Raw genomic sequence first — 72,089 nt, forward strand, 5'->3', positions numbered from 1 at the left:
TGAGTCAACTCTTTGCATGAGGTGGCCAAAGTACTGGAGTTTCAGCTTTAGCATCATTCCTTCCAAAGAAATCCCAGGGCTGATCTCCTTCAGAATGGACTGGTTGGATCTCCTTGCAGTCCAAGGGACTCTCAAGAGTCTTCTCCAACACCACAGTTCAAAAGCATCAATTCTTCGGCGCTCAGCCTTCTTCACAGTCCAACTCTCACATCTATACATGACCACAGGAAAAACCATAGCCTTGACTAGACAGACCTTTGTTGTCAAAGTAATGTCTCTGCTTTTGAATATGCTATCTAGGTTGGTCATAACTTTCCTTCCAAAGAGTAAGCGTCTTTTAATTTCATGGCTGCAGTCACCATCTGTAGTGATTTTAGAGCCCAGAAAAATAAAGTCTGACACTGTTTCCACTGTTTCCCCATCTATTTCCCATAAAGTGGTGGGACCGGATGCCATGATCTTCATTTTCTCAATGTTGAGCTTTAAGCCAACTTTTTCACTCTCCTTTTTCACTTTCATCAAGAGGCTTTTTAGTTCCTCTTCACTTTCTGCCCTAAGGGTGGTGTCATCTGCATATCTGAGGTTATTGATATTTCTCCCGGCAATCTTGATTCCAGCTTGTGTTTCTTCCAGTCCAGCATTTCTCATGATGTACTCTGCATATAAGTTAAATAAACAGGGTGACAATATACAGCCTTGACGTACTCCTTTTCCTATTTGGAACCAGTCTGTTGTTCCATGTCCAGTTCTAACTGTTGCTTCCTGACCTGCATACAAATTTCTCAAGAGGCAGGTCAGGTGGTCTGGTATTCCCATCTTTTTCAGAATTTTCCACAGTTTATTGTGATCCACACAGTCAAAGGCTTTGGCATAGTCAATAAAGCTGAAATAGATGCTTTCTGGAACTCTCTTGCTTTTTCCATGATCCAGCAGATGTTAGCAATTTGATTCCTGGTTCCTCTGCTTTTTCTAAAACCAGCTTGAACATCAGGAAGTTCACGGTTCATGTATTGCTGAAGCCTGGCTTGGAGAATTTTGAGCATTACTTTACTAGCGTGTGAGATGAGTGCAATTGTGCGGTAGTTTGAGCATTCTTTGGCATTGCCTTTCTTTGGGATTGGAATGAAAACTGACCTTTTCCAGTCCTGTGGCCACTGCTGAGTTTCCCAAATTTTCTGGCATATTGAGTGCAACACTTTCACAGTATCATCTTTCAGGATTTGGAATAGCTCAACTGGAATTCCATCACCTCCACTAGCTTTGTTCCTAGTGATGCTTTCTAAGGCCTGCTGGACTTCACATTCCAGGATGTCTGGCTCTAGGTCAGTGATCACACCATCGTGATTATCTGGGTCGTGAAGATCTTTTTTGTACAGTTCTTCTGTGTATTCTTGCCATCTCTTCTTAGTATCTCTGCTTCTGTTAGGTCCATACCATTTCTGTCCTTTATTGAGCCCATCTTTGCATGAAATGTTCCTTTGGTATCTGATTTTCTTGAAGAGATCCCTAGTCTTTCCCATTCTGTTGTTTTCCTCTATTTCTTTGCATTGATTGCTGAGGAAGGCTTTCTTATCTCTTCTTGCTATTCTTTGGAACCCTGAATTCAGATGTTTATATCTTTTCTTTTCTCCTTTGCTTTTCGCTTCTCTTCTTTTCACAGCTATTTGTAAGGCCTCCCCAGACAGCCATTTTGCTTTTTTGCATTTCTTTTCTATGGGAATGGTCTTGATCCCTGTCTCCTGTACAATGTCACGAACCTCATTCCATAGTTCATCAGGCACTCTATCTATCAGATCTAGGCCCTTAAATCTATTTCTCACTTCCACTGTATAATCATAAGGGATTTGATTTAGGTCATACCTGAATGGTCTAGTGGTTTTCCCTACTTTCTTCAATTTCAGTCTGAATTTGGCAATAAGGAGTTCATGGTCTGAGCCACAGTCAGCTCCTGGTCTTGTTTTTGCTGACTATATAGAGCTTCTCCATCTTTGGCTGCAAAGAATATAATCAATCTGATTTCAGTGTTGACCATCTGGTGATGTCCATGTATAGCTTCTCTTGTGTTGTTGGAAGAGGGTGTTTGTTATGACCAGTGCATTTTCTTGGCAAAACTCTATTAGTCTTTGCCCTGCTTCATTCCGTATTCCAAGGCCAAATTTGCCTGTTACTCTAGGTGTTTCTTGACTTCCTACTTTTGCATTCCAGTCCCCTATAATGAAAAGGACACCTTTTTTGGGTATTACTTCTAAAAGGTCTTGTAGGTCTTCATAGAACCATTCAACTTCAGCTTCTTCAGTGTTACTGGTTGGGGCATAGACTTGGATTACTGTGATATTGAATGGTTTGCCTTGGAAACGAACAGAGATCATTCTGTTGTTTTTGAGATTGCATCCAAGTACTGCATTTCGGACTCTTTTGTTGACCATGATGGCCACTCCATTTCTTCTCAGGGATTCCTGCCCGCAGTAGTAGATATAATGGTCATCTGAGTTAAATTTACCCATTCCAGTCCATTTCAGTTCGCTGATTCCTAGAATGTCGATTTCACTCTTGCCATCTCTTGTTTGACCACTTTGTATGATAACAGGTGCATATTTAAATTTCACAAACTTATATATTAGCACCTGAGGGACATTTTCTCTTTTTGCATCTCCTTTTATTACAAAATAAAACCCTTGCCCACCTTTGTCTTCACCCAAGCAGATATCTTCCTTCCTTTCAGGATCCAGGGTTCCAAGTCATATACAGGCTAAGTCAATTACTGGTAGTTAAATCAAGTACTGATAGAGTGTGAAGATTGCCTTTCACTAGTCAACATTCATCTCCTGAGGATAGTTTGACAGAATGTGAGCTAGTGAACACCCCCTGTAAATTGGCAGCTATGGGCTTGGAAGAAAAGGGGTGGAAGGCTGGTTTTAGGTTAGGCGACCACAGTGTCTGCTACAAGAAAGTAGCAATGCTAAAAACAACCGTGGCTTTACAAGTATCAGTCTCAGCCACAAACCAAAGTGCACCTTATACATGAATTCTGGGACATTTTCTTTAGTCTCCACATAGATTTCCCAACAAAAAATTAGAAAGTGAACAGTATCATTTTAGAGTATTCCAGAACATTGTGTTTGATTATTCTTTAAAATGACATTCCCAGCATATATATTAAATCAGATATGACATATTATCAAAGTGTTAATGCTTAATATTGCTAATGTTTAAATCATTGCCTTTATATAAAAATATGACCTGCAGAAGCAGATTGGAAGCCAATAGAAACACTAAGACAAGGAATACAAACTTTTATTTTTTTTGCCTGGAGAAAGTCTGGGAATTAAAATCTTAAAACCAAAATTAATTTTCTTTAATGTAAGCCTTTAGGTGTGTGATCTGTGTATTTTGTGGAAAGTTTTATGATGGAAACATTCAAGAGTCAATGCATTTAACTTCATTTTTAGCATCTTAATTTGGTTTTTCCCAACTTAAATTCTCTTTGAAAATGTTTCAAGTAATATTATTACTCTTAACTGTTTTTTATTTGATAGTATATTTTTCAACAGGGCTTCCCAGGTGGCTCAAGTGGTAAAGAATCTGTCTGCCAATGCAGGAGACACAGGAGACACAGGTTTGATCCCTGTGTAGGGAAGATCCCCTGGAGGAGGAAATGGCAACCTGCTTCAGTGTTCTTGTCTGGAAAATTCAATGGAGAGAGGAGCCTGGTGGGCTGCAATCCATGAGGTCGCAAGACTCAAACACTACTGAGCGACTGGGGCACACATACATATAATTTCCAGTACACTAAAATTGCAGTATATAAAAGTGTTCTTCATCTAATATGACAAATGAAAATTCTTGTATCACAGACTTTGGGGTTTTTCATCAGTTTCCAAGAGGGAAAACCAATGCAAAAAGTTATAAATATTTGAAAAGTGCAAGTGTTATAAGTTGCTAAATATGACACCTTCTATGAAACTGGTTATGTGCATCGAGCTTTTCACCTTCTGTGTTCCTCTGCTAGGCCATGTTTCCCTTTTGTTTCTTTTCTATATTTGAGAGGAAGCAAGGTCTCATGTTCACCAGAGGCATAGATTTGAATTTTTTTGGTTTGATAAAGTAATTGGGTGGTGGAATTTGGGAATTACTTTCCGAGTTTTACTTTATTAGATCATATGCTATAGACTGTAGCTTCCCTGGTGGCTCAGGTGGTAAAGAATCTGCCCACAACGCAGGAGTGAAGTTGCTCAGTCGTCGGAATCTTTGCGACCCCATAGGCTGTAGCCCACCAGGTTCCTCTGGCCATGGCATTCTCCACGCAAGAATAATGGAATAGGTTGCCATTTCATTCTTTAGAGGATCTTCCCAATCCAGGGATTTAACCTGAGTCTCTGGATTTACAGGAAGATTCTTTACCATCTGAGCCACAAGGAAAGCCCACAGAGGGAAAGTAAAGGTAAATAAATAAATGCTTAATAAAATAATGTACCTGTAGCACCACATTAATTATGGTGAGCCTTTATGAACTTAAAATTAGTAATTTTCCTACTTGGAATTTTAGCATGAACATCTAGGAGACTGACTCTCATTTCACTATCACTTCTAGGTTTGGGTATTGAATTCCTGTCAAGGTAGCTCTGATAAATTGAGGCTACTCTTTGTATCAACTCCATAAATGTCTACATCATTAGAAAGAAAAAAAAAGTGCTGCTGTCACTTTAGGAAGCGAATGCAACATATTTTAAGGATGAAGTGGGGCTCTCAACTGTCAGGCAACCCTGAGTCACAGATCATCCATCACTCTATGAAATCCTTGTCCCATTTGTTCATCATTATCATCATTGTTCTAACGCAGCAAAAAAGAACAACTTTCTAATTCTAGACAGCCGGTCTTGGTAATGAAGTGATTCCCTGGAGAAAATAAAAGGACTAGACTTCCGTTCCCCTACCCTACGCTCCCCTGCCCCAGTTACCTTTCCCAGTTTCCAAAGTGTTAACCCCACTCCACCGGCTACGCGCGCTCTCTGGGACAGCTCCTTGTTTAGCATCGAATCAGGAAGGAACTAGGAGACGGCTCTCGGAAAGTTGGCGGAACTGCGAGGGGGCGTTGGGAGTTTGATCCTCCTTGCACACGGCCTCTCACGGGGTCCAGACCTTCCACTCTCTGGTCCCTGAAGCCCAAGCTACCGCCACAAAGGCCAGGCGTCCTGACGGCGCTGGGCCGGAGGGCGGGGTGCGGGGATGGTGAAGCGGGTGGTGAGAAGCCGGGCGGCCGCTCCTCGCTCCCGCCGCGGGCACGCGTCCAGGGCTGGGCAGAGGTGGGGGTGGGCGAGCAGGGGCGCTCACGTCACGTGCGCGCGCGCGGGGACCGCAATAAATGCCCGGGCGCTCAGGGGAGCGGCGGAAGCGCTCTGCGCCTGGCTCTGCGCGCGGCGACTGCACAGAGCGGGAGCGCGGGGTCGCCTGCAGCCTTCACCGCCCAGACTGACCCGAGTCCCCGCCCCTCTCGCTCCTGCAGCTTCTGCTCCGAGACGCTCGGGCGCCCACCCTGCAGAGCTAACCAGGCCGCTGCCGTTCCACCCCAGCCTCGGGCTCCCAACTTCGCCGCGCTTTGCCCAGCTTCGGCTTTCAGGTCCGAGGGGAGCGGCCGAGGCCGAGGATAGCAATCCCACTGCAGGTAGCGCCGGAGGACGTGCGAGGCCCGGGTCCTCCCGCACCGGGCCGTCTGTGTGCAGGCTGCAGGCGGCTGGGGAGGCCGGCCGTCTGGTTCGGCTGATCCATCTTAGGGAACTTCACACTGGAGAGGTAAGTCGTCAAGCTCCCACCCTCTTCTACTTTTTTCTTCTTAAACTCAACTTAAAAAAAAAAAAATCCAGTTGCAGAGAACGGTCGATCACGGAGGGGTGGGTGTGTACTCGGAAAGCAGCCACGATGGAGAACTCTGGGCGCTCCTGCTTCTCAGTGAGTTTGTGAGTTTCACCTCCTTTGGTTTGGGTGAACCGTGTGCGCCTGCGGCGTGTGGCCGGAGAGGCTCCGAAACCGCCCGTGGGCTGTTGTCTTCATCGGGTGCGGGCTACAGGTTAGGTACACGCTTTCTAGGAAATAATGAATTTTTCTTCTTGACCTGTGCCTGTATGCGAAGATACTTCCCCCAGTGACCTTAACTGTTCACTTGCATTAATTCACTGGTCCCTTTAGAAATCTCCATGGACATATGTATGCGTAAAATGTTGTACTTCTTTAAAGCATTCGCCCTCGATTTCATAATTTTGTTGACATTCTCAATGTTTGAACCAGAGATGGGGCACTGAGATAAAATAATACCTTGAAACAGAGAGAGAAACCTGGACCTCTGGATTGCCTGATAAAACATTCTAGGATAAAACATTCTAGAACCCTTTGCAGGCTGTGTGCCATAAATAGCCATTTAAAGATTTGTAATTCAGACATCGCTTTCAAGCTTTAACTCTTCTGGGTTGCTTTTGCCATGTTTTTGGCATCATGTACATTATCTTGGAAAATACAGTTTTCTGTTTTGTGGGAAAGGTGCACTGTGAAAAGTCCTCTGGAGTAAAAATGGATTGGAGAAAATTTATTTCAAAATTTATTCCGTTTGCTGGAATTAAGTAAACAAATCAAACTGGCTCCATCCCTTTGTGACTGTTGTATTATTTTTGTTGTTAGAAAATTTATGTGTGCCGGGATTTTCACCCTAATTGCACTACATGTCCTTATAGCCAAAAGGAGTGGAAGAGCCGGTGTTGGAGATTTTCCCGGGGAAATCCTGAGAGCATTCATTATGAAGTGTACCGTGCGGGAGTGGTTCAGGGTAACCACAGTGCTCCTCATGGCCCCAGCGATTCCAGCCATGGTGGTTCCTAATGCCACTTTATTGGAAAAACTTTTGGAAAAGTACATGGATGAGGATGGTGTGTGGTGGATAGCCAAGCAAAGAGGGAAAAGGGCCATCACAGACAATGACATGCAGAGTATCTTGGACCTTCATAATAAGTTGCGAAGTCAGGTATATCCTACAGCTTCTAATATGGAGTATATGGTAAGAACATTTTTCAAATGGTATGTACATAGAAATGTTTAATGATGCTTTTAGCTTCTGTGGTTAAAATCCATCCTGCTGGTATTTAATCTTTTACCATTTGTCTTGTATAAAACTTTTAAAAAAGATTTTCTTCAAGAGTATTTTCTTCTGCATATTCTTTTTTTTTTTCATTTTTTAAAGTTTTATTGGAGTGTAGTTGCATTACAATGTTGTTAGTTTGTGCTGAATAGCAAAGTGAATCAGTTATATATGTAGCTGTTCTTTTTTAGATTCCTTTCCCATATAGGTCATTACAGAGTATTGAGTCAAGTTCTCTGGTACCACCACTTTTTTTTTTTTTTATCCATCTTTGATTAAAATCCATCTTTGCAATTTTCCAATCTTGTTATTACACACAAGCAGTGGACTAGTCCTGTGTATTTGACTATGCCACAAGGATTGTAGGATCTTGGCTCCCTGACCAGGGATTAAACCTAGGCCCTGGACAGGAAAAGCATGGCGTTCTAACCACTGGACCACCAGGGAATTCCCAGGTCTTATGTATTCTTCTACATATTCTTTTATTAGTGTTCATTTCATTTTAATAGCTCTTTAAATTTCAGAGTAAAATAAATACCTTCAGATCTAATGTTCCAACTAAGTGCTTTAAATTCTGCTCTTAGGAGAAAGATTCCTGTCCCAAAAATGCTGAACAGTTGATGTATTTGCTTTTAAATGACTTAGTAGAAGAATTATTTCCTAATTCCTAACTGGTGGAATCTTATGAATGGTGGACCTGAAAAAAAATCAAGGATGAATAATTTGAAGACACTTTCCAGATGACTGATGTGTGTGTACACACACACACACACACGTATGTGTGTGTAGACAGATGACAGATAGATAGGTATAGGGTCTCCCAGGTGGTGCAGTGGTAAAGAATCCACCTGCTAATGTAGGAAACACAGAGTCGCAGGTTTGATCCCTGGGTCGGGAAGATCCCCTAGCTGAGGAAATGGTAACCCACCCCAGTATTCTTGCCTGGAAAATCCCATGGACAGAGGAGTCTGGTGGAGTTACAGCCTATGGGGTCACAAAGAGTCAGATGTGACTGGGCATGCACGCATGTTCATAAAGTATATATATATGTAGTTTCTAATGGGCCATTGTTTCTTAGAAGTGTGTAAATGACATGTTGTAAAGTATACATTTCTGTGGTTGCTTTATGTTAAGGAATACTTTGGCAATAACTTTTTACCCTCTGAATTTATTTGTGAACTTCGAAGTGTGAAAATACGTTTGGGTAAAGGATTCAATAAAAATACGTGATATCCTTAACCTTATATGAATTCTGGGAGTAAATTAGCAAGTTTGAGAAACAAAATTACTTTTTAAAGACTGTTAAATATTACTTTTTCAAGACTGTAACTCATTAATATTAGGATACTTCATACCCTAAATATATAGAAAAGTTTTCAAAAATCTTACTCCTTGCATGAATTAGGAATGCACTAGCAAAGACCGATGATCTTCATTGATGACAGCAAACTTAATGAACATTGATGCTAACATTTCTCCTTTGGACACATTACAGGGTCCCATTAATTTTAATATATTCTAGTTTTTCCTTTTTTTTTTTCACTTACATTAGTTTGGATAGGTATTCTCTATTTAGGTAACTTTGATGAAACATGGAAATTCTAAGTTCACATTATATATTACAAAATATTTCCTTATATTATTTTAACTTTTACTAGAAAAATATTTTAACCTAAAGAAAGTAGGTAGCATGCAAGAGAAGTCATCAGAGATAAGGAATCAGTCCCAGCCATCAGGCTGTAGTGGTTTAAATTCTGGCACTGATACCCACTTCTGGCTTCCCAAGTGGCTCTAGGAGAAAAGGACCCTCCCCCAAATGTAGAAGATATAAGAGATATGGGTTCAATCCCTGGGTCGGGAAGATCCCCTGGAGAAGGACATGACAACCCACTCCAATATTCTTGCCTGGAGAATCCCATGAACAGAGGAGCCTGGAGGGCTGTGGTCCATAGGGTTACACAGAGTCAGACGTGACTGAAGCGACTGAGCATGTATGCACGCACCCACTAGCTGTGTGACTTTGGGCAAATCATAAGTTGCCCTCTACTTTAGTTTCCTCATGTCTAACACGTGTGCTCACCTCAGAGGGGTGTTGTGAGGATTATGTAAGAAATGAGATGACCTGTGTAAAGTTTAGCTTATTATCAACCATACTGCAATTACAGGGTCCCTGTAAGTATTACTAAGACATAAAACCAATATTATATTTCCTTAATACCATTTAAATAGCTCATCTGAAATTTGTTTGCTCTTTTCAAAATTCTGTGCCATGCATGATATGACATCAGTAATGTCTCCCATTTTCTGACTATTTGAAAATGTTTGTTCAAAGTACAGAATTCTCTGACTTCTTCATCTGTGAGCTTTCAAACAGAAAGAGCCAGTTAATTATGGAGTTTTTCCAAGTAGGCCACCCTGTGCTTATTCCATGTTGATAGGTACTCATTGCATTTTATTCAAAATAAGGAAGAACTTGGGAGTTCAAATGTGCAAAAAGAAATCTGAGAATATTTGTGTGTGTGTTTTAAGTAATATGGAAATAATGAAAGAACAGTTCTGTGATTCGTTTTCTATGTCTGACTTCCAAAGAAAATAAGTGCCTATTGTATGATGTCTGGTCTAGAATGTTTATATGCGTTTCTTTTCAGTCACTGCTTTCGTTCTATCCTTGAAATGTAGATTCAGAAACCAGCCAAGGTTTATGTTGTGTTGCCCTTAGATACTATGAACACTAGAACTATGTCTTGGCTAATAACTGGGCTGCAGAGTTTATTTCCCGACGGTAACACAGGAACACATTTTCTAGAATACACATGGAAGGGGAAGTCTAAAAGAACGATACTGCTTTATTTGAAACACTGTTGAAACACTATATAAAATATAGTTGTTGAAACACTATATTTTATATAGTTATTACTATATATAAATATATAGTAATATATATAGTAAATATATAGTAATAACTATATATTTATGTATATGTAAGTACAGATGTTGATCGACCCATGGAAAGAAAATTGGTTCAAATAGTTGACTGAAGTGTATTTTTGAGGGAGAATGGATACATGTACATTATATGAATGAGTCCCTTCACTGTTCACCTGAGGCTATCACAGCATTGTTAATTGGCTATGAAGTGAAGTGAAGTGAAAGTCGCTCAGTCGTGTCCGGCTCTTTGCAACCCCATGGACTCTGCAGTTCTTCGAATTCTCCAGGCCAGAATACTTTAGCCTTTCCCTTCTCCAGGGGATCTTCCCAACCCAGGAATGGAACCCAGGTCTCCCACATTGCTGGTGGATTCTTTACCAACTGAGCTATCAGGGATATCCCAATAAAAAATAAAAAGATTAAAAAAAATTCTTTCAGGGGACTTCCCTGATGGTCCAGTGGCTAGGGCTTCATGCTTCCAATGCAGGAGGCCTGGGTTCAATCTCTGGTCAAGGAACTAGATCCCACATACCTCAATTAAAGATTCTACAAATAAATTTTTTTTTTCTTTTTTTTTTAAATTTTATTTTATTTTTAAACTTTACATAATTGTATCAGTTTTGCCAAATATCAAAATGAATCCGCCAAAGGGTCTTTTGATAAAATGAAAAGCTAAAGAGCCACTTCCTATAGAATCTGCAGTGCCATGTGATAAGTGCCACCGCTTTTGGCCACTTACACTCCCCTTCTCCAGGGTTCCATCCTGATGCAGGGATGGAACCCGGGTCTCCTGCATGGCAGGCAGAATCTTTACCATCTGAGCTATCACAGAAGTCCTATACTCTGTTATACTGCATTAAAAGTTTGAATAGCCAGTTACTTTATGTACATTTGGTGCTTATTTTAGTCTGTTTTTTTGTGTTTGAATACCGCAGCCAAGCCACATTCATGTTTATTAACATCATAACCCTGCCCCCACTCTAAGGCTCATTAATTAATAGGGTTAAAAATGACCTCCGGAAGGTCACATCTTCACTGCAAGAGCTTATAGGCTGATTGAGAAGAAAGAATAGACACATTTGAAAATTTTCAAGTACGCAGGGACACAAAATTCTTCGTTCACATGTATGATTGATGCCAGGGGATCACAGAATACTGGAATATTCCTACAGGAGAGTTAATCAATGGGGAAGATGACGTTTATGTTGTTTCTGGCAGATGGTCAGGACCACAAGCTGTGGCCAAGAGTGAAGGGCATGTCTCAGCTGGAAGAGGAACCAACATGCGGAATCTAAAAAGCAACGATACAGAGTAACTTATTTACAAAACAGAAACACACTCAGAGACTTAGAGAATGAACTTACTGGTTGCCAGTGGGGAAGGATGGTGGGGAGGGATACCTGGGGAGTTTGGGATCACATGTACACACTGCTATATTTAAAATGGATAACACACAAGGACCTACTGTACAGCACAAGGAACTCTGCTCAGTGTTATGTGGCAGCCTGGATGGGGGGGGAATTTGGGGGAGAATGGATACATGTATATGTCTGGCTGAGTCCCTCTGCTGTCCACTGAAACTATAACAACATTGTTAATTGGCTGTATTCTAATGAAGTTAAAAAAAAAAGGAATCAACAAAGTGGAGTGGCTGACTGTTTTTGTAGGAAACCAGAAGCAGAGTAGGTTGATGAAATCAAAGCCCTGTGGTAGAATCAGGGAGAGGAGAAATGCATTATTAATCCTAGAAACCAGTAACCTAAGCAGAGGGATTACCAGTGTTTAATTCAGGATACATTGAAAAACTGAAGCTTTTAGGTCATCAAATGAAGCTGTAACTGAAGAGGCAGTGGATATTTGAGGAGGAAACATTGCCTTTAGACCTGTGTTGTCTCCGCTGCTTGCTGGTATATGAAGTCTGACAACAACGATTTGGGGCATTGTTTTTGTCATTGGTAGACTTGGTATAGGGATACCAATTCTATACCAGCCCATGGCCTATATATTCCTATGTATGTAGATTTAGGAATATATAGCCCACGGGCTGCAGTGAGATAAGAGATTTGATCCTGTTGAGCATACTGCTATTTTTCTTCAAGCCTGTCCTTTTTGTGGGTATTAACCCCATCACTTGGTTCTTTTATTTTTATTTTTTTGGTTATTTCTTCATCATGTTGTTGTTGTTCAGTCGCTAAGTCGTGTCTTACTTTTGTGACCCTATGGACTGCAGCACGAGAGGCTTCCCTATCCCTCTCTATTTCCTGGAGTTTGCTGAAGTTCATGTCCATTAAGTCGGTGATGCTATCTAAGCATCTCATCCTCTGCCACCCTCCTCTCCTTTTGCTTTCAATCTTTTCCAGCATCAGGGTCTTTTCCAAGGGTCTTGCTCATCTCTTCAAACTTTCCTTTTGGCCCCCATGGTTTTACTTTTGGTCTTCTCCCTTCCTGGGGAATTTTATCTACTCATTTGACTTTAAATACCTTCTGTCTGTTGACGGCTCCGTGCTGACACTCCATCCGACAGTCTTCTTTGAGCATTGTTTTCATGTTTCCCACTGCCCACTGGGTCATCTCTTGAATCCTCAAGTAATATTGTAATATTGCTTCAAGTTTAAGATGTCTAAAAAGAAAATGAGCTGCTTTTGTTCCACTCTTGCCCATGGTCCTCCTTCCCTCCCTGGATTCTTTCTCAGGGAATGTCATCGACATCTGCTAAGTCCTGTCCAAACAAAAACAGATCATCAGGGACATCAGCTCTTGCCTTGCTTTCATTCCCTCTGTCCACTTCCATGTAATGTGTACACACAAATACAAATACACAGTTACTCGCCAGAGTCTTAGATTCTGTCTTAGAAATGTTTGAATCCATCTATTCTGTTTCATCCAAACCTGTGTTCTTTGTCTCCCCGAGACAGGCATCACAGCTTCCCCTGCAGAAGATTATACTATCTAGTCTTACTTTATTTCTACTTTAATCTACCTTCATCACTGCTACACAATCTGTCTTTTCCCTCAAACAAATCTCTGACGCTTACTCAACTGTCTAAAGCTCCTGTTAACTTCTGGCTGCTCACAAGTTAAAGCCCGTCTTGAAGAACTTACAAAAGGAGGCAGATCTAGTCCAATAAGCCTCATAGCCCTTATTGTTGTTGTTCAAATTCATGTCCATTGAGTTGGTGATGCCATCCAACCATCACATCCTCCATCTTCCCCTTCTCCTCCTGCCCTCATTCTTTCCGGGCATCAGGGTCTTTTCCAATGATTTGGCTCTTTGTGTCAGGTGGCCAAAGTATTGGAGCTTCAGCTTCAGCATCAGTCCTTCCAGTGAACATTCAGGGTTGATTTCCTTTAGGATGGACTAGTTTAATCTTCTTGCTGTCTAAGGGACCCTCAAGAGTCTTCTCCAGCACCACAGTTTGAAAGCTCAACTCCCTTGTATATAATTGAATCTGTGTTCATATTAAACTATACACTGTTCTTTCTTTTTTTTTTTTTATTTAAAATTCATTTGGCTGTGCTGGGTCTTTCTTGCTGTGCATGTGTTGTGCTTAATTGCTCAGTCATGTCCGACTCTGTGACCCTATGGACTGTAGCCCGCCAGGCTCCTCTGTCCATGGGATTCTCCAGGCAAGAATACTGGAGTGGGTTGCCATGCCCTCCTCCAGGGGATCTTCCCAACCCAGGGATCGAACCTGCATCTCTTACGTCTCCTGCATCAGCAGGTGGGTTCTTTACCACTAGCGCAACATGAGAAGCCAAAGTATTTTATTTAAGCCTGTTTATAGTATTGAAGTTTTGTTGCAATTAAATATATACATGTCCATTTTCCTTTCAAGACTGAATTTGCTGGAAGGATAAGGATGTACTTACTTTTATAACTGTGTGCCTGATGCATAGATGTACTCAGTAAATATTAATATTTGTTGATTGAATACTGTTGAATGTTTAGTAAATATGTGTTGAATAAAGCATGGATGGAAAATAGATAAAATTATATGAGATAAATATAAAGGACAAGAAAGAGGAATTAAAATAAAAAAAGTTCTATAAGTAGGATATCATCAACACCAGAGATAAGTTGGAAATATCAGAGATGAAGAATAAATCAAATAATTCAGAATTATTTTTTCTGTTTTTAAAAATATTCATGGTGTACTAAAAATTGTCCTATAATATAGAGCTGCTGATCAGTGGTAAAGATGTTCAGATGCTCTGGAATTTAAATAATAAATTAATGCATATTTATCTCTTGTAACAACTCTTTAATAAGTGTCTTAAAGTATAGATTGGCTAAAATCCAAAACAGCTCACTGTGATAGAAAGTGTATCTAAGTCTAGAATGTCCTTTAGCAACTTTAGGACATATTCCCTAAAAATTTTATATGTGTCATTTGCCTTTGTAAATGCTCGGTCGTGTCCGACTCTGCGACCCCCACGGACTATAGCCTGCCAAGCTCCTCTGTCCATGAGTATTCTCCAGCCAAGGATACTGGACTGGGTTGCTGTTTCCTTCTCCAGGGAATCTTGCTGACCCAAAGATCATGTCTCACAATGACAATTATACAAGCTATTCCCACTATTATAACTATTTCCGTGCCAGTCACAGAACAGTTGACAGATACTCTGCTGGGAGGGTTGATGGCTGTACCTGCTTGCTGTTACTTCACATATGATGAGACTAGGGACAGAAGTTTTGCACAGCATTTTTCCAAATGTAGAACAAAATACATCTAGCTACCTGTCCTTCCACTGGGCAACCAGAGGGTCCAAGCCAACAGCCAGTCATACTCACAGTCCATGGTACATGTTTTGATACAAACAATGGCTCAGTACCAGATTGTCACTTAAATCCTTTATACGGCCATACTTAACACTGGAAATGAAGTGATTTTTCTTCTATGCAGATCTTTCTTCTGTACAGCAGATAACTGTAGAAACTGGTCAAGGGACAATGTAGCCCCCAACCCAGGGTGATGTTAGTCTGGGCTCTGCCCTATTTCTGACTAGCTGTAGCCCTGAGTCCAAGCCTGAAAAAAGTTAATTTTAGCTTGTGAGTTGCTCTCACAAAGCAACTATTATAAATGTACATTTTCTGACATTATCTGCCACCCAGTGACATATATCATTGTCACTGAATAAAATAATATATGGATATTGTATAAAAGATTGAAGGCAGGAGGAGAAGGGGAGGACAGAGGATAAGATGGTTGGATGGCATCACCGACTCGATGGACATGAGTCTGAGCAAGCTCTGGGAGTCAGTGATGGACAGGGAGGCCTGGCAGCTGCAGTCCATGGGGTCACAAAGAGTCAGACACAATCGAGAGACTGAAATGAACTGATACAATATACAGAATAAATTGATGGCCTCATAACTCATTTACCCAGAGCTTAATGTTGACAAATTTCTTACCTTGCTAAAAGTGGCAGGAATTCACTGCAAGTAAGGTTTTATTTCAACTTTTGATTCCTAAAATGATTATTTTTTCTGTGTACTGGCACTTGCCTGGTAGTTTTCAAAGTTAAATATTTGCATCTTTTAAGGGTATGCAGTGTAATCTATATGCACTTAAAGGTTTATGAAATATCTTGACTCAAAGAATGTTAGTCTTATTTAAAGTTTTTAAAGTTTCTTTCTTCTTGATTTACAATAACATTTAATTTTCTTAAACAGTTTTTATTTTACTTCACTAATATTATTTAGATATAATAAAGCTTTTTTTTTGTTTTAGTTAATTTGTCTACAGAATTGAAAAGTTTTTAAAACCTTAATTTGGATACATAGCGTTTTTTTTTTTTTTTTTTTTTTTAGCATTGACATTTCAAATTAATGTAATTTTCTTTTTGAAAGTTGCACTTGTAGATGGCAATACCTGTAGGAAGAGAGTGACATTACAGCTCAGTTCTGTTGAATTTGTTAGCTACCCTGTAATTCTGGAAGATTAAAGATTCCTCATTAAATGAAAGCAGCAGATCTAGGATCTTAGAAAGGCAAGACATGAGAAGCAGTTTCATCAGAAGCATGCAATACCCAGAGCCAGAAAAGTGTCACAAAATTTTGAAATTGTTTATTGTTGTTTATTTCTTCATTTGACAAGTATTAGTTTACCAAATACCGGGCACTGTTGAGGGCCCAGCTGTTAATACAACAAACTTTCTAACTTGCCTAGAATAGGTGTAAAAACCCTAACTCTCCCAACCCAGCAAGTGGCCCGTGTGGCTGACATGAGTGTGAAAGTCATGTAGAAAATGAGGTCCCAGCTTTCACTGAGGAGAACAGATACAAGTTGTGTCTGACTCTTTGCAAGAATACTGGAGTGTGTTGCCATACCCTCCTCCAGGGCATCTTCCCAACCCAGGGATCGAACCCAGGTCTCCCGCCCTGCAGGCTGATTCTTTACCGTCTGAGCCACCGTAGAAGGAAGAGATAGTCACAGAGTGAGCCCACGACATACTTAACAGTGTAGAGTTAGGGAAGGAGAGGAGGAACATCAAATGGAGTTGAGAATTAGGGAAAAAAACAGGGAAGTAAGATGTCTTGAAGTCAAATGAAGAAAGGCAGAAAGGATGATCAACTCTGTTAAATGTTGCTTATAAAGATCAAGTAAAATGAGGACCCTTGAATTCTGAGATATGAAGGCTATACCGGAGGTCTCATAAAACAGTTTGGGTATCATCATAGTAGTCCAGGGATGGTTCAGGGAGGAATGGATGGGAGAAATGATCAAGCTTGTTTACCCACTCATTCATCAAACATGAACTATCTCCTCTGGGCCAGGTGATATCTGCAGCCTTAACTCTTTTCTAATCCAAAGTTTTCAGCTTAGTTTTAGAAGAGGTAAGTCAGTTTGGGAACATATCCCAAATTTATAATTATAGTCTGTAGGGAAGTACAGTTTCTTTGCTTAATTGTTTCTTAGTTACCTTTACCGGCTGCCTTCATTAAAAGCAACATGGTCATTTATAATTATTTATAATCACAATTAAGAATGACATTTAGTTCAATAACATTCTTTGCTATTGTTTAGCTGTGTTCCTCTCACATACTTATCTTGGGAATTTATACAACCAAGTAATTACACAGGATTTAAAACTTAAATTTTCATCTTTTTAATGATTTTTACTAATTGCATTTAAGTTTATAAAACTAGCATTTTATAGTTTTATATGTTGTCATGTATAATATATACATTGTTGTTGTTAAGTCGCTGAGTTGTGTCTGACTCCTTTCGAGAACCCCGTGAACATAATACATGCATATGTTACATAGAATATTTAGTTCATTGGAAGAAAATGTGAAAATTCAAGTGGTAATGAATTGTCTGGTGAAGGTAAAACAGTAAGTATGTTTAAGTAACCCTTTCTTTATTTTCCTAAGTATCTGTTGCTGTCATAATTTTAAGAAGGTACAGAAAGGCATTTGTAATTGATTAAAACAATTTTTTATTCTAATTGATAAATTTGTGATTTACAAAGAATTGAATTCAACAAATACTGATTGAGCATTTTTGTACCAGGCACTGTTTTTGAAAAAAGTTCAACAAGTTAATGAAAATAAACAATGTGAGATGATGGAGCATGACAGACGTGGGGCCTCCGAGGTGGCGCTAGCGGTAAAGAACCCACCTGCCAATGCAGGAGACATAAGAAGACATAGGTTCGATCCCTAGGTTGGGAAACTCCCCTAGAGGAGGCCGTGGCAACACACTCTAGTATTCTTGCCTGGAGAATCACATGGATAGAGGAGCCTGGCAGGCTACAGTCTGTAGGGTTGCATAGAATTGGACACGACTGAAGTGACTTAGCATGCATGCATGATAGAGGTGGAGCTAACATACTGAGTAGCTGGGGAAGACCTCTCTAAAATAATGACTTTTGAGCTGAGAGCTGAATTAGAATAATGAGTCAACTAAACAAAGCTATAGAAATCTAGGCAGCAGGAATATCAGGTAAAAGGTCTTTAAGTCAAAAATGAGGTGGGAGTCTTCAGGGACCACAAAGAAGGCTAGGACTGACCTTTGGTCTTATTTCCAGTTTTATATAATTACGCTGTGCCTTGGGGAATGGGTTGCAGGAGGATTCACAGTGAAAGCACAGAGAGATAGGTAGGAAGCCGTTGGTATATTCTAATGAGAGATAATGATAGCTGGGGCCAGGGTGACAGTGGTAAAGATGGAAGAGGTGGGTGGTTTCAGGTCTGTTTAAATAGCATTGCTGATGGGTTTTTGATAAATTTAATATGAAGGGTGAAAGATAAGGAGGACGACTTTTTTAAGATTTTTACTTAAGCATAAAACTGAAAGTGAAAGTTGCTCAGTCGTGTCCCGCTCTTTGTGACCCCATGGACTATATAGTCTCTAGGCCAGAATTCTGGAGTGAGTACCCTTTCCCTTCCTCCAGGGGATCTTCCCAACCCAGGGATGGAACCCAGGTCTCCTGCATTGCAGGCAGATTCTTTACCAGCTGAGCCACAAGGGAAGCCCAAGAATGCTGGAGTGGGCAGCCTATCCCTTCTCCACGGATCTTCCCAACCTGGAATCGAACCAGGGTCTCCTGCATTGCAGGTGGATTCTTTACCAACTGAGCTATCAGGGAAGCCCAATATGCTTATTTAAGCATATTGATAGATAATTGAAGCATTTACTGAGACAGGAAGAGAAACAAGAGAAGGTAAGGATGAAATCAGGGGTTTCCTTTAGACAAAGCTTATTTTGCATTGCCTTGTTGTCCTCAGCTGAGTTTAATGGTCAGTGGAGAAGTGGGACTTGAGATAAAAGTGTGGAAATAATGTATGGATGCTGTTAAGAACCATCTTAACTGACTGAATAAAACCATCCAAGATTTTTATGGATGAAGGTTGAATGCTTTAAATTGAGCCATGGCCCAGCAATATGTAGAGGTGGAGCAGAAAGGAGAAATAAGCAAAGAAAGCTGAGAACAATTTGAGAAATGGAATTAGCTAGCACTACATGGGTATATGGCAATGTTTTTGGTTTTGTTTTTTAAAGAGTGTGCTTGGAAGTTGATGGAAATGCACAACTTGTAAAAGCACTTGACATGGGAGGGAAAAAATATAACTGCAGAGTCAGTTTTTTTCTTCTGACAGGAAGGGCTGAGGCTGTAGGTATATTTGGTGTATTTAGTGGAAAAAGAGAAGTTTTATATGAATAATTCTGTTTTTCCCAATGAAGTATGGAGCAAGATTGTCAGCTGAGATTGAGAGGGCAGGAATGGAGTGGTGTGAGGATGGGATATTATGAAAAGGTATTTTGGGGGTTATTACATAAAGATCTCTGTGGAGTCAAATGCATGAGATGTTTTGAGGTACTTTGTATTCATTTATTTCACTATGCTTTAAGTTACAAAATCTGATAGGGAAGTTTACTACAGTATGTATTCCTATCATATGTAGTGGTCAAGTATTTCCAAAAAGCAGGAAGATTTAAAGTAATAATTTCTCTAGTTTGCCGTAGGTCACACCACTCTTTACAGCCATTTCATGTGGTATCACCTGCTCTTGGAGATGTGAATGAGATTCAAGTCATGTTAGCCAGGGTGGGAGAAGGGGGTTGATTTTAAAAGTGTTCAGATATTCTGTAATACAAATCAAGTACAGATACAGACCACGTAATGTGTTTGAGGTTCAAATTGCAGACTGGAGGTTAAATACAACTAATTGTATGGGAACTCCAAAAAATAAATTATGGGAATGACCCAGATATGTGACTTGGATTAGTGGGTTATTAAACTGGTGAGTTTAATATAAGAACCTAGAACTATAAGCCAATGAATCTTACTTTTTCTTTTCTCTTTTGCTTTTAACTGATTAACAGAATCAATAAAATGCAATTAAGTTAACTAAGTCAACTTTTTCTTGATAGCTTATTACGAAAAAGGCAACAGATTTTCTTTATTAGAAGCTCATCAACCACAAAGGCAAAATATGAACATGGACATTATTTAATAGGCTAAACAGGTTTTAAGTTTTAAGTGTTTAATCAAAGAAAATTTTCAATCACCAGAAAATAAAGGGTAGAAAAAATGTTTTTCATGAAAAAGCAGCTAGGTATGATTTGGGGAATAGAAATCAGGGTGCTTTAGTCCAGGGTCACTCAGGCTTTACTGTGCATATGAATTCCCTGGGAATCTTGTTAACATGCAGATTATGACTCAGGAGGTCTGGGTGGCCCCCAGTATTCTGCATTCCTACCAAGCTCCCAGGTGATGTGGCAGCCACTGTGGCAGTCCCGCAGCCACTGGGAATGGAACTCTGAGTAGAAAGCTTGAGGCTGTCCAGAGGAAGTGAAGTCTAAAAAGAGACATTAAAAATTGACTCTAGGATCCAGATCCTTTTTCACCTCAACTCTCACATTCACTTTCTCCTTTTTCTAAGGGAGCACCTCTTAATTATTAGTGCAGGAAAATAGAAATCACTCCCTTTCATGAAGTGCTTAGAAACCAAAAAGAGAAGCTTAAACAATAAGATTTCCCAAGACCCACTGTTTAAATCTATCTACTTGGAGGAGTGGTGGAAAATGGAATCTCAAAATTAGTTAATGGCACAGTTCTGTGGGATAGTGAAAACAGAGGTTCAGTGAATGACAGGATAAACTGAAAAAGCCACATGAATGAGAAGGAAGGAAGTAGAATTCAGAAGTGAGCAAGAACAGAGGTGAGGGCTGGGGGTGTAGAAAAGGTCAGCTAGATCAGATAATGAGCTATTAGATAAGACCCAAGAATGAGCATGGGAGTTACTTTTTATAACTCTCCCCTTTGTGTTGCTGTTGCAACTCAAATAGTTCAGGTAACCTTATCTAAACAGGAGACAATCCAATAAATGTGCTAGGAATAAAATATGAAACTGTATCTTGTGTTTGTTCAAGACGTGGCAAATCCAAATCTGAAATATTGAATGATTGACTGATGGGCTCAAAAAAACCTATAGTGAGATCAGGTGTCCAGAGACAGGAAACTAAAGCCAAGAAAGAAAGAGGTTGGGGAGGGGAGGCTTTTGACTGAAGATGAAGAAAGAACCTCAGAACTCCTGTCTAGAAAGAAAAGGCTGAGAGAAGAGTTTTTGTTGCTTGAGTTCGGTGAATGCAGTGAATACATCTAAACAAATGAAAAGCAGTGCTCTTTCATAAAATCACCTGCATCGTTATTCCATATACCTTGGGCTTTTTGGGCTGTAGGCATCTTGCCAACCTGCTGCTTTTGCAGATGCTGGAATGATTTATGTGCATCTTGTTTTCTCTCCAGTGAATTTCTCCTCTTCCTTCAAGACTCACCTAAAGACTAATCTGCTTTTTTGTCTAAACCCCCTTGTCCAAAGTTCAGTTCAGTTCAGTTGTTCAGTTGTGTCCGACTCTTTGCGACCCCATGAATCACAGCACGCCAGGCCACCCTACCCATCACCAACTACCGGAGTTCACTCAGACTCACATCCATCGAGTCAGTGATGCCATCCAGCCATCTCATCCTCTGTCATCCCCTTCTCCTCCTGCCCCCAATCCCTCCCAGCATCAGAGTCTTTTCCAATGAGTCAACTCTTTGCATGAGGTGGCCAAAGTACTGGAGTTTCAGCTTCAGCATTATTCCCTCTAAAGAAATCCCAGGGCTGATCTCCTTCAGAATGGACTGGTTGGATCTCCTTGCAGTCCATGGTACTCTCAAGAGTCTTCTCCAACACCACAGTTCAAAAGCATCAATTTTTCAGTGCTCAGCCTTCTTCACAGTCCAACTCTCACACCCATACATGACCACTGGAAAAACCATAGCCTTGACTAGATGGACCTTTGTTGGCAAAGTAATGTCTCTGCTTTTGAATATGCTATCTAGGTTGGTCATAACTTTCCTTCCAAGGAGTAAGCGTCTTTTAATTTCATGGCTGCAGTCACCATCTGCAGTGATTTTAGGTACACTCTAACCCCAGTTCCTTGGCTTCTACAGCATTTCATACCTGTCTCTGCCTCTGTTATTTACATCCTTGTCTCTTTCTCTTGCCTTACCTTCCTTTGTGGGAAGGAACTGTGCTTTAGTAGTTTCTGCATTTCCTCAGCTGAGAGGCTGACACATACTCTAAGCTCCATTTATGTTAATTGGAAGGGGAAAAAATGGAATAAAAAAAGTAAAAAGATGACAAGATTTTCAGCAGTGATTCTAAAATGGAAGGAATGAAAAAGGATTTGATTAATTCTGTTTCAACAAGGAAATGCTCTTAGTTTTAATAGGTTTTCTAGGTTGGTCATAACTTTTCTTCCAAGGAGCAAGCATCTTTTAATTTCATGGCTACAGTCATCATCTGCAGTGATTTTGGAATATTAATAGGTCAAGACTGAGAGAACTGATAGATGGTATTGTACTTTGTCAATACTAAAGAATTTCCTTAAATACTGAGGTCTCTTAAAATAGTCTTAAAGATTAACAACTTCTCTCCTAAATGGCAACAAAAACAATGAAAGCATTGTAGCCTTGAATTTATCACAAAGTCAGTAAAAAGATATGGTGTTTACAAAAATAATCCATGTTCAACTATTCAAAAATTTATCTTTAGCCTAGCCTAGGTATGTCATGAGTTGGGCTTCCCTGGTGGCTCAGTGATAAAGAATCCACCTGCCAATGCAGAAGAGACAAGTTTGCTCACTGGATGGGAAGATCCCCTGGAGAAAGAAACTGCAGTCCACTCCAATTCTTGCCTGGGAAATCCCATGACAGAGGAGCCTAGAGGGCTACAGTACAGGGGATTGCAAAATTAGCTAATAGCTAAGACAAGACTTAGCTAATAAACAACAGCAACACCATGAATACCCTTTCACCTGATTTTATAGCACACTAGTATGTTTGATGCAGGGTATTTAGGTTCCATATTTGTGATCCAAGTTATTGCCCAGGCCAGGCCAGCTGAGGCTAGAGAAAATCAATGAGTACATATTGGTAATATATTGTATGTCAAGTTTTATATTAGGCGACATGGAAAACACAGAAAAGGTATGAGACAGTTTTTGATTTAAAATTCTGCTTTGAGAATTAAAATCCAAAGTAGAAGCAGAGGTTGGAGAACACATAGTGATTGCTGGGTTTAATAAGACGATTCAGAGAAGGGCGAGATAAATAGAATACGTAGTGTGGTTGAAATGACTTCTGAGAGGAGAGAGACTGTTAACAGGACTTTGGTGAAAGGATAAAGTTTAAGTAACCAAGGAGGGGAGGAAAGAAAGAACAGTCTCGTAGGGGAAAATTTCTGATGGCTTCCGTGGCCGAGAAATGTGAACGGACAGGTACTAGAACCTTGCTTCTTGAAGTATGGTTATTCAGTGTATGCTTCTGTTAGAAATGTCATAACTTGGATTTCTCTCCTGACCTACTGAGTCAGAATCTGAGTTTTAACAAGATCCTGATGATGTTCAGGCATTTTAATGTTCCAGTAGAGTCAGCAGTAGAGTCAGCTCAGGTTGAGAAGGGGTAGATGGTAAGTGAGGTAGATAAGTAAGTTATAGCCAGATTTGGGAGGGCCTAGGCAAGGAGATGAGATGCGAATGAGCAGACATTCTGGAGAAAGGTAAGGATTTTGTTGATTTCACGGCTCTGAGGCGTCACAAGGACAGTTTGCCTTATATCATGCGTTCAGTCTGTCTGTATAATATCAAAACAGTGGGTATAACTAAAATGATCTTGTGAGTTCACCCACACATGAAGTTTTCATTCCAAAAATTATTTTAATTTTAGTAAACTGAAGGCAGTTTCCTCAATCATTAAGTCGCTCCTTTGCTAAGACTTCCAAGGCTTTGTTTTGAAGTAGATTTTAGGTAAAACACTGCCACATCTGCCTCACATCTCTGTCATTTCCAGGAGACCCTCATATGTGCCTTGCCCTGGGGTGATGCTGCTATTTTCTCAGTACCTGGCAAAGCCTCTCTGTCCAGAAACCCAGGTGTTCCCTTTGAAATCTGAGCCTCGTGCATTTTCCCTGTGACTACAAAGTCTTTTCAAAGCAGGTGAAGCACAGGAATTAAAACACCTGAGGTAATTTCCGAGTTGTAAGGAATGTACTGTTTTCCAGTGCTTTTTGTACCAGATGACTTGGTCACAAAAACCTCATAGGCTCTTTTAGCATAGATTGATTGATTGATCTCCTTGATGTCTGGCTCTTCATTGTAGTTCTGATAATACCACCATCAGGGTGAAAAGAAGGTGGCTAAGATTTTATAACGAGGCATTATTTTTGGAATTTGAAGCTGAAGCATTGTGAACTGTCACCTGTGTTACTTCCATTGAGAAACAGGTTCTTTCCTAGAGCTCCAGTTAATTGCTATTGAGCAGATCACATTGACAGCTTATTCCATCAGATTTGGGGATCGCACTTTCTGATGTAAATAGAAAACACAACAGTGGTTTGAGAAGGATTTATGTTTTGACATATGATGGATATTTATAAACCTGTTGTTCCAGAAGGGCTGGCAGGATAAGAATTATCTTTTAAAGGTGGCGTTTAGAAAGAGATAGCTCTATGTGTTTTTGATTTTCTTCAACTGCTTGTACATTCATGAGCTGCCTAGAAAATCCTGATCATCCTTTTAGCTGTGTAGAAAAATTACATGTGAAAGTCTGTGCCTTACTTTGTAGATTTATCATTGGGTTTTCAGGACTAAGCTTGAAGAGATACCTCGTGTTAACTATTTATTGAGAATAACTTCTTGTCTTAGTTACGCTGAAGTTTTACTGGGAAGTTTTATTGAAGGTTTTCAGTTGTATTTCTCTGTTTGGCACAGTATTAAAACTTTATCCAATAGGGATGATTCAGAAACAGTTCTCTAGAATCATCATTAGGCTTCCCTGGAGGCTCACATGGTAGAGAATCTGCCTACAGTGCAGGAGACCCATGTTTGATCCCTGGGTTGGGCAGATCCCCTGGAGAAGGGCATGGCACCCCACTATAGTATTCTTGCCTGTAGAATCCCAGGGAGAGAGGAGCCTAGTGAGCTATAGTCTATGGGATCACAAAGAGTCAGACCTCACTGAGCAACTAACACTTTGGCTTTGCAGTCTTGAAAGTCACAAATCAACTTTTGCTTCTTAGTTAAGAAATAGCTTCTGTTGTCATCAGAACACTGGAGTGGGCTGCCATTTCCTTCCCCAATGCATGAAAAGTGAAAGTGAAGCTGCTCAATCGTGTCCGACTCTTCGCGACCCCATGGACTGCAGCCCTACCAGGCTTCCCCGTCCATGGGATTTTCCAGGCAAGAGTACTGGAGTGGGGTGCCATCGCCTTCTCCGTCTGTATGCAGATATATACATCTAAAAAAGACAGATGTTCATGGAATTCATTTTCAAATTTTATAGTTTCATTGTAATTTATAGTTTTCGGTAGGAATATAAGACCAGAGGTTTCAGCCAAGATCTAGATGTCTAGCGTAATTGCATTTTCAAACACTATTGTGCTTTGATATTGTTACTTTGCCAGACAGCAATGCATATTTTAAAAGTCCAGTAAGATAGTCAAGGACCATTTCTTTTTGCATTTATCTTGAAAACCCAGTAAAGCTGTTTCAATTTTGCCAAAAATTATAATGAACTTAAACATTATTTTTAGATTATTTAGATACTCTTTTGAATAGAAAATTACAACATTGCTTGCTATTTTAAAATATTTTTGAGTAAAAGTTTATGTTAACTATTTAAAGCTATTTTTCAAAGCATGTGTGCTCAGTTGTGTCCGACTCTTCAGGCCCAGTGGACTATAGCTCACCAGGCTCCTCTGTCCATGGACTTTCCAGGCAAGAATGTCTTCGAAAAGACTTACATCTTTTCACGTCTCAGCATATCTTCGAAAAGACTTATCATAGCTTAAGCCACTTAGATGGGGTTTTGTAGAATGGTAGAAAATCTTGCAGTCATATTTCTCCCTCTTTAGAATGACATTAAACAGTTACTAAATTATGTGAGAGTTTCCAGTCAGTAGATTATTTCTGTGTGCATTTAAATGTGTCAGATCATGCTGGTCAATTTCCTATTAAAATTTATTTGTTTACTCATAATGTTTTTTTAATTGGTGAATCTAAACTATTGAGTTGCCAAAAAGTTTGTTTGGATTTTTTTCTGCAGCATCTTATGGAAAAACCTGAACAAACTTTTTGGCCAACCCAATATATGAAATAAACTATTTACATCTTCAGTGTCATTTAGAATATTTCCTTCAGTAGACTAATTATCATGGTACCTTCACCAGGAAGTGCTCATCAGTATCTTTGTGGATAAAGAGACATTTGTCATTTCCATCCCTACCACTCATCCTTTTTTTAAAAAATTTATTTATATATTTTAATTGGAGGCTAATTACAGTATTGTGGTAGTTTGTGCCGTACATTGACATGAATCAGCCACAGGTGTGTCTCCCATCCTGAACCCCATGGGCTTTGTCTCCCATCCTGAACCCCTCCTCCCACCTCCCTCCCCACCTCATCCCTCAGGGTCATCCTGGTGCACCTGCTTTGAGTGCCCTGTTTCACGCATCAAACTTGGACTGGTGATATATTTCACATATGGTAATGTATGTTTCAATGCTCTACTCTGAAATCATCCCACCCTCACCTTCTCCCACAGAGTCCAAAAGTCTGTTCTTTGTATCTCTTTTGCTGTCTCACATATAGGGTCATCATTACCATCTTTCTAAATTCTATATATATGTTAATATCCTGTATTGGTGTTTTTCTTTCTGACTTACTTCACTCGGTATAATAGGCTCCAGTTTCATCCACCTCATTAGGACTGATTCAAATGTGTTCTTTTTAATAGCTGAGTGATATTCCACTATGTATGTGCACCACAGCTTTCTTATCCATTTGTCTGCTGATGGACATCTAGCTTGCTTCCATGTCCTGGCTATTGTAAACAGTGCTGCGATGAGCAGTGGGGTACATGTGTCTCTTTCAATTCTGATTTCCTTGGCCTACCATTCATCTTTGAGGGTTTATGTGTGAAGAGTCTAAGTACAGAAATCAAGCAGATAATATCACAAAACTTTACTCCATATGCTTTAATACAATCTTTAGTACTAATACTTAATTAAAAAGTTCAAATTAATGTTTGACTTTTATTTGAAAAATAGTCTACTATTCTCTTTAGTTTTTGTACTAATAATTTTGAAGCCTCAATTATAAGAAAACGCTCTTCAGGCAGATTCCTAGTGAGTAATTAACATTGAGTTCAACTCTGGTTTAATGTACTGCAACAATAATTTTGACACTGCAAAATGACAGTGATTTCCAGGACAAGAATTTTAAGGTTATGTAAATGGACTTCCCAGGTGGCTCAGTGGTAAAGAATCTGCATGTCAATCATGGAGATGCTGGTTTGATACCTGGGTTGGGAAGATCCGCTAAAAAAAAGGAAATGGCTACTCACTTCAGTATTCTTGCCTGGAGAATCCCATGGACAGAGGAGCCTGGTGGTCTATAGCCCATGGGGTTGTAAAAGTTGGACACAACTTAGTGACTATAAATGTACAATAGTATAGAAAATATATTTGAAAATCTTTATTGGAATAAAAACTGTGACCAGCCTAGACAGCATGTATTAAAAAGCAGAGACATTACTTTGCTGACAAAGGTCCATCTAGTCAATGCTGTGGTTTTTCCAGTAGTCATATATGGATGTGAGAGTTGGACTATATAAAGAAAGCTGAGCGATGGAGATTTGATGCTTTTGAACTGTGGTGTTGGAGAAGACTCTTGAGAGTCCCTTGGACTGCAAGGAGATCAAACCAGTCAATCCTAAAGGAAATCAGACCTGAGAATTCATTGGAAGGACTGATGCTGAAGCTGAAACTTCAGTACTTTGGCCACTTGATGCAAAGAATTGACTCATTGGAAAAGACCCTGATGCTGGGAAAGATTGAAGGCAGGAGGAGAAGGGGACGACAGAGGATGAGATGGTTGGATGGCATTACCAACTTGATGAACATGAGTTTGAGCAAGCTCTGGGAGTTGGTGATGGACAGGGAAGCCTGGCGTGCTGCAGTCCATGGGGTTGCAAAGAGTCCAACGCAGCTGAGGAACTGAACTGAATCTTTTTTAAGAGAGGAACTATTCTCAGTATCAGAGAGAAAGAGTTATGTTACTAATGACTGTCTTTGCCTCATGTATAGGGATACAACCTCTGGTAAGCCAGCAATATTAACTCTATTAAAAACTCCACTCCTCAATGATTTGCAGCTGTCATTGACTGTTATTATAACAGCGTAACAGGTATTCTGGTAGGAGTATGAATTGTGTATGCTCACCACATTTCACAAAGAAGAGCAGTCAATGGAATTTTCTGTATATGTCTAGATAGCTACATAATTTTCAAATTTTACAACACATTGTTTTAGTACTAAAGTGAAGTGAAGTGAAAGTTGCTCGGTTGTATCCGACTTATCCTACTCTTTGCAGCCCCATGGACTGGAGCCTGCCAGGCTCCTCTGTCCATGGAATTTTCCAGGCAAGAATCACGGAGTGGGTAGTCATTTCCTTCTCCAGGGGCTCTTCGCAACCCAGGGATTGAACTCAGGTCTCCTGCATTGCAGGCAAATTCTTTACTGTCTGAGCCACCAAGGAAGCCCTTTTAGTGCTAAAACTACTATAAATGTCAAGGTTTACTTTTAAAAGTCCTTTGTCAAGGTTTAAGGTTTCTCATATACACACACACAGGAAATGATAGAGCCACTATGTTCAACTGGTTGAAAAGTGACCCAGGAGACAAAGTATGTTAATAATATTCTAAATGTTTCTTTTAGTAATAAAACTTAAATTGAAGACTTTACTATGTTCTCAGAAGGAACAGCTTATTCGTGTAGCTGGAAAATAGAGTGGTTTTTATTTCTGCACACCTCAAGTACCCGTTCTATAAAGAAATGGTAATTTTAAGTGTGGCTTGGCTTTAAATTAGTCCTGGGTGAATAGTTCAGAGAGAAAAAATGAAGCTGGTTAGGCCATCTTGATTTAATTTACAATCCTGAATTTAAATAGAAATGTATGGAGAGTAACCTGCATTTAAATGGGATGGGTATGAATTATTGCCTGTCTTCAAACCTGAAATATTATGTTGTAGCATAAAAATATATATTGCGTGCTGTTGTCATGTTATATGATAGTATTCCTTCCAGGACAGCTATATTTTCAGTGATTTTTTTTTTAAAGAATGTTCTTGATTCCTATTATTGAACTTATCCTAAATAGCCGTGCTTGATTAGATTCTTCAACTGATTACTTTCAAAATTGTCACTAATATTTATTAAATATTGATAGCAAATTTTAGCTGCATGCTTTTTGCCTCAGTTATGGGATTAAAATAATGTTTGTCCCTGTTTTAGCATTATCATAGTTAATTTGATATGCTCCACTCCCTGTTTTATTATTTTTAATGAGTGTTATTTATTTTTATTTTTGGCCACATCCTGCAGCATGTGGGGTCTTAGTTTCCCAACCAGGGATCAAACCCACACCCCCTGCATTGGAAGGTGGTATCTGACTACTGCACCACCAGGGGTGTCCCCCACCCCCATTTTTAATGGATTAAGTAGAAGAGAAGTCATGCTGTAAAAACAACTTGTCCATAATATATAGTCAACAATTGAATTTTAGTCCTTAAAGGAGCCTGAATTGTCTTCTATCTCAACTGACATATTTTACAAATAAGAAAACATAGCCTGAATCATTCGAATGATATGTTGTAGATTTTATTCCAGTTTCTACACAACAGATATATAAACAAACTTTGGATATACAACATATTTGTGAACTTGGAAATATGGGTGTATCTTCTCTAGAAAGAATCCATCAATTTTGTAGGAAAAACTGATGCTTAAGGTTGTAGAATTGTGTGTAACACAAGAGTAAATTGACCTTGAATAAGGGCCCTTAGAACTCCCTTAGCTGGGTGGTTCTTCTTTGGGGTCTCTGACTTGTTTGTAGTGACCTGGACAGGCAAACTTACAAGTCTGATGTCTGGGCCAGGAAAACACAAACAGAAGGGACTCTTCTTGCATCTCTGTGTCTGTTTCTGTGTGGTCTCTCCATCTTATTTTTTTAGCTACCTCTTCTGGGTAGCTGAAATCCTAATTTGTTGATTCAGGTCTTTTAAGATATGTGCCTCAAAAGAGAAAGAATCAGATAGAGGCTTTATTTCCTAACCTAGCTGGGGAAATCTCACAAGGCTATTCTGTTTGTTAGAAGGGAGCCACTATCTAACTCAACTTGAAGGAAAGGGGAGGGAATTCAACTCCACCCTTCGTGGGAAGAGTGTTTTAAAACCATTCCAATGGTTTCAAGGCCTTTTTTTTTTCCTTCCCCATCTAGGAATGTTTGTGTTTTTCTTCTGGTGCCTGGCTGCTCTTTGTGAGGTTGCTTTGTTGCTAGATTAGAAACCTATGGATAAATATATTTTCACTGTGGTGGTGTTTAGGTGCTAAGTCGTGTCCGATTCTTTTGCGACCACGTGGACTGTAGCCCGCCAGGCTTCTCTGTCCAAGGGATTTTCCAGGCAAGAATACCTGAGTGGGTTGCCATTTCCTCCTCCAGGGGCTCTTCCTGACCCAGGGGTTGAACCCGAGTCTCTGCATTGGCAGGTGGATTCTTTACCACTGAGCCATGAGTATGACTAAAATATTATGCAAGAACCTGATTTTCAAGATTGAAGGCAAAAATTTGTTTGTCTCTTAAGGACAACCTACTTACCAGGGAACTCTACCTAGAAATAAGCTTGCTTTTGAGCAATGACTGTCTCTGACCATCTGGATACAAAAGGAAATCAGCATCTTGCTCATTTTTGGGGACTTCAGCCAAATTCTTTGTTTCTTACCTAATTTGTTTGGGTAAATAATGATAGTAATTTGAATTATGCCTTTGCATCTTACATAAAATATAATTATAAAATTAGGTCTAATATAAGTAATGAATTTAATTAATAGTATGTTCACATTTGGCAAAGTGTTTACCCGATACTTACTGATAGCATTCGTTTCTGATGTCTATACCACAAAACCAGTCGTCTTGAACATTAGATATTAATTCAAAGTGAAATTCAAGTTTTTATGAAATCCAGATACTTTTATGCTGTTAATTTTTTAGTGGCATGTAAATATTCTTTTTTTGTGTATTTTTGGTAGATAATAAAGATGTAGTATTATCCTAATTTTGTATACTGTTTTTTTCTGGCTTTGAAAGCATGATTTTATGTATTTCAGATCCACAGTTGAATTAGCAAGAATGTTTGTTGCAAGATTATATGGAGACTATACATAGAATGAAGAAACTTCCCTTCTTCACACATACTTTTTTTTCCTTTTGTTTTGTTTTCTAGTATCTTGTCCTTTTGAACCTCTAATCATGGTTAGGTTTCTTCCATCCGTTAAAAGGACTTCCCTGGTGGCTCAGGTGGTAAAGAATCTGCCTGCAATGCAGGAGACCCAGGTTCAGTCACTGGGCGGGGAAGATTGCCTGGAAAAGGGAATAGCAACCTACTCCAGTATTCTTGCCAGGAGAATTCCAAGCACAGAGGAACCTGGCAGGCTACAGTCCATGGGGTTGCAAAGAGTGGGACACGACTGTGTGACTGACTGAGTGACTAACACTTTGATGTGAATTCTCAGCTCTCTGGCCAAGGATCAGACCCATCTCCTCTGCATTGCAAGGTGGATTCTTAAACACTGAACCGGCAGGGAAATCCCTTAAATTGCTCTTAGTAATGAATTAATACTGAGCGGACCTCATCTTCTTTGACTTCTCTGTAACATTTGAGCTTAATTGCCCACTCTCTACTCCTGGAATCTCTTGTCCTGTGCCTTTTATAATTTAATCCTCTTTCAGTTTTCCCTTAGCCTTTCTGATTCCGCTTTTCCTTGTTCATTTTACTTAAACATTTTTTTTTCTCCTCTTCAATTATAATAACCCCAGAGTTTGCTTTACATATTTTCTCATTCTGTATCATCTTCCTGAAGTAATTCCTCTCTGAGTGAATAACTTGAAAATTCATGTCTTTGGAGTATATTTCTTTTCCCAGAACCCCAATCATCTATCTCCACTCTCCACTTGACGTATATACTGTGTGTATCACAGACACGTCACCCATCAGCCTTGAAATATGCATTGAAGTGCAGAGACATACACTTCTATTACAACAATCTATTTCTCTTTCTGTTTTTCTTTCTCACAGTTTGGTAATCTCATCAGTCTTCACCTTTTTTTTTTTCTTTCCATCACCGCCTGCCTTTAGTCATCCATCAACTTCTAGGAATTTAAATTCCCAAACATTACTTCAGTCTGTCTGCTTTTCTCCAGTTTCACTGCTTTCACCTTAGGTTGTGTCCTCATTTTCTAGTTCCAGGCCTATTTTTCTATCCTCCTAACATGCCCAGAATCCTGTAATTGTGCCAGTAGCTGCCTGATTTTCAAATTAACAAACTGAATATTAAACTCTGGACATACGAAATTATTTTGGTAATGATTTTGTAACTGTAAATGTTTCTTTATCAAGTATTTTTAAAGTGTGAGTTAGTCACTCTTGTTGGATTTTGTGCGTACAAAAATACATTTCTGTTTTATGGAATTCAGATTCATTAACCATTCATTTATTCAGCAGACATTTACTGACCACCTTGTCCATATGACAGACATAGATAACAAGCTGCAGTTACAAACATGAGTTAAACAACTGTCCCCAAGCCACTCACAGGCCCGTGACAGAGACATACGGATGAACACTAGCATCTAGTGCCGTGCTGAGTCTCTTCAGTCGTGTCCAGCTCTTTGCGACCCCATGGACTATAGCCCACCAGGCCCTACTGTCCGTGAGACTCTCCAGGCAGGAATACTGGAGTGGGTTGCCATTCCCTTCTCCGGGGGCTCTTCCCAACCCTGGGATTGAACCCATGTCTCTTAAGTCTCCTGCGTCGGCGGGCGGGTTGTTTACCACAAGCGCCACATGGCAAAGAGCGTAACAAAGCTTCAGAGTCCAAAGGAGGAAATGGCTTACGTTTCAGAGAAATGAAAATGTGTCAAGAATGTATTACATAAAGTTGGATCATGATACGAGTAAGGATCTGTCTGACAAATAATTGGGACAAGGATGTGTTCTGCAGAGGAAACAGTGCTAGCAAAAGCAAGGAATAACGGTTTTATGACAGGGAATATTGCGAGCGAGGATTTGGACTTTATGTGTACAGGGATTTGTTCAATGTGATTAGACAGAGGAATCACTTAAGTGTATTTGTGTCCACTTAGGCAATTCTTATGGAGAAGGCACTGGTACCCCACTCCAGTACTCTTGCCTGGAAAATCCCACGGACAGAGGAGCCTGGTAGGCTGCAGTCCATGGGGTCGCTGGGAGTCGGACACGACTGAGCGACTTCACTTTCACTTTTCACTTTCATGCATTGGAGAAGGAAATGGCAACCCACTCCAGTGTTCTTGCCTGGAGAATCCCAGTGATGGGGGAGCCTGGCGGGCTGTAGTCTATGGGGTCGCACAGAGTCGGACACGACTGAAGCGACTTAGCAGCAGTAGCAGCAGCAGGCAATTCTTAACACTAATAGAGCAGATTGGAGAGATGTGGGATGGATGAAAGGAGATTCATTAGGAGGCTAGTGCAAAAATCTAGGTGAGAGATGAGGAGAACCCAGATTAAGATGCTGACTTTGCAAAGAAGTCAGAAAGAAGAAAACGTAACTAACTGTATATTCTAAAGAAATGTCCAAACTCTTTATATACATTATCCTTTCATGTCTGTATTTTGTTTTTGTTTTGAATCGTAGACATGGGATGTAGAACTGGAACGGTCTGCAGAATCCTGGGCTGAAACTTGTTTGTGGGAACATGGACCTGCGAACTTGCTTCCGTCAATTGGACAGAATTTGGGAGCCCACTGGGGAAGGTAGCTTAAAATATAACTTTTTGTTTCTGAAAACAGAAGAGTTTGAAATGAAATACTTACTAATTCATCATTGTAAGTTTTCAAAGGCTTAGTGCCTAAAAGGAAAACAAGCAGTCACACCAAGACAAATAAGAAAAAAATAAATATTATAGCAGAATGATCAGCAGTACCCTAGACATGTTTTTGTTTCAAGTAATTGATATATTAGTGACGTAGTAGGCAAAAGTGTTTAATATGAGTAAATTCCACAGAACTGCCTCTCTACCACATTTTATCAGTGCTTTCAGCAATGTTTAGTTTTCTCCAGCCTTACTTGATCTTTGTGGTTATTTTCTTTCAAAAAGATACAGGCCCCCAACATTTCATGTGCAAGCATGGTATGATGAAGTAAGAGACTTTAGCTACCCGTATGAACATGAATGTAACCCGTATTGTCCATTCAGATGCTCTGGTCCTGTATGTACTCATTATACACAGGTATGTCTGGGGTATATTATACTTTATTCCTCTGAATTTGTGAAACTAACAAAGTTTTCTTTGTTTGTTTTTTGTAGGAGAACTTATAGAGTACTGAACATTTGTCTTCCTTATATCATTTAATTTGGCTGTTACAAATCTATAGATGCATGTAGAACAGGCTTATAAATTTTTATAAACAATAGTGGAGAAATGTATAGACATTTCCTAAAACATATTATTTCAGTGATTTTACATTTAAAATACTTTAATATAGCCCCAATAAATGCAGATGGGAGGAAATTTACCATCTTTATATTCAGATGTCTTTATTTTTTATTTTCCAAAAATAAAAATATGGTTTTATTTACCATGACATTCAGTATATTTGATGCATGCAGCATTTATCTTTTTAGAAAAATTCTCAGTGTTCCCATTGGATATGTCCTAAACTACTAAATCAGCCAATTAATGGCAGAGTTGAATAGATAAAACTCACCACAGATCTGAGTTTCTAGACTTTTTATGACTGATTATTACTGAATATAAAGCATACTTCTGTATACCTTAGCATGTCCAAGATTAAGATCAGCAGGAGGTTCCCTAATAGGCAGTGACACATTAAAATGTGAGAAATTTGAACACCTAAACTTTTGCTCCAGTACTTTCTGTTTTAAGATGAGAATTTCTCTTCCTTTGTTAGGTAGGTTTCTTCATTAAAAAAATTAATATGCCATTTAGGCTTGTGAAGGTGTGTAACATTTGAATTATTTAGTAACAAATAAGATTTTTATGTTTTATATATGAAAATTGGATAAGGGAATGGCTACCCACTCCAATATTCTTGTGGAGAATCCCCATGGACAGAGGAGCCTGGTGGGCTACAGTCCATGGGGTCACAAAGAGTCAGACTCGACTAAGCACCTAACACTTTCACTTTCAGAGTTATTATGTATCTCTCTCTCTCTCTTTTTTTAAGTTAAATTAAGGACTTCCTAAAATCTCTAGAAAAATATCCTTTTGGACATTGCCTCATTTCATTTTGAATGGTAACAGCTGGTTCTCGAGTTCACTTCTATACATTTTCTCTCAGATATGTTGTTGTCTTATTTCATCTCAACCTGCTTTCTCTGAGGCTTTTTTCCCCTCTGATGTAGGTGGTGTGGGCAACAAGTAGCAGAATAGGCTGTGCCATTAATTTGTGCCACAACATGAACATCTGGGGGCAAATATGGCCCAAAGCTGTTTACCTGGTGTGCAATTATTCCCCAAAGTGAGTAGACGAAACACTGCTTTTATATGTAAATATTTCTTAACAATGTAGATATAACTTTATATTCTTGACTTTTTTTTCTCATTTTCAGTGTGTGTTATGAAGTAAAGTGCACTGGTTTTACTCACTTTACTTAATATGGCAACAGTTATGGTTGCCCGATGCATAATATTGGTGCTTAAAAGGAATGTGAAAATTTAAACTATGATCTTTGTAAAGATAAGAATCATATTTTTAGGCCTTCAGTTTTACTTATTGTACTATTATATTGTTTAAATATTTAATAATTTGGGTTTATTAGAGATGAGAAACTATAGACTGAGAAATGTATTTTCATCTGTTGTAAAGACCCTTCAAATAATTACATTGAAAATATTACACAACTAAACTTCAGTCAAATGTAAGTCAAAAGTCTATTTTTATTAAGACAAATGGAATATAGATGAATATCCCATAGCAAAAGTTAGTGTTTTGAAGAAGTTTGGTTTTGTAATTCTTAACAATACATATAGCACATTATTTAGAATATTTTCAAAAGAATGGGATAGCAATGTATGTCTAAACTTAGTAACAATGAGATGTCACTTCACATTTGTCAGAAATACTATTATTAAAAAGAATACAAATAACAAATGTTGGTGAGGATGTAGAGAAAAGAGGACCCTTGTACATTGGTGCTGGGAATGTAAATTAGTGCAGCCACTGTGGAAAACAGTATAAAGATTTCTCAAAAATAGGAAAAATAAACTACCACTTAATGGAGTGAATTATTTTTTTAAGGGGAAACTGGTGGGGCCATGCCCCCTACAAACATGGCCGGCCCTGTTCTGCTTGCCCACCGAGTTTTGGAGGAGGCTGTAGAGAAAATCTGTGCTACAAAGGTATGTGCTATTGTAACATTCAGTTTGATTTATATTTTAATCCAACTTCCACATTAATTTGTGTTTAAAAAGCCAGAAGGCACATTTAATTATTACATGAAAAGTTTTCAGAACTCTATTTCAAATATTCTGAAAAATCATTTAAAATATTTTAAGAATATTTATAACATTAATAAGTCTATTACACTAATTTGTATTTAAAGGAAAGTTGCATGATTGCTTCAGATGACCACTTAATTCTACTTTGAAATTATCCTAGAGTGATGAGTATATTTACAGTCTTAAAAACCATCTTGATATAGTGTTGGCTAGAATTATTTCCATGAATGTCAATTTTTTTGAAGAATTTAGTAATTTAACACAATTTATTTTAAGTGCTTTAAAAATTTTTGCCTAAATACCTATCCGTGACTCTTATTGAACCATGCCCAATGAATTATACTAATTCTCTGCTTCTTACTGCAAAAGTATATAATTTCTCATGCCAAAATAACAATATATGTGCATATATATATACACATAAAATATATTATAAAACTGTTGCAAAAAGTGCTGTCTCGCATACATTGGATGTCCTCAAAAGTAAATGTAAAGTAAATGAAATGCATGGTGTCTTATTTGTAGCACATGAAGATAAAACTTACCTGATAAAACTATGTGAAGGTCATCCCCTTATTGGGTATCCAAGTGAACATTTTACTCTCTTGTTCTACTTTATTCTTAATGATGACTAAATGAAGATTAATGCAGACCAAGTGTATTAGAAAATATGTGTAAATGAAGCCACTTTTCAGTACTCAGAGATCTTTTTTCCCTTAATGATTGAGTGCTCATTAGGTATAATAAGTAGACAAGAAGTAACCATATATTTCACTCTGTTATATGAGCCATTTTTAATTCCTAAAAATATTCTTCTTTGTGTGCGAGTCTGTTTTCCATCCGTTCTACCCCCAAACCTCCAACCTGCCTGCTCCATTGTCAGTGACCACAATGTTTTTTAAAGCTGACTTTCCTCTGAATTCATACTTCCTTTTTTTAGGTTCTGAATTCTTGGACATACATGAAAATAACCACATTTTTAAAATGTGCCCATCAAGCCCTTGATATAAGCCAGCCTGGAAAAAAATATTAAATTCAATGTTTGCATATTTTCCATTGTTAAATTTAAATTTCTGCACATTGAATTTCTTTCTGCACATTGAATTTCCTTCTACAATAGAAACTTTTCCATGGGAACTGATATTGTGATAAATAACAAGGAAATGTCAATTCTTCTTAGGCTGAATTTCCTTTCAGGAGAATTTTAAATGTGATTCTTTTGAAAATTTTGAGTGTTATCCTCCTGAAAAGATGGTTTCATTTGAGAAAAGAAATGAAAAGTCATAAGCCTCAACTTCATTTAGATCACTGTATAGATTTCATGGTGTCATTATGAAAGTGAATCATTGATTTCACTTTAAAATATAAGGAAAGCTTAGAAATGATTCCATTTGATATTAGCCAAATGGTAGCATAAATGAATCAAGGGCTCAAAAGTTTATGCACCTGCTTTATTTATTCCAATGCAGTATGTAAGATCACTACTGTAAGCCAAATTGTGTGCCAATATACAGTATGGATTTTTTCTAGTAGTATCAAATGTTAGACAGGCATATAAAGATGTGTCATTCTTGATAATTTGTGCACATTTAAAAAGAACTCGTATTTCTTAAATCCTTTTCTCTGACAGAAGGATCAGATAGTTACTATCCCGCTCAAGAAGAAGAAACAAATGAAATTGAACGGCAGCAGTCACAAGTCCACGACACCCACGTCCGGACAGTAGCCGATGATAGTAACAGAAACGAAGTCATAAGCACGCAGCAAATGTGTAAGACCTCTGCATTATTTACAGAAATTGTAAAGTCTACATTGCTGACATAGTCAACTATATTTTATTAATCTTGAACATTTTTAGAATGGCAAAAACTTGGCATTAGACTGTATGGATGAATCAGAGCAGCTGTACATCAACTAAATTATTATTATCTTTTAAATTTTAGCTCAAATTGTTTCTTGTGAAGTAAGATTAAGAGATCAGTGCAAAGGAACAACCTGTAATAGGTAATATTTATGATTGCACTCAAAATTAATTGACAAGATACAAAAATACTTTCATTTTATACAGACATTCAGAGAGGCTAAATTTTGTTTCCCGTTTCTTTCATTTAGATATGAATGCCCTGCTGGCTGTTTGGATAGTAAAGCTAAAGTTATTGGCAGTGTACATTATGAAATGGTAAGTATTATAAGTTTGAGGATAGACTCCTTTCAAATAATATTTGATTTTTAATGGAAAAAATAGTTTATGTATTTATAGATATTTTGCTAAGAAATGTTTAAAGCCATAAATAGTAATGAGTGGTATCCCATGCAGAATTCTTATTTTCACCATCTTTTCTCTCTCTTTCTTTTCTCCCAGCAATCCAGTATCTGTAGGGCTGCAATTCATTACGGGATAATAGACAATGATGGTGGTTGGGTGGATATCACTAGACAAGGAAGGAAACATTATTTTATCAAATCCAATAGAAATGGTGTTCAAACAATTGGGTAAGTACCTGAATAATCTTGTGACCAGAGATTTTAAGTTGCAACAATGAGTTACTTTCTTTTAGAACAAAGCACAGAAGAATTTAATTTATAAAGAGAGAGGATAGAAAGGCTTATTTCAGCTACATAATATCCATGGGCAAAAAGAAGGAAAAGTCTCTGAATTCAGTTGAACCCTTTTGCTTATACATGCTAAGTAAGTTGCTTCAGTCGTGTCTGGCTCTTTGCAGACTCTGTGGACTGTAACCCACCAGGCTTCTCTGTCCATGGAATTCTCCAGGCAGTACTGGAGTGGGTTACCATTGCCTTTTCGAGGGGCTCTTCCTGACCCAGGGATCAAATCTGTGTCTCCTGCATTGCAAGCGGATTCTTAACATTGAGCCAACTTATGCAGATAATGCTAAAACTCTAAATTTTAAATTTTGTGTCATTCAGTTCAGTCGCTAAGTCGTGTCCGACTCTTTGCCACCCCATGAATCGCAGCACGCTAGGCCTCCCTGTCCATCACCAACTCCCAGAGTTCACTCAGACTCACGTCCATTGAGTCAGTGATGCCATCCCGCCATCTCATCCTCTGTCATCCCCTTCTCCTCCTGCCCCTAATCCCTCCCAGCATCAGAGTCTTTTCCAATGAGTCAACTTTTCGCATGAGGTGGCCAAAGTACTGGAGTTTCAGCTTTAGCATCATTCCTTCCAAAGAAATCCCAGGGCTGATCTCCTTCAGAATGGACTGGTTGGATCTCCTTGCAGTCCAAGGGACTCTCAAGAGTCTTCTCCAAAACCACAGTTCAAAAGCATCAATTCTTTGGCGCTCAGCTTTCTTCACAGTCCAACTCTCATATCCATACATGACCACAGGAAAAACCATAGCCTTGACTAGATGGACCTTTGTTGGCCAAGTATTGTCTCTGCTTTTCAATATGCTATCTAGGTTGGTCATAACTTTCCTTCCAAGGAGTAAGTGTCTTTTAATTTCATGGCTGCAGTCACCATCTGTAGTGATTTTGGAGCCCAAAATCTGACACTGTTTCCACTGTTTCCCCATCTATTTCCCATAAAGTGGTGGGACCGGATGCCATGATCTTCGTTTTTTGAATGTTGACCTTTAAGCCAACTTTTTCACTCTCCACTTTCACTTTCATCAAGAGGCTTTTTAGTTCCTCTTCACTTTCTGCCATAAGTGTGGTGTCATCTGCATATGGTGTCATTAAGAATGTATAAATTTATAGTTTTTCCTATTGTGAAACAATACATATTTCACCTGTGACAGAAAATGCCCAAGAAGACTAATTGATTCGCATATTCTTCCTTTCTTGTTTAAAGACAATTATTTATTTTATGCAACACTGACTTTGCCAATAAGATAAATTAAGTACTAGATAAAAGAGCATTTTGAAAAGTCTCTAAATATGTAATGTATCATATCACCTTTCTTCTCCTTAAAATGTAATTTGACTCAGCATAAAATAATTCCCTGGTGACTTCCCTGGTGACTCAATGGTAAAGAATCTGCCTGCCAGTGCTGGAGACATGGGTTCTATCCTTGGGTCAGGAAGGTCCCCTGGAGAAGGACAATGACAACCCACTCCAGTATTCTTGCCTAGGAAATCCCATGGACAGAGGAACCTGGTGGGCACTATAAGCCATGGAGTCACAAAGAGTTGAACACGATTTAATGACTGAACAACAACAAAAGCATTGATTAACTTTTGAAATGTTTGTCACATTAAACATAGTAAATATATTATTCTAAAACAAAATATTTTCATATGGTCTCTGTAGAAAATAGAAAAATGTAGACTTTTGAAATGTAGGCTTTGTAGTTTCTCCTGTGTAAAATGATAAACAATATTGAATCTCATTTTGGGATGCCTTTTCTTAGGAAATATGACATAGTCGCCCTTTTTTTGTAACTCTACAATTGCAAAAAACTCCACAGTAGGGAATTCACAATGATTAGAAAGAATTTTTTTATATTAAAGATCCTTAAAAACTGGTGGGATGATGTGGTATATATACAGTTTTGTTCAAAGGCTTGATGTGTGTTTTTCAGACAATAGCAATTATTCTCTTAAGTAACAGTTTTATAGAAACACTTATTTATTAACTTATTCACTCAACAGATATTTATTAATTACCATCAATAAGTAATCAGTGTTAAGTATTCACTTTAGGAAGGCAAACACTGGGTGTTGCATTAAAGAACATTTATCCTATTATTTACTTTTTTTCTTTTAAGTTGTTTTTTATTATTTATTTTAGAAACGCTCTTGAAATTTGTAGAGTGTGTCAAATTAAAGTACCATCGGAAATAAGCATTACCTTTTGCAATAGATGTTTTTCTGAAAATCTGGTATAGATAAACCAATTAAAAATTTCATATATAATGGTATGCATTTTCTTTTATTCATGCTTTAATAATGCATATAAGGAGTACTAGAGGGAACAAAAAATGAATAATGCACAGTCCTTTAAGGTACTTATTATTTAGCAGTCTTTTTACAGTGCCTAGTATTGACTTTTTCAAAAGAATAAATTGGTTCTGTGATGACAGAGCATGAGTATATTGAAAATTTTAATTTTAATAAGAAACAAATATATAGATACAAATGTGTATTGTTTCATGCTGTTACCTATAAGTTTTTGAGATTGATAATGAAAAGAAGTCATTCTCTGATATCAAGAATGGTATCGACAAGGTCATATGGGTTTGGCATAAAATAGACGATTAATTCTAATACTACTTCTTGTCTAGATATTTAAATAAAATGTTTAAGATGAAATCAAATTTCACAGACTTAAAAAATGTAAGAATTTATGTTGATGTCAATGCATGTAAGATGTTGATGATTGAAATTTTTATATTTTTACCTTTAGCAAATATCAGTCTGCCAATTCCTTCACAGTCTCTAAAGTAACAGGTTAGCACTGTTTTTTCATCTTATTTTCTTATCACTCTGTTGCATATTATTGTTTCTAAAGGATTCACTTATTTTTTTGTGTTTGAATACTTCAGTTCAGGCTGTCACTTGTGAAACAACTGTGGAACAGCTCTGTCCTTTCCATAAGCCTGCTTCGCATTGCCCGAGGTACTGTGTTTTAGATTTTCTTCATTTTTAACCAGTGAATGGGGGACTTTTACCCTGGACAGCTGCTTTTGCCTGAGATCCTGGTGTCTCTAGGACTCAAGGGTGTTTGGTCTTGAACTGCTAGCAGTAGGAGCAATGGACACCACACACTGCATGCACTCCAAGCATTCTTAGTGTCCTTTCTCCAAAAAATGTAGGTTTTTGAAATTTTTTTTGTCTTTGTCTCTATGAAAAATATTTTGTTTTCACATTGGAAAAAAAAGACCCATATATTCATTCCAACAGCTTTACGGAGGCTTGGCCACCCAGTGAGTGACAGGTTACACACATCAGTCACTTGTCAGGTCATTGCATGACTCTTTCACAGATCCAGATCACATCAGGGCCAAACATCTTTCCTTAAGATTAGATGTAAAAGGAGGTACTGTTGAAATGTGTCAGCATTTTTATTCAAGCTTAATGGAAGTTGTAGTCAAAGGAAAGAAATACTAGATCACTGTCTACATTCTCGCAAGTGTATATAATAACAAGGTGTTAAAACCGGAGATTGGAACACGAACAAGCAAAAAGCTCCTACATTCTTTCTTTGAACTGAACTTACCTAAGTAGAAACTAATTCAGTTTGAACTGTGTTTGACCTCGGTCTTCCACAAACCAAGTGCTAAGTATGGTCAAGGCGGAGCCTGCACAGCCTGGTCCTAAGGGCAGAGCAGGTGGTTTTGCCCCTGTAGGGTGGGCAGGGAATGCCCAACAGGTCTCAAATACAAAAACAATTTTGTTGTCAGTGGGGATACCCTTCCTCCAAAAGAAGGCATCTTTTATTAAAATCAACCCTTTAATTCAGTTATAAAAACTCAGATTCACATATTACTTATATTTAAATGGCTCTGGTTTAGATGCTACAGGAAGTATATACACTCTGGAGTCATACAGACTTTAGGAACATGAAATTTAAATAAGAATTGTAGCCATTTATTAAAAACTGCCTTGCAGAAGACCTGCTTTAATTGGTAAAGATAGTTGCAATTGAAATATTTTTTACAATACTTTTAGGAAAATAATTGATACTTTCATCAAATAATGATTTTCATAGGGTCATTTTGCTGAGCCTTGGAGGAGGGCATGGCAACCCACGATAGTATTCTTGCCTGGAGAATCCTATGGACAGAGGAGCATAGCGGGCTTCAGTCCATGAGGTTGCAAAGAGTTGGGCATGACTGAGCACATGTGCATGCATTTTGTTGAGACTCTGATTTACTATGTAGAATGAATTATGTTTTTTTTTTCCAGTCTTAGCTCTGATTTTCTTTTAGTTTATGTGTGTGTGTGTGAATGAATTCTGAAGAGCCAATCAATTTTAAAAAGTGCCACTTGAAAGTTTCTTAATTTCTGGGAGTGGATTTTTTTTAATGTCATGTGACTGATTGAACACTGATAATTGAACTCTATGTTTAAATCAAAAACCTTTTGGAAACTTTGAAAAAATGAGCTAAGGTATTAGTAAGTGAGTAGGATATCTGGAGAAAGAACATTCCATATAGAGGGAAAGATAAGTACAATGACCCAGAAGATAAGATTATTCCATATGTTTGAAGAATAACCATTAGGCCAGTGTGACTGGAGCTGGGTGAGAAAGTGGAAGGAGGGTAGGATATAAAGTCAGAGAGGTAATGAGAAGACAATATTCAGGGCTTATTGGTCATTGTAAGGATCTTGTCCTTTATTCTGAATCAGATGGAAAGCCACTAGAATATTTGAAGCAGAGAAATGATATGATTGGACTTGTATTCTTCAGTATAAGTGTGTGGGGAAAGTAGATTGGAAGGGGCAAGATTGGAAGCAGAGAGAGCATAGGAGAGCTTATTGTAGTGAGCTGGGTGTCAGATGATAGAGTCCAGAGTCACAGTGATCATGGTACTTCAGGATGCTCAGAGTTTATTTCAATGTACACCCAGTAGAAATTGCTGGTGGGTTGAATATAAGGTTGAGGTAAGGAGGGAGATTAAGCCTAGAATAAAGGTTTTGGCTTGTGCAACCAAATAATGGAGTTGACATTTATTGTAGGAAGCCTAAAGAAGGAAGATTTGGGGGACCGGAGGAGGAGATTAGGAATTTGGTTTCAAACATGCTGAATTTGAGATGTTTATTAGGCCTAAGTGGAGATAAAATCAACGTGGATGGTGACTGCAGCCACTAAATTAAAAGATGCTTGCTCCTTGGAAGAATAGTTATGTCAAGCCTAGACAGTATTTTAAAAAGCAGAGACATTACTTTGCCGGTAAAGGTCCATATTGTCAAAGCTATGGTTTTTCCAGTAGTCATGTATGGATGTGAGAGTTGGACCGTAAGGAAGGTTGAGCACTGAAGAATGGATGCTTTCAAACTGTGGGGCTGGAGAAGACTCTTGACAGGAGAAGACTCTTGACAGTCCCTTGGACAGCAAGGAGATTAAACCAGTCAATCCTAAAGGAAATCAACCCTGAATATTCTTTGGAAGAACCAATGCTGAAGCTGAAGCTCCATATTTGGGCCACCTGATGTGAAGAGCTGACTCATTGGAAAAGGCCCTGGTGCTGGGAAAAATTGAAAGCAGGAGGAAAAGGGGGCAACAAAGGATGAGATGGTTGGATCACATCACCGACTCAATGGACATGAGTTTGAGGAAACTCAGAGAGATAGTGATGGACAGAGAAGCCTGGCATGTTGCAGTTCATGGGGTTGCAAAGAACTGGACATGACTTAGCAACTGAACAACAACAAAAACAAGTGGAGATATTGAATAAACAACAGGATATATAAATACAGATTTAGAATTAAGAGATAAGATCCCAACTAGAGATGTAAATTTGGAAATCAGCAGTTTATAGATGACAGTGAAATTGTCATGAAAAGCATGAAACTGGATGAGATACCAAAGATAGGATCATAGAGAAAAGAAACTATGAGATATATGTGGCAGACAGTGGTTCAGTTTTTCCAAGTTATATATTTGTTAATTTCTGCACCCACGTTAGTTACCAAATTTCTAGATACTAAGAGAACAGTACTTCCTGATGTATCTTTCTGCTTTGAAGTCACAAATTAGAAAGCTTTCTGGCTAAATTTCTTTTGAAAGAAAGTGAGGGAAAAAAAGAAACACATTTGTGCCAAAAGCTGGGGTGGATAAGTAAGTAGAACCAGTTGTGTCTGCTGCCTGGCTTCTACAATTGACCTATTTCAGAAGAAAAAAAATATTCAGCTATAAAAAAGAATAAAAATTTGCCATTAGCAACTACATGGATGGACTCTGAGGGCATTATGCTAAGTTTAATAAGTCATACAGAGAAGGACAAATACAGTATGATATCACTTATATGTGAAATCTAAAAAATACAGTAAAGTAGTGAATATAGCAAAAAAAGAAAACGACTCATAGATACAGAGAAGAAACTAGTGGCTACTAATGGGGAGAGGGAAGTGGGTGAGTAATACAGAGGCAGGGCATTAAAAGGCCCAAACTATTATGTATGAAATGAACTACAAGGATGTATTGTATAACACAGTGAATATAACCAATATTTTGTAGTAACTATAAATGGATATAACCTATAAGAATTCTGTATCACCCTATTCTATACCCTATGACATACTTTATACACCATCAATACTTCAGTAAAAAGATGAGTAGGGTTTAGAATTCTGAGCTCTTGTGTATGCATATCTATGGTTTTACTACTAAGAAAGACTAAAATAACTAGCTACTTAGTATTTGTAAATATGTCTTTATTTTTCAGAGTATACTGTCCTCGTAACTGTATGCAGGCAAATCCACATTATGCTCGTGTAATTGGAACTCGAATTTATTCTGATGTAAGTATCCTAATTTATGTAGGTCTTGGTATTTATATATCTGGGCTTCCCAGGTGGCACAGTGGTGAAGAATCCACCTGCCAATGCAGGAGACACAGTTTTGATCCCTCGGTCGGGAAGATCCCCTAGAGTAGGAAATGGCAAGAATATTATTCTTGCCTAGAAAATTCCATGGACAGAGGAGCCTGGCAAGCTACAGTCCATGGGGTTGCAAAGAGTCAGACAGGAGTAAGCCTGCAAGAACTAATTTATCTATCCATCCAAATATACTCACATATATATTTAAATGTATATATTTTCATTTGTATACAAAAAAAAAGAACAGACTCTTGTGTTGATATACATATTCTCAAAAGAGTCAGTCATGAATAGCAGTGAAAATAAATATCCATATGCAAATATGCGTGCATAATTTATGTTGACTAAATTTTTTTTGCATATTGTATTCTATATCAGACACTAAAATAGCTTGGATGCATCCTTGAGAAGAATAAAGCATTTTGCTTTTCTTTAATCTTCCTTTGCCTTTTTGATTTTTGAAGTATAAACTGGATAGTTAAGAGTTTGTCAAATTTATAAACAGTTTCTCCACTGCCAAATGAGTATTTAAAAAGTAGCATAGTATCAAAAACAGGTAATCATTAAAAGACACACAAAAGCAAACCAGTTGATGGTGTATTGTAATGGATGCCAGCACTGGGGCGGACCAGGAAGAGTAGCTGTCATGGCTTCAGTGTGGATAAATGGTGCTTTCCAATCCAGGTTTCAAGTGAGTTGGTAAAGAGGAGTAGTGCACATTCTAGGTGGGGCGGAAGACTTCTCCAGAGACATGGAGGTGAGAGCAAGAGAGCTGAAAGTGGGCATGGCACATTTACCTGGGAAATCCCATGGACAGAAGAACCTGGTAGACGGCAGTACGTGGGTTCCAAGAGAGTTGGATACGAATTAGCAACTGAACAACAGCAACAAAGCCTGTCTTATTTACAGCTTGGCACACATCAAATTGTGTGGGCATGGCAAAATCTCAAATGGTCATAGCAGGTTTGCTTATATCTGAGCTGGTGAGAATTAGAACTAAAAGTAGCTACAGCCAGTTTAGTGTGAGGGATGAAGGGAGAGAGCCAGCTTTTGAAGCATGTAATTGGAGAATCTGAATATTAATCCATGCTGATAAGTTTCGATTTTAGGTGGCAGATGGGTTGGGAAGATCCCCTGGAGAAGGGAAAGGCTACCCACTTCAGTATTCTGGCCTGGAGAATTCCATGGATGACAGTCCATAGGGTCGCAAAGAGTCGGACACGACTGAGTGACTTTCACTTTCACCAATATCTCATTCAAAGAGTTACAAAAACAAATTTAAGAAGTATATTCTTGATGCACTTATTCAATAGAATACTGTGGGAATATGATTGGAAAAAGAGGCCTGAAATGTGTGTATTACACCTGTATTTCCCTTGGTGAATTTATTTATGTTCAGGTTGGTTGGTTGGTTTTTCCCTAGTTCACCTTTATCCCTGAAATTATTCTCCAAATCTAAGTCTGTCTCCAGCTCCGAGTTTGCAGTCATCTTAGTAGTAGTAGTGAAAGTCACTCAGTCATTTCCCACTCTTTGCAATCCCATGGAGTAACCCACTAGGCATCTCTGTCCATGGGGTTCTCTAGGCAAGAATACTGGAGTGGGTTGCCATTCCCTTCTCCAGGGGATCTTCCTGACCCAGGGATCGAATTCTGGTCTCTTGCATTGTGGGCAGATTCTTTACCATCTGAGCCACCAGGGAAGAATTGCAGTCTTCTTATCTGCAACTTAAATCCTGCTGGTGTCTTAATTCAGTGGTCCTCACTGTTTGTGCTTAGATTCTTGTTTCTGTTTGTAAACATCCTTTCTCTGATTTTTCTGTCAAAATCATGGTCATGGTCATTCTTTACATCCTAAATTACTGCCACTTTCTCTGTAAAGAAGCTAAGTATAATGTTGCATTTCTTTAACCCTATTAGTTTCGTTTTTTTCCTTTTTATTTAGCAATTAACAGGTTCTAATAGGTATTATAAAGTGGGTTGTCATTTCCTTCTCCAGGGATCTTCCCAACCCAGTGATCGAATCTGTGGCTCCTACTTCTTGCTTTAACAAAACTTAGAACATTCAGTGATTCAGCAAACACCTTGCACAGAAAAGTTTGTTAAAAAAATAATAGATATATGAACGGGCAAATATAAAACCATGAGACATTTCTAAAGAAATCATTGTTCCCAAATTATCCCTTTAAGTAAAAGAATTTAATTTTATTCATGTCTAGTGAAAATCTTTCAAAATATCCTATATGGTTTTATTCCTATAAGCCATCTCTTTGATAGAGTTAAGGGTTTGTTAGCTTGAGATTATTTTTATCTTATTTCAGTGAAATGGGGTAAAATATTGTGTATTATTATGCAGAGTAAGTTAGAAATATAAATATTTTATGTGCTAAGTACAGAATCAACCATTAATGAAATAATTTTCACACTCCCCCTGCAAAATACATTATCTCTTTAAAGATACAAGATATGGACAAATGAGAAACGATCTCCCAACTTCTTTCCCTTCCCCATCTTTTTCTCTCTCTCTCTCTTTCCATTTATAGAGTTACAACTTGTACACCCTCTTTCTTTGAGCTTTTATTTCTCATTTGTTAGAGGTGAAGTGAATTTCTGCATTCATTAAAAACGTTCCACTGATTTCACAGAGAAATTTTTTTCTTTTTGTGATATATTAGTTTTTATAAAGTGTGACCAGGAAAAGAAAATCTCCTCTGACCTTTGAACTCAAATTGGAATGCCTGCTGACTGCAGAGTTATGGGCAAAACAATAGTTTCAAACCATATTAAGTGCTTGGATTTAGTGAATGTTATATCTAAGCACTTTTATTGCCTTGGGAAAAATGCTGATAATACCCTTTTAACAGAACAGGATAAGTACTGAAATGTGTACAGAGTTACTTTTAATTCCATCTGTTATGAACCCTATTGGACATAAATATTAATTCAGTTAGGGACTTTAAATGGTGAATAAAATGATTCTTGAGAGTAAGGATTCAAGGTTTTAGATGTATGGTATTTTGTGATATAGCGAAAACACGAAAAGGATTAAACAGCTTGGCATTCGGTCTCTCTGATCTAATAAATACTGACTGATGCCGCAGAGTTCAGAGCACAGTAATAAAGCAAGGTCACGTAAGATGCACATGCCTATGTGAACTTAAAAAAGCACATTAAGTCACTCATATGTGCATAGAGATAAGAAAAGAGCACACCAGTGGGTTCAGAAAAGACCCTTGGGGCTATGGCATAGATTGCTTTATACTGAAACAGTTTAAGTGTTTCGTTTTTGTGGGATTTCCTCAGGATCTACTCAGCTATTGACAAATTTTGGTAGAACATTTGGATGAAAGCAGATATTAAAATCTACAGAAGACTTTATTTGGTCAAAAGAAAAACATTGACTTCTAGAATTAAGTTGTGTAAAAAATGGCAGTGTTTGTTGGGCCTGAAACAATTCTCTCCTTTATAGAAATTTCATTCAATTCTGATTATATAACTGGTAGAATGCGAATATAGAACTTTCCTGGTGCTTCATGTCAGAATGTTCAAAACAGTGATAGACCTTGCGCATCTACGTAGAAGCTATGATTGTTACTTCATATTTTTCTTCTTGGGGTTATTCTTTTGGGCAGGTTTTCTCTGCATAGATTTTATTGTCTAATAGGAAAAGCCACCCCATTTTTAATACATGCTTATATGTTGGAAAAGGGACAATAGAGATATCCATAACTATGTGTGAGTTGTTTAAAGTCAAAACTGAATATAAATGGGGTGCAGATAATCCAGCCTGGGAACATTTGGTCAGTGACTGGAATGGGGACTAGCAAAGACTCAATTTTAAAAAAATATTTATTGATTGATTTGGCGATGTCAGTTCCTAGTTGTGGCACGTGGGACCCCTCTCTGCAGTACACAGATTCTCTAGTTGTGACGTGGAGTCTAGTTGTGGGGCATAGGTTTAGTTGCCTGTGACATGTAGGATCTTAGCTCCTAGACTAGGGATAGAATCTGTGTCCCCCAACACTGCAAGGTGGATTCTTAAACACTGGACCACCAGAGAAGTCCCAAAGGCTGAAATTTAAGAATAATAAATAGGCCCTTGAAGAGATAAAAGGAGCTAATTTGTATTTTATTGCTTGGACAATAGTGTTAAAGTTTGCTGTTTGGATGGTTAGCTGGTGAAGGGATCTTATCCATGCAGTCACCCTAAAGATTGGCCTTCAGATCTCCACTTGCTCAGCATTGGCTTTTCTTTATTTTCTGCTTTAACCTGAAATAATTTTGTTGATATTTGAATTGCTTTCAATAGGACATTTGCTTTAAACCACAAGATATCTCCAAGTGGATTTGTTGTTGTTCAGTCACTAAGTTGTGTCCGACTCTTTGTGACCCCATGGACTGTAGCACACCAGGCTCCCCTGTCCTTCATTACCTCCCGGAGTTTGCTTAGATTCATGTCCAGTGAGTTGGTGATGCCATCCAGCAATCTCGTCCTCTGTCACCCCCTTCTCTTGCCTTCAATCTTTCCCAGCATCAGGGTCTTTTCCAGTGAGTCGGCTTTTCAAATTCAGGTGTGTGAAGTATTGGAGCTTCAGCTTCAGCATCAGCCCTTCCAATGAATCTTCAGGGTTGATTTCCAAATCTACCTGGATTGTTAGAGTACAAAATACCTTCCCTTTGCCCACCCCCAACCAAAACAAACAAACAAAACCCCAAACCCACAACTTAGCTTCAAATAAGTTTTAAAGAAATGCGGATTCATTTCGATATATGGCAGAACCAATACAATATTGTAAAGTTTAAAAATAAAATAAAAAAAAGAAATGAGACTCTAAATATTTATATATGGGTCAAGAAATAAATCACACTGTTTACAAAAATACACAAACCAAGTCTTAGATCAAAATTGGCTTTAACTTTGTGAATTTGAATGAGCTTCCCTGGTGCCTCAAGATGTTAAAGGATCTGCCTGGTGTGCTGGAAAACCTGGGTTCAATTCCTGGGTCAGGAAGACCCCCTGGAGAAGGGAATGGCTACCCACTCCATGGGTAGGACAGAAGAGCCTGGTGGGCTACAGTTCACGGGGTCACAAAGAGTCGGACACGACTCATCGACTAACACTTTGTGACTTTTGAAAGATTCCTTTATGCACAAAACATCATCCTGTAGTTGCTTACTGGGAATCTGTAGAGAGATGGATGTCAGTGACCTTGTGTCCAATTGAAGAGAAGACTGGACAAATTCAGCAAGCATTTGCTAATGATGGTGGGTTTTTCCTTGCTTCCTCAGCTGTCCAGTATCTGCAGAGCCGCTGTACACGCTGGCGTGGTTCAGAATCAGGGGGGTTATGTTGATGTGATGCCTGTGGACAAAAGAAAGACTTACACTGCTTCTTTTCAGAATGGAATCTTCTCAGAGAGGTAAATTAACATATGTGTACATATATATTTATAAACATACATATATAATATGTATTTTTTTATATATCAGCTCTCCCTTCATGCTGGCTTTACAGCCAACCTGCATGGCTTTGAGGTTTCGTGACTAAGCCAGTGTGCTTCCTTTGCAGGCTGTAGAATAGTGGGTCTTCCAGGGATGGGAGGAGCCGTAGTACCAGAGGTGCCTGTCTCCTGCAGGCTTATAAAAATCAACATGAAAATCGGATTACGAGTCAGAACCATTCTTTTGTTAACTGATCTTATAAAAAGGAAATTTCTTTCATCCTCTTTCGGATTTTCTAGATTAGTATTTATATGTAATTCTTTCTAGGTGAGCAAGGCACTGAATATTTCTCTAATCCAGTTATCTGACAAAGTATTTGACAAAAACAATGAGTCCAATTTTCTCTGGAACCAAACTCTCTGTTTGCTTGGAAGTTGGATGCCTAGCATGGTATAAATGAACCCTTTCAGGTTATCTTATATTTGGCTCGTTAGTATTACATATTTCAGTGGTTTGAGAAAAATGCATGTAACTTACTTTATCAAGTAATAATAAAAGTTAAGAGAAAAAAACAAAAACCCTGTAGTAATTTTTCAAATCATTGGTACTTATGGAAGTAGAATTAAGTCTGTGCGTTTTGTGTAGATACAGGAAAATTCCTGACTTTTAAACATTTACTGAGTTCTTCAAGGGTTTGTTTGCACATATGGTAAAGTTTTTCTAAAGAACACCAAAGGATGCGCCATGCAGGTTATCTGGATTGCCTTCACATAAGCATCTGGGTGCCATTCTTCATCAAATGACAACTTTGTATTTAGCATCTAGTTTCCAATGAGACTGTATCATCAAGAGGCTGTTGTTAAGAAGTTGACTTCTCAACAACCTGGCTTATCTGGCTGGCCCTAGAGTACTAACTTACTGTTTCTTAAATCTGAACAAAATTGAAATTGTATTGCCATCGTACTTACTAATATATTTAACATTTATGGTTTCAAGAGGAGAAGGCAATGGCACCCCACTCCAGTATTATTGCCTGGAGAATCCCATGGATGGAGGAGCCTGGAAGGCTGCAGTCCACGGGGTCACTGAGGGTCGGACACGACTGAGCAATTTCACTTTCACTTTTCACTTTCATGCATTGGAGAAGGAAATGGCAACCCACTCCAGTGTTATTGCCTGGAGAATCCCAGGGATGGGGTAGCCTGGTGGGCTGCCGTCTATGGGGTCACACAGAGTCGGACACAACTGAAGTGACTTAGCAGCAGTAGCATGGTTTCAAGAAAAAATTTCATGAGGAAATTTAATGGTCAAACATGGAATATCCTAAGAATTTCTTCAATAAAAGGTCAACAGGCTCATTCCCTACACCCTTCCCCCATCTGTCACCCTCTCTCTTTACTTTATATATCATATCATATAATACACACACACACACACATATATATATTTATTTATGTATATATATATATATATGTTATATAAAGTACATTAGGGCTTCCCTGGTGGCTTAGATGGTAAAGCATATGCCTGCAATATGGGTGACCCAGGTTTGGGAAGATCCCCTGGAGAAGGGAATGGCCACCCACTCCAGTATTCTTGCCTGGAGAGTCTCATGGATAGAGGATCCTGGTGGGCTATAGTCCTTGAGGTCACAAAGAGTTGGACATGACTGAGTGACTTTCACTTCACTTCAAAGGAGATTGAGTTAAAGAGAATGATAATGCAGTTTTATATGCTAAATTGAGTAATGTGGTCTCATTTACCTATCATATTTTAAAATAAGATAGATGATATCCTAAGAAAACTGAGACTATTTTTGAACACCTACCATGAATTTTCAGATGCTGTTGGCCCTTTAAGTATATGAACTTGGCTCCACCAGTACCCTTATAAAGTTGGTTTTATAAACTCTGATTTACAGATATGTTAATTGAGGCTCAGAGAGGTTAAATGATATGCCCAAGGTCATATAACTAATCAGTCTCAGAAATCAGATTCAGCACTAGTTCTGTAAGTTCAGAAATAACACATTTTTCCAGTGTATCAGTGTGTACAAAGACACTTTCTAGGGCATTTTGTCAATTTGTTTCCTACAAATAAAAATGCCTTCCAATTAGCCATATGCTTGTATGCAAAACCTGCTGTGTGTGTGTGTTACTGTGTAATGTGGTATGTGCACACTTCTAACATTCTTTTCTTCATTTTAAAATTCTCCCCTTTTGTAGTACATGAATACATACATAAATTGCATTTTGTATCCCCATAGCATTTATTGTATTTATCTCTAAAAGCTTTTTTGTATTGTTTAGAAAATAAACTTTTGTGCAGAAGTATAGACTTCAAAAGTTTAAATTTGATTAGAATAAATGATGATTAATGGTTTAAATTTGAGGCATTTAAGCAAAACATACCCTGATTAATATTTTCAAAGAGCGTATAAATAATTTATTAAAGAGTAAAAGGAATGATTCTGCATTGCTTTGAAGTTCTGTTTTAGAATATTTCTGAAAAGAGATTGAGTGATTTGTTTTTGTGTTCATGTTTCCATTTTGGTGAAGAAATACTTAGAACCTTCCAGACTTGACCATTAAATTTCCTAAGATTTGTTTTAAACCACATACATTAAAAATATTAATAAGTATGCCAGCTACATAGGGCTTCCCAGGTGGCTCAGTGGTAAAGAATCTGCCTGCCTAATTCAGGAGACACAGGAAATGCAGGTTTGATCCCTGGGTCGGGAAGAACCCCAGGAGACCCACTCCAGTATTCTTGCCTGGGAAATCCCATGACAGAGGAGCCTGGCGGGCTATAGTCCATGGGGTCCCAAAGAGTCAAACACAACTGAGAGGCTGAACACCAACACCACAAACTTATAACCATGCCAGTCAGTTGTAAACCTGGATCTTTGTATTTCCCTAGTAGAATGGCATAAGAACTGCTTAACTCTACTTTATTGGAACTAAAGGTGGTAATGTATGAAAACATGACCTGGAATCTTTGAAGTTTAATATAAAGTACCAATATTACTTCTGTGCACCTTAAATTTCTTTAGTAAACTTGTAGCCAGCATATGATTTAAAGAATTATGTCATCCCCACTCAAGCTTTCCAAGAACTATAAACTATAGTAGTCTTGAGAAAGATGACCATCTGGATTCACAGAGCTGTTTTATTGACTGTCATAAGAAAGCATGATTTGTTTGAAGGATTATGCATGGAGATGACATCAATGTACTTTGTGTATTTTTTTTTTTTTTTTGCAGCTTACAGAATCCTCCAGGAGGAAAGGCTTTCAGAGTATTTGCTGTTATGTGAAATGGAACAGTTGGAAGAGGATTGTAAAGACTGTTCCAAATACCACGTTTCTTAAGTTTGTATAAAACTGTAACATTACTGTACAGAAGATATCAGCTATTTTCAGTCCCCCAAAAGGGTCAAATGCATATAAATCTTGATAGACTACATCTGTAAAATAAAACATGGGACATTATTAGCTTTGGGAAAAATAATGAATATGTAATGGTTTTAGAAATCCTGTGTTAAATATTGCTATATTTTCTTAGCAGTTATTTCTACAGTATTACATAGTCATAATTATTCTACATTTCATATATTATGTTATATGGTGCTTTGTATATGCCACTAGTAACATGAAATAAACATTGAATGTGAATGGTCCTCAGAAGATCACCTGGTGCATTTAAAAACAGTAATAAAAACAGTAACTCTAAGGATGAAAAAGATTTTATTTTCCCAGGTTCAGTGCTATGATTACCTACTTCACATAATATCAGATAATTTTCAATGAAATACCTGTATAGTTTTTCTCTTCTATTAAGTTTAGGTATATAGAATATTAAATCCTGATGTTGCACTTATTTTGTATAAAATAATTTCTTAATATCCAAGTGAATCTGTTAAACTGTTTGATTCCTTGGGAATGACCTTAATAGTAAATGGAATTATGTCAGAGTAGTGGTACGAAATCATTTCTAGTGATCCTATAATAGATTAGGATTAAGCATGGGCAACCAGAGCCTTCTATGTATTGTTCAAACTGAGGTCACACATTTATAGTGTTATCCTGGCAAATACTCCTGCAGGCCAGGAAGTATAATAGCAAAAAATTTAACAAAGATGAACTAATGTATTGTATCACCATTGCCACTGATTTTCTTACTGGCAAATGGCCTTGTGTATAAATGTTGCCATATTATTGTATCTGTAATGGTGATATATTTGTTTGTATGGAAAATGTATTGTGCTTTAAGACTAAAAAACTGTAAAATGTTAATTTTGGTAATTGTTTTTCTGCTGGTGAATCTACTCTTTCCCTGTAAACATATTAAAATTAATCATGTTTCAAAGTATTTTCTTTAGTCCATTTTGTATCCTTATTTGAAATTATCTTCAGTTGGCAAAATTATGTGAATCTTTTAAATTTGGGTTATCAACATTAATCTAAGCAACACCCCTCATACCAGCTGTCCTCAAAGTCACTGTGATTATTTAGGTATTTGTGAAAGAGAAGATAGACGATCGTATATCATATATTTAGAAGCATTATATCATGGGAAAATTTTGGAAAAAAAATATAAGGGTTATAAGTCAAAAGGAAAGACTTCAAAAGATACAAAGTGTTTACAAAAAATTGACAACAAATACTTCAAATATTTTTAGAAAGGAAATGAGTAGGCATTTAGGAACAGATAAAAGAGAGATAAATTACATGCTGGGATCAGAGAAAGCAAGAGAGCTGGACAATACCAAAAATGGAAAGAAAAGAAGGGCTCATATAAATAGCTGCTGAAGAGCGAATGATGAAGAAACTAACATCATGATCAGTTTTCAAATATTGGCTGTGAATTGGTTCAAAATATAGGGAATCAAGAAGTATCCATTTATTAAGATTTTTAAAGCAAATTGTATAGGATCATCTTTTATCTGAAAGACACATACACCTTCTTAAATACTGTGATTAAAATGTAAACTTCAGTCAGATTCAGCTTCTGTTCCTCACTCCTTCCCCCAAGCAGGGACACTGCATCAATTCTGTCAGTGTAAAAATTGTTATATTTGACTCTGGTTTAGCTACTCATCATCAGTTTTCTGTACCATTGCAGTATTTCCACGAGGAGCCTTTTCATTTGGTTCCTCTCCATTCTTTTTCAGTACATCATTAATTTTTTACTGTAACTTCTCTCTTCCATAGACTCCATTATTTAAGAAAACCAAATCATCTTATTGAAGCATTTAATCCCCTTCATAGTCTTGCTGCCTATCTGTGCTCTTCTACACAGGGTGTGGCCTGGAGTAAGTTATACCCCTTTTTATGCTTCAATATCAGCTTCCCTGATAGCTCAGTTGGTAAAGAATCCACCTGCAATGCACGAGGTCCCGGTTCAATTCCTGGGTCAGGAAGATATGCTGGAGAAGGGACAGGCTACCCACTCCTGGATTCTTGTGTAGAGAATTACGTGGACTGTATAGTCCATGGGGTCACAAAGAATCACACATGACTGAGTGACTTTGACTTCACTTTCATGCTTCAATTACCTCACTTGAAAAATGGGACAAATAATACCTCATAAGGATTGCTCTAAGAATTGAGATATCATGTACAACCTACTTAAAAACATTAAACAATATGTGGTCAATATGTTAGTTGACTAACATATGTTAACAATACATTAGTTTTTATCACTAGTATTTTTATAATAATATTTGTTGTTATTTAGCTTGGGGAAACTATGCATCTGTCGTAATATAGTACTGATCCTTCAGCACTTAACTAAATGTGAAATACTCCAGGAATTTTTCTGGAGTCTTGGTAAGGATAAAATGATGCTCTCTAATAGGCCTTTTTAATTTGACCATATTAATTTTAAAATTTTGCCTTATATTTAGTTCTTTAAATTTTAGGATAATTTCCTTGAAAATGGTGATACTCTTAACCTGTCTCTCTACTCCAGAAACAGTATATATCCTCTACAAACAGTCAGTATTATTGAATAAATATTTTAACAATTCCACATTTAATTCTTGATGATGTAAGTAGACATTGTGCATGTTAGCTGAGCAGCAGATAAAATATTAAAGCTAATTAAAATAGTTTATTGATAAAACATTCTAAATGTGGACTTAAAATAGAGGTAATGCTTATAAGGTAGTATTAACATCTTTATTTTAGCTTTCAAAGTTTACCAGACCACATGTTAACTATTACTTTAATATTCTTCATCTGATAAAAAACATTCGTGCATTTCAAGTGGAATAAAGTAGTAAAAATTTTTTTTCCTCTCCTAAATATGTTGACAAATTATATGTTTTATGTTTTTCTATTTCACTATTGTAATTTGAAGTCTTAACTTTAGCATTTCTACAATGCTCTTAGAAGAAATATAAACTCTTTTGAAAAACATGGTGAACTAAGCAAAAAAACACATCTATAATTTTTACAAATATACCAACTTCTTATTTGGGGTTTCAGCTAATTTCTTGAGCACAGAATTACACTGTTTATGTTGATTTAAAACCCTTATCTGATGTGGTATTTCATCCCTGGCACCATAATATTTAGGAGCTGAAGAAATAGTTTAGTGAAATTATCTGAACCTCCTTCACTTTTCATTGGAATTAAAGGCTAAATTATATGCTTGAGATTTTTAAAAGACAAACTTTCTAGAAATCTACTATTTTGCTTAGCAGTTAGATATTCTCTTTTCTTCTTATTCTCCAATCCCTGCCATAGTCTGCAAAATAATCAGAGTGTAAAACAATGCTGATAAGCAAATATCTTTGTACTAGATCATTTGTGAAAACTAATTTTTAACAATTGCTGAAAATATATTCTAATTGAAACTCTAATTGTCAACTATATTTATGACTACACTGATGAAGATGAAAACAGAAGGCCTACCCAAGACAGCATCTGATAAGCTCACTTTTAGAGAAATGCATGTAAGATGAAATAGAAATCAGAAATAAATATTTAAAACTGTATGGGTTGATGTAAAATAACTTTAAAAATGTTAAGTCCCAGCCTGACTGAGGTCTTTTGTGGTTGTTCAGTTGCTGAGTTGTGTCCGACTCTGCAACTCGATGGACTGCAGCATGCCAGGCTCCTCTGATTTCCACTATCTCCCAGAGCTTGCTCAAATTCATGTCCACTGATGCTATCTAATCATCTCACTCGCTGCCACCCCCTTCTCCAGCCTTCAATCTTTCCCAGCATCAGAATCTTTTCCAATGAGTTAATTCTTCGCATCAGGTGGCCAAAGTAGTGGAGATTCAGCTTCAGCATCAGTCCTTCCATTCAGGGTTAATTTCCTTTAGGATTGATTGGTTTGATCTTGCTGTCCAAGGGACTCTGAAGAGTCTTCTCCAGCACCACAGTTTGAAAGCATCAATTCTTCAGGGCTCAACCGTCTTTATGTCCAACTCTCACATCCATACATGACTACTGGGAAAACCATAGCTTTTACTATAAAGACCTTTGTCAGCAAATGATGTCTCTGCTTTTTAATACGCTGTCTAGGTTTATCATAGCTTTTCTTCCAAGTAGCAAATATCTTGTAATTTCATGGCTAGGGTCACTTATGCTAAAACAAATTTCTTTTTAAGTCATATGAAAACAACTTCATTAGTAACAATACAATGAAAAACAGAGATAAATAAACAGAACAAAAAATAGCACCCCTCCCCGCCTAGTCCCTGGGAAGCTTTCTGCTTTCATTCATTCCAGGGGAAGGAATAAAATGTATTGAGCTCCAGAGGAGCCTAGTGGGCTGCCATCTATGGGGTCGCACAGAGTCGGACACAACTGAAGTGACTTAGCAGCAGCAGCGTATTAGAAATACTGCTGCTGCATATACATCATTTGATTCTCACAACAAACTTGTGAGGCAAGATTACTTTCCCAAATTTGTGCATTAGAATGCAGATTCTAAAAGATTATATAACTTACCTCCATGTGAACTCTCCAAAATTACAAGGACTTTATTTCAGATATTAATGAACTAGATTCAATCATTTTAAATCAAATTTATTGAGGTGTAATTTACATTTAAGAAAATGTTTGCACTTATTGACAGCTTCCCAGGTGGTGCTAGTGGTAAAGAACCTGCCTGCCATTGCAGGAGATGTAAGAGGTGAGGGTTAGATCCATGGGTCGAGAAGATCCCCTTGGAGGAGGAAATAGCAAAACACTTCAGTATTTTTTCTTTTCTTTTCTTTATCTTTTTTATTGAAGGATAATTGCTTTACAGAATTTTGTTGTTTTCTGTCAAACCTCAGTATGAATCAACCATAGGTATACATATATCCCCTCCCTTTTGAACCTCCCTCCCATCTCCCTCCCCATCCCACCCATCTAGGTTGATACAGAACCCCTGTTTGAGTTTCCTGAGCCAGCAAATTCCCATTGGCTATTTATTGAACATATGGTAATGTAAGTTTCCATGTTACTCTTTCCATACATCTCACCCTTTCCTTCCCTCTCTCCATGTTCATATGTCCATTCTCTGTGTCTGTTTCTCCCTTGCCACCCTGTAAATAAATTCTTCAGTGCCATTTTTCTAGATTCCGTATATGTGCATTAGAATACAATATTTATCTTTCTCTTTCTGACTCACTTTACTCTGTATAATAAATTCTAGGTTCATCCACCTCATCAGAACTGACTCAAATGTGTTTCTTTTTATGGCTGAGTAATATTCCATTGTGTATATGTACCACAACTTCTTTATCCATTCATCTGTTGATGGGCATCTAGGTTGCTTCCATCTTCTAGCTATTGTAAATAGTGCTGCAATGAACAATTGGATACATGTGTCTTTTTCAACCCTGGTTTCCTCAGGGTATATGCCTAGGAGTGAGATTGCTGGGTCATATGGTGGTTTTATTCCTAGCATTTTTCATAGAACTAGAACAAAAAATTTCACAATTCATGTGGAAACACAAAAGACCCTGAACAGCCACAGAAGTCTTGAGAAAGAAGAATGGAGCTGGAGGAATCAACCTTCCTGACTTCAGGTTATACTACAAAGCTACAGTCATCAAGACAGTATGGTACTGGCACAAAAACAGAAATATAGACCAAAGGAACAAGATAGAAAGAGCAGAAATAAACCCATGCACTTATGGGCACCTTATTTTTTTACAAAAAAGGCAAAAATATACAATGAGGCAAAGACAGCCTCTTTAATAAATGGTGCTGGGAAAACTGGACAGCTACATGTAAAAGAATGAAATTAGAACACTTCCTAATACCAGACACAAAGATAAATTCAAATTTAGGCTTAAAGACCTAAATGTAAGACCAGAAACTGTAAAACTCTTAAAGGGAAAGAGACACGTGTACCCCAATGTTCATCGCAGCACTGTTTATAATAGCCAGGACATGGAAGCAACCTAGATGTCCATCAGCAGATGAATGGATAAGAAAGCTGTGGTACATATACACAATGGAGTATTACTCAGCCGTTAAAAAGAATACATTTGAATCAGTTCTAATGAGGTGGATGAAACTGGAGCCTATTATACAGAGTGAAGTAAGCCAGAAGGAAAAACACCAATACAGTATACTAACGCATATATATGGAATTTAGAAAGATGGTAACGATAACCCTGTATATGAGACAGCAAAAGAGACACTGATGTATAGAACAGGCTTATGGACTCTGTGGGAGAGGGAGGGGGTGGGAGGATTTGGGAGAATGGCATTGAAACATGTGAAATGTCATGTATGAAACGAGATGCCAGTCCAGGTTCAATGCACGATGCTGGATGCTTGGGGCTGGTGCACTGGGACGACCCAGGGGGATGGTATGGGGAGGGAGGAGGGGGGAGGGTTCAGGATGGGGAACACATGTTTTAAAATTATTAAATTAAAAGAAAAAAAAAAAAACTCTTAAAGGAAAACATAGGTAGAACACTCGATGACATAAATCAAATCAAGATCCTTTGTGACCCACCTTCTAGAGTAATGGAAATAAAAACAGAAGTAAACAAGTGGGACCTGATTAAACTTAAAAGCTTTTGCACAGCAAAGGAAACTATAAGCAAGGTGAAAAGACAACCCTCAGAATGGGAGAAAATAATAGCAAATGAAACAACTGATAAAGGATTAATTTCCAAAATATACAAGCAGCTCATACAACTCAATACCAGGAAAACAAATAACCCAATCAAAAAGTGGGGAAAAGAACTAAACAGACATTTCTCCAAAGAAGATATACAGATGGCCAACAAACACATGAAAAGATGCTCAACATCACTCATTAGAGAAATGCAAATCAAAACCACAATGAGATGTCACTTCACACTGGTCAGAATGGCCATCAACAAAATCTCTACAAACAATAAATGCTGGAAAGGGTGTGGAGTAAAAGGAATACTCTTGCACTGTTGGTGGGAATGTAAATTGATACAGCCACTATGGAAGACAGTTTGCAGATTCCTTAAAAAACTAGGAATAAAACCACTCTAGTATTCTTGCCTAGAGAATGCCATGGAGAGAAGAGCCTGGTGGGCTACAGTCCATGGAGCCACAAAAAAATCGGACACGACTGTTGCGACTTAACGTGCATTTATTATATACTTTGATGAGTTGTATTAGTTTCCTAATCCTGCTGTAATGAAGTACCACAAAATGAGTGGTTTAAGCCAAAGAAATTTATTGCTGAAACTTAGTCACAGTTCTGGAGACTAGAAGTCCCAGATCAAGGTTCTGGCAGGGCCATGCACTCTCTGAATGCTCCAGGGAATGACTTGTTCCATGTCTCGCTTCTATCTTCTGTTCGTTTGATGACACTCTTATGCATTTCCTTGGCATGTGGCATAAACCCAATATGCACATGACATCTCCTTTGTGTGTGCATGTGTCCAAATTTCCCTTTTTATAAGTACAGAAGTCATCAACAATGACCTCATTTTAACTGATAACATCAGCAATGACTCTATTTCCAAATAAGGTACCACATTCCTAGTACTGGGGATTAAGATTTAAATGTGAATTTTGGAGGACACAATTAAACTACAAGAGTGTTGACAAATGTATACACTTGCATTTATTACCATCATAAGTAGATATAAAACATTTCCATATCCCCTCTGCCAATTTTGTGGTGCTTATTCCCAGTCAATCTGCCAAATGTCCCCAGATTCAGCAATCACTGTTGTGCTTTTTATCAAGAATAGATTTAACTTCTCTAAGGTTTCATATAACTATAATTATCTATGTAGTATATACTACTTCATGTCTGGCTCCTTTTGCTCTGCATAATGTTTTTAAGATTTATTCATGTTGTTACATTCATCAGTAGTTTTTCACTTTTAATCACTGAATAGTACTCTATTGTATGAATATCCATCAATTCATTCATCCATTCATCTACTGTAGATGAATGTTCCATGTTCTAGGTAACAAATAACGCTCAGGTACAAGACTTTGCCTGTACACATATTTTAATTTCTCTTAGATACACAGGTAGCAAAATTTCTGGGTTATATAACAAATATGTGTTTAAATGATTTCTGTCCCAATTTTTTCACAGTGGTTGTACCATTTTACAGTCCCACAAGTAATGTAGGAGAGCTCTTGGTTGCTCTGCTTGTTTGGCAAACTTGATTATATTTAATCTTTCTAATTTTATCTGTTCAACACACGTGTAATCCTCTCTCATTTATTGTGTTTTTTTTTTTTTTTGTATTTACCTGATGAATGATGTTGAGATTTTTTTCATGTGCCATTTATATATCTACTCAGTGAAGTGTCTATTCAAAACTTTTGCCCATTTAAAATTAGATTGGTTATCTTTTTATGACTGAATTATAGCAAGTTTTTTTATATATCCTGGATACAAGGCTTTTTTCATATACGTACAAGGATATATATCTTAAAGTATATATATATGTGTGTGTATATATATAGACACACACATACATATATATTTTACTTTTTGAATGGTGTTTTGTGGAAAGTAGAAAATATAAATTTGATGGAGTCCAACTTACTCTTTTGGTTTCTGTGTTTTATTACAGATGTTCTCCAAAAGTCCTTATTTTGCTTTAATTTTTAAAACTATTTTCACTGGATATAAAATTCTGCATTCACGATTGTTTGCTTTGTCATTTTAAAGATGTCATGTCATTGACTGCTTCTGGCTTAACATTTTCTGAGGAGATTTTTGTGGTCATTTCTCTGCATAATGGTTCTTTTTCCTTTGATACCTTTTAAGATTTTTCTGTTTATCACTATGCAGAGACTGTTTAGTCACTGAAGTCTAATCTTTCTGGGATCTCTGTGAAGTGCTCCCACTGATACACAAGGAGTAGCCACTCTGGTTGATCAGAGCTTGTTTCCTGGGTCTGGGGGAGCTCCAGAAATGGTTTCATTTATTCTCTCATGGCTCTTTTTGAGTCAGGCTAGTATTAAGCAAACACTCCAGAGCGTTCCATGAAAATTTGTGAACCTGGGCCAACTCTTTCCATCCCGTTATCTTCCTGGGGTAGATAGCAGTTCCCTCAACTTCACTCTGGAAGAGGAAAGAGGAACGTCCTTGCAGCCGGACTCAAGGCTCGGTGCTATGGAGGCACACACAGAGCCTGTTTGAATCAGGCTTCCCAGGTAGTTTCCATCAGTCAACGTCCTGGTGCTGCCTGGGATCCAAAGGAATTCCCCAGAGACCTGGCTAAAAGTCCCTGCCTATGGCCTGCTGCTGCTGACAAGTGCTCAGTCGTGTCCGACTCTGCAACCTCATGGACTGTAGCCAGCCTAGTTTCCTCTGTCCACACTTCAGTTCAGTTCAGTCGCTCAGTTGTGTCAGACTCTTTGCGATCCCATGGACTGCAGTATGCCGGGCCTCACTGTCCATTACCAACTCCCGGAGTTTACCCAAACTCATGTCCATTGAGTTGGTGATATCAATCCAATCATCTCATGCTCTGTCGTCCCCTTGTCCTCCCGCCTTCAATCTTTCCCAACATCAGGGCCTTTTCAAATGAGTCAGTTCTTCGCATCAGGTGGCCAAAGTATTGAAGTTTCAGCTTCAACATCAGTCCTTCCAATGAACACTCAGGACTGATCTCCTTTAGGATGGACTGGTTGGATCTCCATACTAACCCATACCCATGAGGTGTGGATTTGCGATGGAGGGGCTTCCCTGATGGTTCAGAGGATAAAGCATCTGCTTGCAACGCAGGAGACCCAGCTTTGATCCCTGGGTCAGAAAAATCCCCTGGAGAAGGAAATGGCAACCCACTCCAGTACTGTTGCTTGGAAAATCCCATGGACAGAGGAGCCTGGTGGGCTACCGTTCATAGTGTCACAAAGAGTCGGACATGACTGGAGCAACCCCTTTCCTTTCCGAAGGGCCAGGATGCTGAGTAAAAGGAGGCGCATGCGCAGTTCGGCATTTCTTGCCCACGCGCTCCCCTAAGTCCACGCGCGCCCTCAGCCTCCAGCATCCCGCACCTACTCTCAGGCATCCCGGAACTCTAGGACTGTGTGGAGAGAGCCGGCCTAGTCCCCAGTCCATCTTCCTAGCGGTTACCTTCTTTCACTCCTGACACGGAGAAGGGAACGTTCTTGGTGCCAGGAAGATAAACCCGGGCCTCTGGGAGTCAGGCCTCCCAGGCGTCTCTCAGCAACGGAGGACTCTTACTTACGCGTCCCTGGACAGCAAGACTGAGGAACTCTCCTGAGGTAAGGTTTCGGGGAAACAGGCGTCTCTATTTTGAGGTGGGCTGGATCTTGGCAGCGTTTTTTCCCAGAAGCCCCAGCTTACAGGCCGGCCTCTCCCGCCACTGCCCAGATCCCCTGGGCAACGGGCTGGATCTTGGCCTGCTGGACCCTGCAGTCATCAAAATAGGCCAAATCCTGTATTTGCATTTAACCTCGAGGTGTGTAGTCCCCTTATAGCTATTAAATACAAATAACCTTTGTTGTTGTTTAGCCGCTAAGTCACATCCGACTCTTTGCGAGCCCCATGAACTGTAGCCTGCCTGGCTCCTCTTTTAACTTAAAGAATCCCGCCAGAAGTTTTTAATGGACTTCAGTTATCAAACATCAGAGAAGAAAAGAATTAGGGGACTGTTGTCCCTGCTTAATAGTAAGATTTTTTACTCCTACTTGTCTCCTTACTCTGGTGCAACTGAGATGTTCAATGGAAGGAAGTAATTATGATAATATTATCCAGAACAGATGAGCTGGAAATTGTTCTGTAACTTTGATACCGTTTTAATCAGCAAAACAAAACAAATCTTAGGTTCCTTTGAGAATTATAGTTGGATAACCTCTGCCTATGTTGTGAATGAATTTGTGTGTATAAATTTACATTTTTACTAGATTGATGGTGTGTTGGATAAATGTCTTAGTATTCATCTAACTACCATTTGTCCTCTCAGTTTTCAGGTGGAAAAGTTGAATATGCACTGCTTTTGCCCAAGTCTTATAGAGCTTTGACTGATTTTAAATATCTTAAGATTTCTTATTACATTTTCTTTATTTCCCTGAGATAAAGCCAGGAATAAGCACACAGACCCAGTTTCAATCAATCAATTCAGTCTCTCAGACCTGTCTGACTCTTTGCGACCCCATGAACTGCAGCACGCCAGGCCTCCCTGTCCATCACCAACTCCTGGATTCCACCCAAACCCGTGTCCATTGAGTCAGTGATGCCATCCGACCCAATTAAGAGTCCCAATGCCTAAATACTTTGAATACATCCTTGCAAACTTCACAAAGTATCAAGTTAGTGATTATATTAATATTACAAGCACTCTGCCTGTAAGGATGATCACCATGCTAATAATGAATAAACCTAATTAGGTAGTTTAGTATGTCAGTTTAGAAGCATATTCATTTGTTGCATCAGAACATACTTTTTAGAAAGTAAAAAAATTACAACATACACACTCAGACTCTAAGACATTAAAAACCTGCCAGACCACTGATACTGCTGTGTGAAATACTAAGAGGCCTGGCAAGTGCTTTTATGAATAGTACTAGTAATAGCCATTTTTATGGAATGCTTATTTTGTGCCATGCACACTCCTCAACAGTCCGTATGTAAACTCAGAATCCATATTACAATCCAGTGAGGAAAGGGCCATTATTATCATGGTCATTTTATAGATTGATAAGAGTTCAGTAACTTCCTCAAAATCACCCAGAAAATAAATATTGGAACCAGTATCTGAACTCCTAAAATATGGCTCTTTAGATTCTGTGCTCTTATTAGTTATTTCTCTCCCTCAGTTAGCATCTTTTATTAAGTGTATAGACAGCCTAATCTTTTTGTGCACATATACTTTTCAGAGGACTTCCCTGGTGGCTCAGATGGTAAAGCATCTGCCTGCAATGCGGGAGACCTGGGTTTAATCCCTGGGTCGGGAAGATCTCCTGGAGAAGGAAATGGCAACCCATTCCAGTATTCTTTCCTGGAACATCCCATGGACAGAGGAGCCTGGTAGGCTACAGTCCATTGGATTGCAGAGTTGGACATGACCCAGCGACTTCACTTTCACTTTTCAGAATGGGTACCAAGTGTGAAGATAACTTTTGTCATAAGCAAATGCCCCGGAAAAGTCCTCTGCTGTAGAGGAAGCTTCAATAACCAGGCTAACGAGCTCCTCACCGTGCTATGAGGAACATCACCTAGACAAGTAAGTTTCCTGTTTTTTTTTTCCGCATATTTTAGCCACTCAAAAGCTTCTTGTTGTGAGGATCTCCCCCACCCCATGGAAAGCTACCCATGCTCTGCCCAGTAGAGTTTGTGTGTGCTTCTGCCTCTTGTTGTTATTGTTCCTTGATTAGCTCTGAAATGCCCTACACTTGATACATATTTTCCATTTGATCATGTTTTTTATTCCTTATTCCTCCTTTCTTGTCTTCTTTTGGATAAGCTGAGCATATTTAATTTTTCCATTTTTCCTTTTCCATTACCTTTTTAGCTCTTTCTCATAGTGGTAACGTATAGGGACTCTAATATGCATTTTTTATTCTATTACTGTCTACCTTCAATGAGCGCATTTGTCACTTCTAAATGCAAGTGCCTTCAAAGAGTTTAACTTCCTTTAACACCTGTCCTGCCTTTTGTGCTCATGCTGTCATAAATTTTACTTCTGCATTTGTGATTTGTCTTACAGGACATTACTGTTATTCACTGAAGTAGAAAATGTTTATTTGTATTTACTTTGTCCAGTGTTTGTGTTCACTTCAGAAATTCTGTGTTTCCATATATGGTTACATTTATTTAATATGAAAAATATAATTTCCTGTAGTATAGGCTGGCTGCTTGTGTATCTGCTCAACTTTTATTTATCTGACATGTCTACTTCATCTTCACTTTTGGAGGACATTTTTGCTAGAGAAAAATCTCTAGGTAACCTGTCTTTCTTCTTTTTGATCACTTTAAAATATTCCATTGTCTTCTACCTTCCATAGTGATGATGTCCATTAAGTTTTAAGTTTTATTTTTGTTCCTTTGAATGCAAAATGTGGCTGCTCTTAAAATTTTCTCTTTATATTTAGTTTTTTGGCAATCAGACTGATAACTAACTGGTAACTAAACTATCTAAATCACCTGTAGATTTCTCTTTTCCTATTTTTATTTGATCTGGGATCATTTGTTTCTTTTCTTTTTTGCATTCTTCGTTCATTTGGATTGGAGAAATATAGTAGAAATTCTAAGTGATGTTCTCTTCCTCCAGGTGGGCTAAATTTTCTTTTGGAAAACAACCAGAGCACCCTTGGATCACCTTGGTCCTATTGAGGCTTGGTGTTTATCTTTGTTAGGGATAGTTATTTTATTTTTCATTTTATTCTCAGTTCAGTTCAGTTCACTCAGTCATGTCTGACTCTTTGTGACCCCATGAACCACAGCACACCAGGCCTCCCTGTCCATCACCAACTCCCGGAGTCCACCCAAACCCATGTCCATTGAGTCGGTGATGCCATCCAACTATCTCATCCTCTGTGGCCCTTACTATTAGAGCATAGCCTTCCTGGGGTCTCAGATTAAAGCACTGGGTAATAACTGGAGCCATCTCACCTTGGCAGGGTTTGAACTCCAACTCTTCTCTCTAAGTCATGTGGCTACTGCCATCTCTGCTTTAGCATTTTAACCTCCCAGATGCTACTTCTAAGTTAAAAAAATTTTTTTGAGTCTTACTCTGTTAATGCACAGTAGAAGTCAGCCACTGATTTAGGGGAGATTTGTATACCAATATTTGAGCCCTGTCTCTGAGGTTTTCTTCTCCTCTGGTGATTGCCCACTAAATCCAAGCCAGTATGGTAGCACCAGCTTCTGGCTTCAGTCTTCTCGGATAGTAAGACTTGCACTTGGGGCTTCTGCTATCTCCCTGGTCTGCTATTTCATTACACATTTCCCTTTTCCCAAAGATTTTAGCCCTTCAAGCCCTGCCTATGTTTGATGCTTTCCAAAACTTTCAAATCCATGTTTTATAGATCTTTTTCCACTTTTATTGTTATTCTGTGCTGGAAGGTTAGTCCAAAACAGGCTATTCTACTCTGGCTGGAACCAAAAAGTTACAAATGTTTGTTTTGTAAGCTGTATTTTATTTGGAAGAGTCAATGTAACCCATGATAACAATAAAAGAAACTGAGAGTTTCTAAAATTATATCATAAAAAGTATATTACTTTGACACCCGGCTTCCCTTTATAAATTCAGCCAGGCCTCATATGGCTTAACAATCATAGGTCTGTATGTCTTTGTTTGTATTTGTGGATTTGTGCATACATGCAGTGTGAACTCTTAACCACTGTGCTACTCTAAGAAATTAACATTTCCTCATTAATTTGAAACATTTTTGCCAATCATTTTTCTTTTTACTTTTAAACTTGGATTTGTGTGTTGTTTAATTTCTTAGATCTTTTCCTTAATGATTTCTGGTATTCTGCTTAGAAGAGCAATTCTTACTTCAAACATATATTTTAAAAAAAATTCAATGTTTTCTTCTAGCATTTTAAGGTTTTTGTTTATTATGTTTAAATATTGGATCAATCTAAAATTTATTTTGGTATAAGGACTGAGGAAGGAGAAATCCAACTATATTTTTCCAAATGGCTATCCATTTTTCCTAACACTGTTGTTTGAATAATTCACCTTTCCCACATAAATTTGAAAATGATGCCTTATTTGAACTAAATTTCCATAAATATTTGATATAATTATTGCCTGTATCTTCTGATCTATTGATCTAGCTATCTATCAGCCAATACTAACATGTTTTATTAATTTGTTTTGTGATATATTTTAATGTTTGGTGTGGGTTACTACTCACTTTTTAAAAAAATTTCCCAGCTAGTCTCACGTGTTAATATTTTCATCAGATCAGATCAGATCAGATCAGTCGCTCAGCTGTATCCAACTTCATAGGATGTGTAAAATCATTTTTTTTTTTTTGGCCAGTTAAATAGTTCAGTTTGAGAAACAGGTTTAGTATTGGAGACTTTATGCTTTTGTTTACAATTACAGTTCCTGCTTGCCATAATTTTCTACTTTTTATTAAACTGAGTCAGTGATATCCCCAGAGCCTGTGATGGGAGGTCATATGTCATATGCATTTCATGATGTGGTGAAATGCATATGACACCACATATGCATTCTTTCTCTCCCTGTACACATTCTCTTTGCCCAGCAGAATCCTTTTGGGAGAGATCATCCTTTTCTCTTTTTGTCTTGTTACACAATAACTCTGACCCTTATAAGTAGGACTCGAGTGTGAAAGTTGCTCAGTCATGTCTGATTCTTTGCGATCCCATGGACCATACAATCCATGGAATTCTCAAGGCCAGAATACTGGAGTGGAGCCTTTCCCTTCTCCAGCGGATCTTCCCAATCCAGAGATCAAACCCAGGTCTCCTGCATTGCAGGCAGATTCTTTACCAGCTGAGCCACAAGGGAAGCCCCAAGTAGAACTTAGATGACATGAATGTATAAAACATGTTAGAAAGGAGTACATGATACAAATAGGCAAGAAGTGTAGTCAACACCAAGAAGAGTAAGGTAACCAAGTATCTTTCAATATTGAGAATTGTTTAGCAAAAATGTTTTCACTCAGTGTCAGGCTCTCATTCTGTCTTCTGTAAATATGCATTGCATCAGGATATACACAAATTCTAAAACTTTGCAGCTTGTATCTTTTAAGTTATGATTCCAACCTATATTTTATGAAAGCAATAAACACCAAAAAGGTCATTTAATATTTAATTTTTCTTTTACATATTTTAATAGAGGCAAATGATCTTAATTTGATTTTTGTTAGTCTTATGAATGCGTCACATAATAATTCTTCAAATTCCAGTAATCTCTTAAAACTTACAGGCTCTTTTCCCATATAGTATTTGAGTCTGACAAAACCGCCATGAAATAGATGTTTATATTTCCACTTTATAAATAAGAGCAGGAACAGAGATGTTAAATGATTTTTTTAGATGATTTTAGATTAAAACTCTACTCACTAAACTCCAAAATGATTTGAAAATAAAACGCTTCTGTTTTAAATATAATTGCTACTAATTTTGTTTATTAAAACATTTATTAAGAACCTATGGCAGTGATTCTGAAATTTTCCATGCATTTATATCTGTTTTTTTCATAGAGTTAACAGATATATACTAGAGACTATTTTAAATATCTATCAATGCTTGGAGAAAATACTTCATTCATCTGATTGATGCCATATTGAAAAACAGGGTTACTGCAGTCAGGTAAATAGGGTGGACACTTAGGTTCAAAAGTCAATGAGTTATCAAGTTTTGCTGACAACAAGTTAACAGTGGAGAGCTTTCATAGTTTCAGGTCATAGGGGGAGCCCAAGATCTGGAAGATCAAAAGTGTTGGGAAATTAAGTGGTTGATGAATTAGGCCCGTGTCTGGAATATAAAGTAAAATAAACATAATTAAAATACAAAAACCGTGATAATGCAGAAAAGGATAATAGTCTGGAGACGTTTATTTGTCTGTGGTGTCAAAGAAAAATGTATGGTTCAGCAGCCCTGAAAGCTCGTGCAGAATCAGTGCAACCAAAGGTAAGTGTGTTAATGTGTACCTTGTGTACATTCGCATAAAACTAGCCAATCTGATCACATGGACCACAGCCTTGTCTAACTCAGTGAACCTAAGCCATGCCATGTGGGGCCACCCAAGATGGACAGGTCATGGTGGAGAGGTCTGACAGAATGTGGTCCACTGGAGAAGGGAATGGCAAACCACTTCAGTATTCTTGCCTTGAGAACCCCATGAACAGTATGAAAAGGCAAAATGATAGGATACTGAAAGAGGAACTCCCCAGGTCAGTAAGTGAAACTCTGGGAGTTGGTGATGGACAGGGAGGCCTGGCGTGCTGCGATTCATGGGGTTGCAAAGAGTTGGACACGACTGAGTGACTAAACTGAACTAAACTGAACTGTGTACATTACTCCAGGACTATTTATCACTATACCTTTCCTT

General features: G+C 38.2%; 1 protein-coding gene across 2 annotated transcripts; it reads left to right on the top strand.

Annotated features, from left to right (window-relative positions):
* Positions 1-5,502: 5,502 nt before the first annotated feature.
* On the top strand, positions 5,503-55,981 carry CRISPLD1 (cysteine rich secretory protein LCCL domain containing 1). Of its 2 annotated transcripts, NM_001101165.1 has the most exon segments (15): positions 5,503-5,790; positions 6,723-7,042; positions 33,837-33,955; positions 34,300-34,432; positions 35,569-35,684; positions 36,465-36,565; positions 38,295-38,435; positions 38,608-38,668; positions 38,777-38,843; positions 39,027-39,157; positions 42,035-42,078; positions 42,174-42,246; positions 46,020-46,095; positions 51,460-51,590; positions 54,875-55,981. In NM_001101165.1, coding segments are annotated over 14 exon segments (1,503 nt in total). In that variant the 5' UTR covers positions 5,503-5,790; positions 6,723-6,784; the 3' UTR covers positions 54,927-55,981.
* Positions 55,982-72,089: the final 16,108 nt, after the last annotated feature.

Source organism: Bos taurus, chromosome 14, assembly GCF_002263795.3.
Source record: "Bos taurus isolate L1 Dominette 01449 registration number 42190680 breed Hereford chromosome 14, ARS-UCD2.0, whole genome shotgun sequence".
NCBI classification, from domain to species: domain Eukaryota; kingdom Metazoa; phylum Chordata; class Mammalia; order Artiodactyla; family Bovidae; genus Bos; species Bos taurus.

Bases quoted from the DNA above. Each gene is read 5' to 3' on its own strand.
- CRISPLD1 (XM_010812067.2), top strand. From the start codon at position 34,365: ATGAACATGAATGTAACCCGTATTGTCCATTCAGATGCTCTGGTCCTG. The intron at 38,436-38,607 runs GTAAGACCTCTG...TTTAAATTTTAG, and splicing joins CATAAGCACGCAGCAAATGT to CTCAAATTGTTTCTTGTGAA. The intron at 38,844-39,026 runs GTAAGTATTATA...CTTTTCTCCCAG, and splicing joins GCAGTGTACATTATGAAATG to CAATCCAGTATCTGTAGGGC.